Here is a 72,089-nt window from a genome sequence, read left to right as displayed (position 1 = left end):
TCAGGGATGGAAGGACGCATTTGGAGGAGCCTTTGAAATGGAACAGCCTAGTCACACTGCTGCTAAGTTTGAATATGGAAGTACATGAATTGCGACACAGTATAAATCCGCCATTTGCAAACAATGTGGTAATGTTTTACTGCATGTTGTGAGGTGCTAAAAGATAAGGTCACACCACTGCCTTTAGTAGTTGGATTAATATGGCTTTAAAAGTACATACATTTTATTTAACTATTAATGTATTAACTCTTAATATTGTTTGCTCATTTTCTGTGTAGTGCGTCTTAATGTCTCTTCAGGATTTGAGGTTTAATTCCTTGATAAATCGTAGCCACAGGGCTTCTCTCCTGACACTGATTTCTTCTCTTGGCTGCGTGATATTTGAAGTGGCTCCAAATGCCAACCTGTTTTGTTGGCATCCGTGCAGAAACCATCTACACTCTGGCCTTTTCAATGGGTAACTACAGAGTTTCCTCTTTTCACATAGCGATGGCATAACAGCTGGAAATTTTATCTTGTGATTTGGTTGGAGCCAGCATTATTGACTTTCTCAAACATTTATTGGAATTTCCGAACAGTAAGAAATGATAAGATTGAGTCTCCAGAAACTCATTAGCCGCTTGAGAGGTGGGAAAACGTGCCCAATGAGAGCAGTTCTCTCCTCCTTCCTTCCCTCCCTCCGCACCGTGAATACTTCAGCCATCTTTTCCAGGCAAGCCTCCACGCAGGTTTTAGCAGCTCTCTCAGATGCACAGCCAGGCGCGGTAAAGAATAATAACACGTCAAAGACGCTCACAACAGCACAGACCACAGAAAATGGAACATGCCTCAGGGTGGAAAAACACTTCAGGATTTCTCGCAGTGCTCTTGAATTTATTGAGTGCAATGACCCCTGGCTACTGCTCAGGATCCGGGGACAAGAAGTGAACAAAAAGAAAGAAAAACACGGGGGCACGAGTTTCCTGATTTATCTCGCCTTGCTGCAACTTAACTGGACTACAGAGTTTTACTCTAGTACTCTACTTTAGACTTTATCCCAGCATTATTGCATTGCTCTTGTATAAAACATATGTCATGCTTTTCCAATAAAATGTGTCGCAAAACTAACACAACAACTCTATTTATAGTGTATGATTGACATTTTTACTGCCAAACCACAGCAGATCTTAATTTTGCAATGAGGCAGACACAGGAAAGAGCAAAGCAGAGACTAACATGTTTTATGCTTTAGAATTAATTTGAAGTGAACAAGTACAGCGTTCTTGAAAAGCACCTCTGCTTTTATTTGAAAGCAATCAAAAGACTGGTTTGTGCCTCTGGGGGTTTTGGGCCTGCTTTATGATCTGTGAAAACAACTTTCCCTAAGCCCTCACAAGTCTCTTGTATCAGTGCTCATTATACCGCAGCTCAACCTGGATTTAAAACGACCGGATCAACGTAACCCCCCCCTCAGAATTTAACCGGAGGGAAGATAGCACAACACAAAACACTGAGGGGAAAATCAACAGCAAACACTGAGTCACAGCCTGGTAACTTGCCTAACACCTAAGCCTTATCTCAACACTGTAGCATAAAAAAAAAAAAAAGCATGGCTCCTCTTCAGCCCACCGAGCTATGAATTTCAATCCTCATTTGTGCGATGAACCCTGTCACGACTCCACTCACCAAGGGTCCTTTACAGCGGGCTTTTGTTGTGGCTTGAATGGCAGAAAATGACCTCATGAAACAAAAGCAAGATAATATTAGAAATAGGACGCATACTGTTCAAAGCACTCGTGCTAAAATAGGTCACACAGGCCATGTGTTTGTTTTTTCACACTCAGGGAAACAGATAGATGCAGGGTTTCGCAGTCACAGACGAGTGCATGGAAAGAAACACATTTACTCAACATTATGTATTCTGTTGTGAGTATTTTTTTCATTTTGTTTGTTGTTTGCACAACTTGCACAAAATCCCACCAGAATCTCTCTCACACACACACACACACACACACACTCACAGACACACACACCCCGGGCTGTTACAGCAGCCAGGCATGACAGATCACGCTGCCGCCCCATTATTACGTCGTGTTGCCATTAATAATGCATGTTTTCGTGACACCTTAATTACCCCCGCCCACACCCTACATACACACACACACACACACTCACATTAGCAACGGCTCTATCACATCAACACTCTTCACCCCGTGGAGGGAACACATCAACAGCATCAACAAAACTGGACACGGTGCACGAAGGGAGTGCAGCTGTCTGTCCCTGCACGTCCACCGCAGGACATGCTGTTCACTTGGCTGTCACGCACCCGCACCGATCCCGTTACACTGACTCAGCCCAAACGTGAGTAAATGTGAGGCTTTGAAGACAAAACCTATTTCCTGCAGGTCCGGCTTACCGGGTTATATCTGGCGCAATAAATCACCATTCAACAAAATTATGCACAACTATTCATTTTGAGTCCTCTGACCAGCAGGCTGGGGTCTGCAGACGAGGTCCGTGAGCGGATGAGGTGTATGATGAAGACAGTTTCCCACCTGACACCTTTCAGTTCATATCTAGAAGTCCAGGGACCACCGGGGAGCACACACTCGCGCTTTTAAAGAGGCTGAAATGATTCTGATAGGATTCAGTTCTCATGCACCTCGTCCACCTTATCTGACGGCTGTCAAGCAAAAACAGGAAGCACACATTAATAGGAATTGCTGTTAACTTTTTCTCAGGGGTCACTTCCCATTTTTCCTACTAAACCTTTGGTGATGTCAATCCCCACTGAAAATGGATATGAATATAGCTGTGTGAGTGACGATATAACAACGTTGAGGGAAAGTGGTTAAAAGGCACTGAGGGAGTTTCGTGACCACCATGTCTCAGTCGTCATTTCCTGTGTGCATCCTCCCGTGACCTATCTAATAATAAAGGCAATTTCAGAGACATAAATAAACTCATGTGTCTCTGAAACAGTGTCCACCTGCACTTTTTAGTCCTGATTGAAACATGCAAGCTGGAATTTGCATCCATCCATTATCCATACTGTTTATCTTAGAGGGTCGGGGGGGAGCCAATCCCAGCTGACATGGGCAAGAGGCGGGGGACAACCTGGACAGGAAATACTGAGACAAACCATTCACACTCACTATATGGTCTCTTTACAGTCTCCAATTAACCAAACCCCATTCTGCATGTTTTTGAACAGTGGGAGGAAGTCGGAGTATCAAGAGAAAACCCACAAAGACAAGGGGAGAACATGCAAACTCCGGGAAAGGCCTCAGTCCTGGGTGGGGGGATTCGAACCGGGAACCTTCTTGCTCTGAGGTGACTGTGGTGACCACTGCATCAACGGGCCATCCCTGGATTATGCAATATTAGATCATTTAATTTTGCTCTTATATGTCACAGTCCACCAATCCAAAAGAAGATGCCATTTTTAGAGTCATGCAAGACAAATTTGAGCAATTTCTCAATTAAAATCTGACGCAAGAGGTGATTATGTCACAAGATTCTGAAACAGTTTACTCTCTGCGAATGGAACAACAGTCCACGGCATTAGAGGTAAATGGGAAAATATGATTAAACTGATCCTTTCAATCAAATACATGATACACTGCGAGTTCTCCAACCTGAAATAATCTTGTAAAACACCTTTAAATATTTGAATAAGTTCTGCATCAACAGTTTCAAGCTTTTCAACAGTTCTGGATGTTTTTTTTTTAAAAAGTAATTCACCACACTCTGTTCTAGTATCGCCACTTAATTAGGAGGTCGCACCATCCGGAACAAACGTCTATGAATAAATTCCTTTGAAAGATGGCGGTGCCTGTCTCAATAACATCATGTGTACTCCTTTATGATGACACTCTGCTGTTGGAACTCAAACATAAACTACATGAATTTTAACCCACATTTTCAGCATCCTTCAGAACTGATGAAACGCCAAGAAACGCGGGGCCTAATTTTCAGAAACCACGGCGTCTGCAGTTAATGGAGCGACGCGCTGCTTTCATCTCTCTCCCGTGAGTTGTAGTGCAATCATATCATTAAAAGCTCTGAGTTAGGTAATTTGTAAAGAGTGACAGGTTGTTGTTGCTGGCTGAATAGTAAGTGCGTCTGTGTACACACAAACACTTTCCTCCCGCTCCTCGCTTCCTTTCTCTCCCGCTGGCCTAGCCCTGGCTCAGGCAGTGTGTTCCAATGCATGGGAAATAATTGGCCATCCCTTTCATCACAGGATTATGAGAATAAATCTTCTTTTGGAGTGAAGCAGCACTAACAGTCATTGAAATCCTGTTACATGGGGTATTATCCTGCAATTAATTGCTTTTTCCAAACGCTAAGCTCTTCTCTCCCTCTCGTGTTCACACACTTTGATAGATTTGGCGCTGGGTGAGTCACTTTGGAAAGAGGTTGGGGGTTATGGGACTTGTAGATGGGATTGGAAACAAATAACAGTTCTTACTCTGCGAATCAGTCTCTCTTAATGATGATGCGACCTCTTGTATTTGGCTGGAAGAGGCGCTTTGTGTCCGTGGGTTATTGAAATGCAGAGGGACTGAGGTTCGGCTCGTGTCAGAATATAATTTAGTGCCCAGGTATGTGAAAAGCAGACGCCTTGTTTTGATCAGCAGCTGTAGCTCATCTTTCATCGAGCAACGCAGAGGAGATTAATGTTGGATGACAGTTTCATGTGCCATCCTCTGAGGCAGGGTTTGTAAAATCATTTTTACCGCACCGACAAAATAAATCAAAGCAAGTCACACCTGGGAGGAACCGTACGAAAGAGGATGTGAAAAGGAGAAGCTCTGAATACCTGCAGAACTCATGACGTCCTGTCTTCAGCTGTACTTTGTATTAAGGGAATGTCGGCATGCTGTGAAAGTGGTAATCACTTTTATCTGATACACGTCAGCGACAGGAACCACGTAAAGTCCTTTTCACTCCGCCTCCCCACTTTCACACTGTCTGACAAAGGTGAACAATGAAACCACACAATAATTTCTTTTCTCAGCAGAACAATGAATGACAGAGTCGCTTCTCGTTTCTCAATCAGTGTTTTCTCATTCCAATGAGGGTGACATCATGGACTGGGCCCGGCAGAGCGGAGACAGCTTGTGTAACCTCAGTGATGGGTCGGTGACAGTATGGCGGTGACGTGTGTGTTGTGGCCAGCTTGCACACACACACACACGCACACACACAGTAACACACACAAACACACACAATTGCCTTCCACTTCCCATTAGCAACAGGAAACCCCTTGAGTCATCCTGGAGTGGAGCGTTCAGTGTAAGGCCGACTATTTCAGTGAAATCATGTGGTGAAGATCCAAATAAAGATGGAGTTATGAAATTTTGCTCTTTATGTGTAAAGGGAAGTGAGCTGAACATTTTTAAAGTGAAATTCTGCTGATGAAGTTTTTTGGGGGATACCTGGTAAATGGACGACCTTTCCAGTTCAATGGTATGGTATTGCACAAGGAGATGCTTACTGCATGTTCTTTCACTTTAAGTTTTAACGGCATAACTGCATTTCCTTATTCTGCTGCAGGACACAGCAGATACTCCACAAGAGGAGAGAGAGAGCACAGACGTGGTCAGAGGCTCACAGTAAATACTGGCCAGAATGGTACTGACAATAAAACACGGACAGCACCCTTAGCATAAATTCGGTAGGTACTCTTTTCACTGTGCACTCTTTACTGCAGGGGCGTCATGTTACATGTGACCATCCCCTCTGGTAAAAAATAAAGAAATCAGCTACTGATTATAATGTAATGTAATGTTTATCTATTGGATGGGGACAGATACAATCCAATACAATGCATCACGGTTTTTGTAAGTATTAAGTAATAAGCTTATGTGAGGAAGTGACAAGATGTCTCTCAACTCAAAGGACAAACCTGTATAAACGAGAGGAAACACAACAAAGGCAGATGCTCACATGCACAGCGCAGTGTGGTTTGATGAGCGTGAAAGTGATGTGAATCATATGCTTCACAGTCACCAGATCCCAACCAAGCTGAATACCTATGGGAGATTATGTTACAGATCAGTGTGTTAGCGCACTTCCTCTCTGCAATAAAAGCACTAAACCAGGGGATTATCTTTTAGGAGAATGGTGTTTAATCCCTGCAGAAGAGTTTCTAAGAGTTGTAGTGTCCATGCTACGAGAACTGAAGCTGTTCTCAAGGTTCATGGACGCCCCAACACCTCAATAAGCTCTGACACCGAGTAATACAAGACTCTTCAATAATGATACAAATAATGAAACAGAAGTGTGACATAACGTGAGATAAATCAAGTTTTGGGGAATAATTTTAATCCTACTGATACTTGTATTGATAGAAAGTTACTGCTGTTACAATAATAAAGAGAAAATATAGAGAACATCTCCACCCACAATAAATGTTATCAGTGTGTTGCCACACTCCATCAGCGCTGATTACGAAACATTTCGCTCTTTTAGATTAAAATGAAGATTACAGCTGGTTTTGCGAAACAGCCGGGGTTTTGCAAGACGGACACGTTTAAATTATATTTTCAGCCAGAGCTTTAAAACTTCTCAGAAGACCTTTGGGGAAGTCTTTGTGCTGAGTGTGTGCAAACATGTCAACTCCCCTTTGTGAGAACTAATGTTTTCAATTAATGGGGAAGAATGTGTAGGTCTGTGTGTGTGTAAAACAATTAGTCGCCACATGAGTAACGATTGAAAGAATGTATGAGACTTAAACTGGGAGTTGCACAAATATCCGTGTTGCCAAGAATCCCGTCTCTCTGATATAACCATTCTAACTGAGGCGAGCAGATCAAAGAAGCTGTGATGGACAGATTGGGATTACTAGCGAAGGAAGGCAGCATTTTTTGGCCAGACTACAGCCTGGAGTACGTCCACATGAAACAATCCCCCATCTCGGCTCCTGGTTTGATTGATTGTCCTTGAGGTCGGCCGAGGTTGTGAAAATATGGAGCATATTTGGTGGAGATGGTATGATGACTAATTTTGGATGAGACCTCAACATTTGGGTTCATACAGTTCACAGAGTCTGGGAGCCTGTACTGTATACGGAGGACTGGAGGCCTGTGGACTGTAGTCTTACAAAACCGTCTTTTTTTGTTCCCGACGGCAGAATTTACACACTGAATAGAAATTCAGTCATTTTTATTGCAGGGATAGAGTTGAATACCCACTGGCCAACTTCTATCTCCCACACTCTGATTCTACATCACAGCAAACTGTCGGCTGTCCAAAGATACAACGTGCAGTGGCAGACGACCAAACATTTTCAGAAAACAACTTCTACTTTACAAAAATAATATCTGAAGTATAGCAGTGGCAGCAGTCAGTATAAAACCAGTAGAGCAAGATAATGGACTTCTGTTGTTTACAGTGACTGAACTTCCGTCTATCGTCACGTAACTTCAATCAGATGATGAGTTCAAAAGTCACCTGTAATTACAATACTCATCATATTTGTCATAGTTTTGCACTGTCACGGTCTGAGTCATGTTCAGACGTAAATGATGAACAAGTATAAGCAGCCAAGTCAAAACATTCTAACATCAGCCTCATGGTTATAATTCAAAAGGTGGAAAACAGCAGGAATTTCTGCCAGCAACAGTTTACCCTACATAAAGCTGTAGAACATGTCTAAAGATAAATTAAATCTAATATTACTGACTCAAGTCAGAATTTTCTGATTGTTTTTTTTATTCAGCATTACTGAGACACTTAATTATGAAAGAAAAGTCAACATGTCTGATAGAATCAAACAATACAGAAAATATGTTAACATTAAAAAAAAGTAATGCAAATGTAACATTAAAAAATAATCTTTTCTTAATTCAAAGTCTATATATCTGGTTTCATTAATGACTGAGGTTTATCAGCCAACCAATAAATTAGTTTAACATAAATTAGGTTTTAATACAAAATGACCTGAGCAGATGTTCAGGTGTCCCTCCATCATAAGACAGTGTTTGTATTTGTTTGGTTCATTTCATCATCACCAGACCTCTGCCAATCATCAAGATCCATCACACACACACACACACACACACACACACACACACACACACACACACACACACACACACACACACACACACACACACACACACACACACACACACACACACACACACACACACACACACACACACACACACACACACACACACACACCTCTGAGGCTGCATGTGTTTGGGATCATTCAAAAGTTATTTCACTAGAGGGGTTTAACTTGATCAACACTGATCATGATTTTATTTTCAAGTCAAGTACTGAGCCAATCAATCAAGTTGCGTCTCCTAACATTCGTAACAACCTGGACGTGTCAAGTTGAGGTTTCAAGTGTGTGTGTCTGTGTGTGTGTTTACGTGTGATGTAGAATAATTGGTGGTGATGGCTGGCTGTCAGCCAGAGCAGATTGAACTATTCTCAGAGCGGATCAATTCCCAGCCTCTCTTCACTGCCGCTGGTGGTGAGTGACTCAGCTAATTATAACAAGGGAGAGCATGCCCTAAATACTGTTTTCTCTACTCGCTCGCTGGCGTGGGGATGCAATCCCAATCCCACGAAGGCACTGTGTACACACACATAACACACACCCACGTAACTTATGAGGTACATGCTGGAAACCACCTAAATAAACTACTTTGCCCTAGAGTAATACACAGGCTAAACACGTGCTTTGGTGTTACCTTGTGAAATGATTCCAGTGCAAACTCTCAGTTACCTTGAGACGAAATAAACACTTTGTTTTATCGCAGCTTACAACCAAAAAAGTCCCTTTTTCCAGCGTACGTCTAAACACTGCGTCACACAAAGAAGCCACAAACAAGCATCATCACCTCGATGCATGTGCACACCAGCTCCAGGCTATCGTCAGATAACAACAAACCTCTCGGCCTCCTGAACCCCCTGCCCCCCCCGTCCCCACAGCGACTGCTCATCCTGCTGTTTGAACTCCAGAGGGGACCTGTTCCTGTGTCTGCTCGACAACATGACAAACACACAGAGACACACACACATCAATCAGCCGGTGAGTCACATTATTTGTGGGACGACCACTGCAAAGAGAAAGATATTCAAGGCCTTAAAATAACGGCCATCATTTCTGTGGAATCTGCCGCTCATCAGTGTTTGGACGGCAGCGCAGAGACAGGTTCACGTGGCCTGGTTGAGTGAGTAACCTCTCGGGGACGGAATTGTGCTGGAAATGGGAAGAGAAATGGTTTGGAACGACATACAAGCTTCTGTTTGGCAGGAGGGGGCTGCACAAAAGGGGGTTGATAGTGCGTACACAAACACACACACACACAAACACACACACACACACAGGCCAGCTGCTGCTCTGTGTTTTAGTGAACGCTCAATAAGCCTTTACTGCCGCCACTGTGCTGGTTCATCATAAAGCAGAGGAAAGGAGAAAAAAAAGGGAAATCTTGCGCAACACGCACATGGTCATGGTATGCACACACTCTGATACACACACACACACACACACACACATGCACTTTCAATTACCTCATGCTGTCAGTTCATCTCAACACTCATCACAGAAATGTTTTTCCAACTGACTGGCCTACATATTGCACGTCGCCCTTCAATTTCTGGTTGTAACATCCTTAAGTAATAGTCCATAGTTCACTGATTATATGTTTTTCAAGAATATTGCACAATTTTCACACAGATTGCCAGCGTCGGCTCGCTCCTCTTGTGGTGTTTGGGCATACATGTAGTTTTAACTCCAGATCAGCGTCTCTGGGCGCCCAGCTGCTGTTGTTTACTGAGCTGCACTGGCATATTTTATGTGAATGCTTATACCCCGGCACCAATAAGGCTTTATGGGGGTGAGTCATATCCACATAACAAACAGGCCCAGCATGGGAAAATATCATGGTGATGTTAAAGCTTGAGGTTTATACACTGAAAGTATGTGTGTTGGCCAAGTTCACACTCGAGGCCTATAGCGTTTGGAGATTTAGGAGAGACTATTACAACTGGTGAATGGCAATAGATGCAGGGGCGGATTTAGAGGCAGGGCCAGGGGGGCACAGGCCCCAGCTGAAGCCTGACTGGCCCCTGAAGTGCCCCTGTCCTCAGTCGTCTTATCAAGTCACTTAAGCTGCTTTCAGACATGCACTAAACTCCTCGAAAGTTCATGTCTATAAATGGCTTTACTAAGAAAAATACTAATAAATATGACAATTAAGTTAGGAATTGTTACTTTAAAATAATGTTTTGAACTTGTTTACCCAATGTACTTGAACAAGGAACATTTTCAAAATATATTCAATGATGTGTCGCTTTGCTCAAAGCTATAGAGCTAATTATAAACAAGGAATCTCTTAAATGTCCACTTTACTGAATCGGGAGTTGTGCATGGATGTTGGACATATGATTGGCCCCTCTATGATTTAAATCTGAATAGAAAGAACAAGTGAGTCAGGAAAAGATTTGTTTTAGATAGTTAATCGTCTAAAAAACGTGTGAGCTTGAAGAAACAGCCCTGATAAGTGTTGGATGATTTCTTCACTTAAACCTGGGAGGTCCAAACAGGAATCCAGACCTTCATGGCAAACACAGAGAAACAATAAGATGAATGTTTGATGCACAGCGCTGGCGTGGAGGCTATAGCCTCACACAGACGGTTTCATCAGAGCTGGTCTGAGCTGGAGACGGTGCCGTTACAGGATTGCTCAATGGTTGTGTCAGCAGGCAGGAGGCTGGACTGGTCGGGAGGAGTGTTTGAGCTCAGAGCTCAACATCACCGGAGCTCACTCACTCACTCTCTGCCTCTCTCGGAGTGTGAGGCGGTCTCCCCCTCTCTCTCTCCCTCTACCTCTCTCTCTCTGTCTGTTTCTCTCTCCCTCTCTCTCTCTCTCTCAGTCGGGGCTCTCGGGGGAATCAGGATTTTCTCACCTCAACTACACACACACACCTCAGAGCCGCGGGCGTTCACTCTCCAGGAGGACGCGGGTTGGATTATTACGCAGAACTTTGATTTGTGTCTCAACTCTCGCACGGAGAAGCATGGAGCGCACTGTGTGCAGTTTGATGTAACCATCTGAGGACGCCTGCCGAACCTGTCTCTCTCTCTTCGCGTGCCGTCATGGTGAATCGGTCCATCCGGATGAACTTGCAGTGGGGCAGCCCGGCACCTTGCATCCGCGCCGTGCGGGTCGCGCACAAGCGGCTGGACGCGGACGACCAGCCGCCGGCGAAATGCGCCAGGCTGAGCTCCGAGGCGGGGGACAGCAACACGCAGGGGCTCCTCGGCACCTCGCCCGGATCCCCGGCCAGCCCCGGCTCCCACACCCCGTCGGCCACCCACCAGGGACCCTCCCGGATAGGACCGTTCCTGCTTCTACCTCTGGCGGACCGGGAGAGCATGCACAGCGCCATGAACACCGACACCGGCGACGAGCTGCTGTGCAAGGTATGCGCAATCCCCCGTCATTGTGCAATTTCTCTGAATGAATGGTGTTTCGAGACAGCGCGTTGCTCAACAGCTCCGTCTGACATGTCATCGGTATCTCGTCGACTTTTTTTCCACCACATGTCGCTCTCACGCGAAATGTGTCACACTTTGCGTAATGACAAGTGTTTCTTCACGGGTTGAATTACTGAACTATTTGAGGCGCAGTCATTATTTTCAATCTGTTTCATATGTGGCCTCTGGTAAACACATTAAAGACCCAGCAGCCCCATCTGATCCGTGCTAAAACAGTCCACCTAGTCTATGCCTATCCTTGGCACTATCTGGATTCACACTGTCAACCCCTGTCATTTGCATACACGTCACTGCAATACGCCACGCCGTGATAGAAAAATGCAAACATGAGAGGCAGAGAAAAACTATCACGATAAGGATCGCTGGGAACCTCAGGGCCCTTCACTGTTCCAGATCCGTGTGTTTACTTTGCTGGATAGACCTGCAGGCTCTGGACTGTTGTTGATTAATAAAGTTAATCGCTTCACACTTTGGTGATTCATTTATCATGCTCTTGCAAAAGCAGTGCACCGAGCTGGAATCAAAGCTCATGCGCCTTTTCTTTTTCTTTTTTTATCTCGCTGCCACATTTGCAAGGTTGTTTCCTTAGATGATCATTAAGCACACACTGACCCATTGCCTCCTCCTCTGCCTCCTCCTCCTCCTCCTCCTCCTCCTCACTCTCCCCTTCCTCTTCTTCTCTATCTTCCTAATTTCCATCCTGCATCCCTGCCCTTCCTCTCCTCCTCCTCCCATCGCTCTCCCAGGTCTTTGATATGTGGGTGTACCAGGAAAAGATCAGAGCCTACGGGATACTACCCGCCCACAAGAATGTGGCCGGCATCAGGGACATCATCCTTGGCGAATGCAAGGCCTACGTGTTCCTGGACAAAGACTTTGGGGACATGCACACGTTGGTGAAGAGCTGTCGCAGGCTGGATGAGGAGCACGCCTGCAGGCTCTTCCGTCAGGTGGCCCTGGCCGTGGCGCACTGTCACCAGGCTGGGATCGTGCTGGGGGACCTCAAGCTCCGCAAGTTTGTCTTCACTGACGACAAAAGGTGAGATGTGGGGGATGCAGGATGTCAGATGTCACCCAGGAACCGGAAAAGTTTCTCACCACTTGCTTTCCACATCACATTTCTCCAGACCAATTTTCATCCGGCCTTAATATCATCACTTAACTTTATTTGGATGCTCTCAGACTTGAGTAGTGGGACATGCACAGAGCCAACATGGCAGCTGATCCACACAGGCCGTGTGTGCAGATATCAACGTGGGTGCAGATAGAGTAGGAGGTTCTGTACTTGTGGAGGCAGACTGCATTGCTTCCCAGATTTTCGCCCTCTCTGTCTGTCTCCCTTTCTCACTCTGGATGTGTCTCTTTGTGTATGTGTGTTGTGCGTTTGGTTTTTTGCATGTGTGCATGTGTGAATGTAGTGGGTGGTAGTTTGGCCGAGCTGCTAGACGAGGCTGGTGAGACAATCATCCCCCTTCTGTGGTCATATATCTTGGAATATATGTATTACTCATAATTTATTAATAAATAACGTAATGACTGTGCTGCAGAATAACTGAATTCATCCAACAAGGATTCATTCACAATACAACTTCATCCAGGAAGGCGAGGATCAAAGGAATATGCTTTGAACTCACACGCAAACACACACACGCCTTCTCTGCATCTCTGAGCACTGCATTCTGCTCAGGAAGACACACAAAACCCCTGCTTACAAAACTATTTGTCGCCTCTTTGCCCTTGCGTCACTCTTTTTCCTGTAAGCCCCCCCCCCCACATTCTCCGGCTTTCCAATGGCCCTTTTTCACGGAGATTGTTCAACAGTAACATTCTCCAGCCACGACCTCTGGCTTTTAAGGGTCACGTTGGATGAATGAGTGCAGACAGCCAGTGAGAGAAGTTGAAGTTGGTTGTGTCCCTCCAATAGCTATACAGCTGCAGAGGGATGAGTCACAGTGTATATGTGCGGAGGGGGAAAAGGAGGAGGGGGGGCTGCATAGCTCATTTTCTGTCAGCTCTTCTGTGTGTGTGTGTGTGTGTGTGTGTGTGAGAGAATGTGTGTCTCTGTACATGCATGCTCGTACTGTATGTGTGCTGATTGCACATTCAGAGCTTTAAAGCTGTGGTTCATTGCTCGGATGCCTGTAATTCAGTATTTTGTTAGCCAGGTGACGGCATTGCAACATTAATGCTGGTGGACTGACCCACAAGACCCACTTGACCCTGGAGATGACATCTTTTTTTTTTTCAAAACTCACTTCTCTTTACTTCTTAGGATGGCGACACGCTGTTGTGAAGTGACTGCAAGAACAGAGCAGCAGATTTTGATGATAACATTAAATGTCTGCTTGACATAATGGGGCTTCGACTTCCCATTTCCTGAAAATCAGCTTTGTGCACCCTGAGATTGCTGCTGCCGTCCAATCACAACTGGACTTTTCACACACATCAACATAAAAACACAAGTCTCCTCGACATGTTGAGATTCTGCATGACATCATTCATCCGGTGTCAAATTCACAATCAGGCATCTTTCAAAACCCAACAATCCTGCTGTGATGCAACGTCTTGGCCAACAATGCAGCGCTCATGCCAGAAACTGAGAAAGTCACAACAATTTGACAATAGCTATCTCCACACACACACACACACACACACACACACACACACACACACACACACACACACACACACACACACACACACACACACACACACACACACACACACACACACACACACGTTTAGGGAAGGTGACTAGCACCGCGAAGCATGCAGAGCTTCACTGGCAGGCCAGCCTTCCCGTGCGTCACTGATGTGGCAACAGCCATTTCAGGGTAATTATGGGATGGCTGGCGCCGCGAGTGTGGGACCCAGGTGCAGATAGCCTCGGCTCGAGAAAGAGAGAGAGAGAGAGAGAGAGGAGGAGAGAAGATATGTACTCTCAACAGAGGGATGAGTCATTCTCTCCACCCCTCTAACTCTCTCTGTTCTGTTTCCTTTTCTGTCTCCATCTCTCTGTCTCCTCTCCTGACTTATCTCCTCCACTATCTTGGTGTTTAAATATCAGTCGCCTTCTATCTTGGTCCTTGGTGCTGCCATTCTTTTCATCGTCTCTCTGGCTGGTCTATTTATCTCTCTGCGGCCACTCTGTCTTGATGACTGAAACGCTCGCAGGGTCTCCCTCCCTGAAAACATCTCTCTTCGTCTGCTGTGTTTGTGGATTTGACTTAAAACCTCTATCCTTGTGTCATGTTTTGGAGACAATCTAAACAGGCACAATTTATTTTTGATTAAAAATTTGAATATCGCCTGTCTGTTGCTGTGGGAAATTAATCACTCTCCAAATTATTCAGTATTTTTCTTACTCCCATTATTCATTTTGCAAGTGTTTGAGTGCTGAATGTCTCATGCTACCAACACACTTTCACAATCTTAATTGCTCTAGTACTGAACTAAATGTACGTCCTGTCATTAACATGGCTAAATATAGCATTGTGTGTGTGAGAGGAGGAGCGGCGGGGGGGGGGTATATTTATATGTGTGTTTATGTGAGCATGTGTGTGTGCCAGGAAGTCATTGGAAATGTGCTTAGGCAGCTCAGTGTCTCAAACAGGACTCACTGCTGTGCACTTCGGTCATAGCAAGTTCACTGTGTGTGTGTGTGTGTGTGTGTGTGTGTGTGTGTGTGTGTGTGTGTGTGTGTCATTTATCTGTGTTTGTATGTCCATCCATCTGTCTGTCCGCAGCTTAAGGATAAAGGAGATGCTTGTTTTTCCATGATGCAATCAGTGACTTACATTTAACAGATCCCTGAAATGTTTGACAGTGTTAAACAAAGTCACTGATGGAAATAGACACATGCGCGCGCACGTGCACACACGCACAAATCGGTGGCATATCAAATCAAAGAATGTCCTGTGTGCTCTGCAAGTTGTGTCACATGGGAACACAGGGAACATAATTTTCAACGTGATATTCAGCAAAAGTGATGTACTTCAGAAATGCAGATTTGCATGAGGTTGTGAACACTTTGTTCTTACGTGATAAGTTGCTCGCTGTTCAAGATAACAGATTAAGTCATTGCCATGGCATCCCTCTCAGCACAGCACACGCTTGAAGCAGCAGTTGTGTCAAAGAGGGACTGAGGCTAAGAGGACAAAAAGCTAACAGACATTTCCGATGCTTTTAAAGGTCACGCCAAATCTTCTGACCTTATTGTGTCTTTTCCCTTCACAGGACTCAGGTGAGACTCGAAAGCCTCGAGGACTGTCGCGTCCTGGAAGACCCAAACAACGACTCCATGTCAGACACCCACGGCTGCCCCGCTTACGTCAGCCCGGAGATCCTCAGCGGCTCAGCGCCTTACTCCGGCAAGATGGCTGACATGTGGAGCCTGGGGGTCATGCTGTACACCATGCTGGTTGGCCGCTACCCCTTCCACGACCCAGACCCGGCCACACTGTTTTCCAAAATCCGCAGAGGCCAGTGCTGTTTGCCAGAGGGCTTGTCACCCAAGGCCAAATGTCTGCTCCAAAGCCTTCTGAGGAAAGAACCCTGTGAGAGACTCACGGCAGCCGAGCTGCTCGCCCATCCGTGGTTCCACCAGCCGCCTTCGTCGCAGGAAGGGGTCCTGGGTGAACAGGAAGTGAGCTCGGCGGAACAGATGGTGCCGTCCTTTGACGTGGAAGAGGAGGATGATTTGTTCTGCTGACGGACTTGATTCAGCAGAGTATGGCTAAGGGACCAAAACAAAATGAGGGATTCATCGTTGTATTTTTCCTTGGCACTTTTTAGAAAGTCAGTTGTCTACTGTTGTGTGTACATACACCCTCAAACCTTCGACGAAAACTTACTGTACTGTATTTTGTTGTCGTATATGTGTTACTTGCTAAGGGCATTGCTCACAATGATCATTCATTGTGTTTCTATGTGTTTTTGAAATTATTTGGTGCTAAAAGAAATAACAAGGACTCAAACATGCCAGATTATGTTAAGAAAATAATCTCTGCGGGCTACGATGGGTGAATCACAGAGATGTGACTTGTGGCAAACAGTGGTCACCAACGCCTACACTCATAAGGCTCCAGAAAGCAGTAGATTAATCCTGAAGGGGAGGCGAGGGTATCAGGATGTTGCTCCTCTCACCCTCTGACCGGGTTGGAGGCTCCAGCGGCTGACTCACCGAGCGGCTCTAGGAAGGCCTTCACACAAGCCTGACGTCTCACATCAGGCGGGGACACAGAGTGAGAAAGATGCTCAGCAGCGGACTGATGTGTCACACTCAGCGGGACGCCATGGCAGTGTATCGCTGCCAATCTGGCAACCTCTCGGCAAACGGAGAGCATTTACAAATCTCACACCATGCACAGAAGGTTGAGAAAGGCAGGGTGTTACTGGTGCAAGACTCATGAGAAAAGTGGGACGAGTTTGTCACACACACACACACACACGCACACACTCAGAAAGTGTGACACTAGGCCAACAGTTAAAATGAAATCCTGAAGCTTTTATTCGAAAGCTTGCTCCAATACCGAATACTTCATGTAAAAGTGTCGATTAACAGGGTTGAACCTTGTAAATTTCACTGTGTCTGCTCTGTGTGCAATTAGACACAAACCAAAACTTAACACTAATGCATACGGTTTTAAAATAAAAGCTGAGAGCAATTCTGGTTTTAAAGACTCGGTCATCTTGCCTCAGCAGAAACAGAGGTAGGAGGCAGATTTTTTTATTTCTAAGGCCTGACGGCATTTTACAGCAGGTTTTACACAGACAAAGTGAAAATACGGAGAATTCAAGAGGTATTTCCCACCGGTACAATCTGCCTTTTCTCTACTTGTATTATTTAAAGAAATATCCAGTTAAAGAACAACCAAATCAAACATATTACCGGGAAAAAATGAAGCGATTTGGACCCGTTCACTTCATTTCTGTTGGAATATTATTTCAAGCTGTGTTGCTTTAACAGGGCCGAGCTGTGCCGAGTGTTGTGCCTGTATCACTGTGTTTCATAAACTGAACGGCTCTGAATCAGTCACAGTCAGGCGATGTTTGATGTTGGTTGTCTGGTGATGACTCAACGCTCCAGCGTGTCTGCAGAGAATGGTCCTGACCTTGGCAGGAAGAATCTGTTCCGACTGTTTCACCTCTTTAATGGTACATTTTCTTTCCCTTTCCTCTTTTTTTTATTTTATTTTTTATTACTGCCGTTGAAAGCTGTGGATCCATGGAGACTAGTCATCACAGTTAGTGACATGATGTACCACCTTCTAAATGATCTTTTATCTTCGATTGTGACGGGTGGATGCAGCGTTTCAGTGACGTTAAGCTTTACTGCAGGTCTGCAGCCAGCTATTTCAACCTGGTACAATAATTTTGACAATGGTACTGAATCTGGCATATCTGAGAAGCGCTGGGCATTTGATGTTTTGGTCAAACAGTCGGCTAATACCACGTTTCAATATTTTCTCTCATCTGCCTGAGATACCAGATTAGAACAGACTTGTGACAATTTGGGTTCTTCCTCGCAGAAAAACGTAATTTATGAGGTTTAGGATTTTCATTAGTGAGTCACACCTTCATGTGACGCGTAGAGTGAACGGACACGGGTGCACAAACTTCGTATTGCACTGTGAATTATGTATTTGTGACCGAACCTATGGGCTTTTTATTGGTCCAGACAGGTTACACACAAGAGTTATATTCATTGTATAAAAATATGTAAATATGTACTGTATATTTGAAACATGTGTGGAAAAGTTGAATAAAAATCACAGTTTTTCATTTTCACACAGATTTTTTCATTATTACTGCTGCTAGTCTCCTCTCTCTATTTCTCTCTCTCATTCACACACACACACACACACACACACACACACACACACAAAGCCTTGCAAACACCTGCGTATTACACAGCTCGACCGCATGCCTCAGAGGTTTCCCTGCAAGAATTCTCCGCACACGGCTCTTCATCACTTTCTCATTTTCCTCAGCGCTTTCAAATCCATCCTTGCAAGTGAAAAAAAAACTCTCCCTCTCTCCATTTCTGCCTCCAACCATTTACTCTTCTCTGACCTTTGCGTAATGTAACATTTAACTCCTCAAACACACAAATGTCAATAATGGGTCAGCGTCTTTTCCTGGAATACGGGAGGGAGAGCAAGCGCTTGTTCCTATTTTCTTTTTTCTTTAGCCTCAGCAGTAACGGATGGAACTCAAGGTCAACCCATCAAACATTGAACGCCTGCACCAATTAAACTCAAATAAAACTTTAATCCATTTTTTCTTGTGAATCACGGTTTGACCTATAAGTGCTTGGCATGTTGACACTCTGTGTGTTATGACTACCCTTGGCATGACTGGTCGGGGCTTGCGTAAGCGTTTGGTGTGCGTGTGTACATGCAAATACCTGCCTGCATGTCTGCATTTGTGTGTGTGTTTATGTGCGAGAGAGAACAAAAGAGTCAGATTAGGTGTCAGCAGGGTAGCTGGAGTGCCTCAGCTGCTGGGAAGCTGCCAAGCTGACGGTTGCCTAACACGTCAGAGCCGGGGATGACAACAGGGCCCCGAAAAAGTAGGCTATTAATGGGTCGAGTAAAAATATCAACGGGACGAGAGATTGATTGCGCAAAAGTGTGTGAGGAAGTTTGTACGGGGGGTTTCAAGATTTAATGTAAAGAAAATAGTTCAACATTTTCTTTTCAAAAACTAACTCAAACCTTAATTGAAAACTTCCTTGTTAAATAAACATTAAAACATACATCAGTGTGATAACAACTACCTACAATTTCCAGAAACAATTTCCAGAAACTTTTTAAGCTTGCTTGTTGTCCCATCTGCTAACATGGAGAAGGCGGGATTTATGACCTAAACTGCAGTTCAATACCCTTTGACTTCACTTTTGTGGGGCCATCCATCTTTATACAACCTATGGTGAAGTCATTAGAAGCTAGTGGCCAGTTAGCTTAGTTTGGCTACCATAAAAAATCTGGAAGTGTTATCCCAAAGGAGACAAAAACTGTCTGACATCTTTAAAGCAAACACACACAACCATCGTAAAAAAACAAAACACTCAGTCTTTTATCTATACTTTGGTCTTTCACAGTGTTGGTAGGTGACCAATCCAAAACATAAGATTCCTTTACATCAGCTGAAAGTTGGAGTGAGGATTAAAGCAGAGAGTTTCGTGGTGAGCAGTAAATCGAGGTGAGGTGTTGAGAAACGGACTCTTTGTGTGATCTCATCCTGTCTCTTGCCCACAAGTATAAACTATTTCTCCTTCCTTGTAATCCGGTATCGTTGAAATTTCCCTGCCACGTAAGCCTTTAAATAACACACTTGACAAACTTCCTCATGACGTCGCGGGTGTTACACACACCCGAGTGTCATCACATATTTCCTTGATCCGCCGTGACCTCACTTGATAAAACAGATATGACACAACAGCCTGTGTTGTGCTAAAAGCCACCAATGAGACAGCAAGGAATTTGAACTTCTCTGATAAAAAACAATGTTGTTGGTTTCTGATTTTCCATATGGCCCATGCAGAAAAAAAAATCCAAACAAGGAAGCAAAGAGGCAGATGTGAGATTTGACAGATTTGACACCTGCTCCCGTCTCCACTGAGACGATGTTTGGTTTTGTGCTTCTTCCTGGAACTCGCTGGCACAGCCGAGCGCTCCACTGATGCAATGGAAACAGCCTCCTCTGCTTAAATGACTCTTTGACCTGATTTATTTCAAAATACAAATCCCCGGAGGAATCCGAGTTATTGTGTTGATCATAGTTGAGTGAGGCGACTGGACGCTTGTAACGAGGTTGGTATTTTCTCCTGCTATCTTAAATCACAAAGGCATACCTGGAATTCATATGCAACAAGTCATATTCTGAGCTCTACTCCCACCGTGTGGAGGTACAGTGAACTGCAGCTTTGCGTCAGATATGTGCTGCACAGAAACAGTAACATCACTGTAACAGTCGTTTTTTTATTGTGTAAAGGAAAGAGATAAACAACCGATAAACATTTCAAATAATAAAATCAAGACTGACTGACAAGACATGTTTTTTTTTACTATAAACCAACCAAAGAATGGATTGAAAGTGCCCAGTTCGTTTTTTTGTTTACATTCACTGTTTCTGTCCCTGAGGCCTACTTTGAATTATATATATTATATTTCAATTCCATAACACTTGTGAAGACATTTTTTAAAATTATGAAACCCATATTGTTTACATCCATGTTTACTGGCTTCCTCTTTGGCTTTGTTGGCACTTCCTTGATCAGTATCACCACCTGTCGATCACTGTCTCATCTTTAATTAACCACAGGAATGAAGGAATGTGCACCGTCTCGTCGTTCTACTGTTGCACATGCACAAAAGTAAACAACACCAGGATCTACTCATAGCATCACTGCTCTGTAGCGCTACTGAAAAAAAACTCCTCATGCTGCTTTAATCAAAGAAATGATCATCAAATTAATCAGCAATGACAACAACAGTATTTTCAGACTTAAACAAATAGATTTGATAAAAAAAAAAGAAAAGATGACTTGTGTTTCATGTTTCTCTGACAGCGTGAGACACTGTTGGAGGTAGATGGCGTCTTGAGTGTTGTCTGGGTCAACAGCCCCTTGAACACCGACAGGAGGCGAATGAAGAGCATTTCTCTGATTAGGTTATTTCAAGCAAAGTGGCCCCTGGTGGCTCTGTGTTCTCATCACAGTTGATTCCTTTCCAGACAAAGTGAAACAGGAAAACATTGTTCAGATATTGAGGTATGATGATGGCATCACCCAGAGTCTGGTTTACAGGGTTTCTTCATCAAGACTGGAACGAATTCAAGTCTGCCCTTGACTCTCAGGCTGAAAGCAACTCACTCATAAAGTTGATCTTTGGTGATCATCATTAATTACTTCCAAAGGGAAATTCGGACCATTAAAGTAGCTGATTAACTTTAATCATACACCATTTACTGTTATAACTTAGAACAAGAAATTTGATTGGTTGTGGTGAAGATGTTTACATAAGATTATTAATAGTACTTGTTTTCTTATCGAGTATATATATATGAACTTTTGTCAAATTTTATAGAAAATACAGAACTTATTCACTACATGAGATTATCCTTCATAATAATCTTTTATTATCCCTATTACAATTTAACCACACTTTAATGTGTTTATTTTATTTCATACATATCAATATCACATTTGTTTTTATCACTTTATCGATGTATAGGCACTGTATCGTGCTGTTGATAGTTGTCATGTTCCAAAATTTGTATGTACATACAAGGGAGCTTCAGTGGTTTGTGTTATACGTTTGTTCTTTTGTTTGGAAAGCATGTAATATAAATTATTCTATTTATATACTCTTTTCTGTTCGATCTCACTCACAAGTAGAGACAGAGCATGAACTTTTTAATTGAACTTGCTTGTTTCATCGATTAATATACAGTTTGAGTCATTACAGCACGTTGTGACAATAAATGTCCAGGAGAGGGCAGTGTTTTCATGTACTAGGTCAGATCATTTTTTATTTCTGTAATTTAACTCTCGTCAAGAAACGTGTGGATCTGAGGTTGTATATGATTGAATGGGATCAGCTACTATTTTTACAACTGGTGAAATCTACATAAAGCCATTTGGTTGCCATTTCAGTATTTGACGGGATCGCACACTCACACAAAATTTTATTTGAGACAAACAACAAGAAACAAGCTCATCTTTGAGTTTCATTGGGTCCTAAACGACAGATGACCAATATTGTTGTAATAGTTTGGTTGTAAACCGTCCATCTGTGCATGGAACTGATTCGCTGATCACCTCGACAAGAGGTCGCTAAATTAGTCAATCATGGTAAAATCCCCCTGACAGTTATTCTGCCACTGCACACAAACCTTCAGTGGAAGTCAATAATACTTTTTTTTCTCCATTAGAATATTTTATTAAAAGTTCCTCACCTCAGCTTTGAAGAGGATTAAAATGTCGGATGAGGAGAATTTATGTTTTTTTTTTTAAATTGGAATAGTTCACACATGCTGTATTGTGAGTGATCTTTGCTATATTAAGTTTCAATGAGATTTCACCCTGACAATAAAAAAAAAATCATATTAAGGATTAAAAAGAAGTTTAAAAAGGCCAGAGGGTCTAACCTGAACTTCTGACAACTACCTGCTCTGTCTGATCTATTCTAGGTATTAAACATATACTATGTGTCTGAAATCCCACATGAGCTCATCATCTCTAAAAGCAGCAGTCGAGCAGAGAGGAGGCATCGTATTCTTTCATCCGAGAGAACCGCTGTACGTTTCGCTACATTTTCCTAGAAATGTGTTATTCCACCGCCTGCTTCGTGCACTCAGGCCGACATCAGCGGCTGAATGAATGAATCACAACAATACCACAGTGTTCTCTGAAAGCTTCGTGTAATTCATAAAACCTTAAAGTGAGAAAGTTCTGAATGCACTGAATTTTAATTCTCACAGTCTGTACATATAGTGCTAGTTCTTATTATTAGTGGTCAGGGTCACGAAGAGCTCGGGTCCATCCGACAGGCTGAAAAGACATCTCCAGGCGAGCACAGGTTGAGCAGCTCGATTGGACTAACTTTGGGTCTGTGGGGGAAACGGATGCAAAGAATAGAAAACTCAAAAACAATCAAACTCGGAGAAAAATCAACATCAGACTTAATCTCCGTGAAAGTGAAGCTTGTTACCGCTGCAAAAACCATATTTGCATATTTTCTCAAAAGGAAATAACTTCTGCAGGGACTCTATTAAGCTCTGCCTAAAATTGCAGAGGTGTTGATTATTGTAAATTTATTTTGGTTCAATAAAGAGTGATATAAAGTCAGAAAAATCTAAACGTTGTAGTCGTCTCCTTCAATACAAGGATGTTGTTGTCTTACTCAAATGAAGCAGCTCTCTCATCCTGTGGAGTGTTTTCAGTAAAAACACACATCCCCTCACCTGCGTCTCTCTCATGCTTGAATGAATATTATCTAGAGCTTCCAGGGCTGCTTTGTTCAAAAAGTCACGTTGTCAACTTGCCTTACATTTTAGTTTCCTCTCACATATACACGTGCTTCACAATCACCAGCGATCTCTCTGCAACCGACCCAGAGAATAGAAATAAAGAGACTGTGTTTCTGTGGCCCAAACTCCAGTTGATCGTCTCTTTTTAGGAACTGGTGCTTGTTGCCTTGGGTTTAGTTTGCACCAGAATAACAGAAGTCAGAGAAGAGGATTCCGGGAGCCGAGGTATTTGCTGTACTGTCGGGATGTCGTAAGATTCATTGCTTCAGTGCAGTCAGTGCCAAAATCCTGAAAACATGGGGCTAACAGCAACACAAAAACCTGAAGTGTAAGGTAAGAAAGACACAACAACAACAACAACAACAACAACACATGGAATGTTGGTGTAGTGCAGCATCAGGTCCACTTTCATTTTTTTAAAGAAATACGTCAGAAACACGTCTTTGCATTTGTGGCGGATCTTCAGAACAAGTAAATGACAACGAAAGCCGTCATGAAAACAGGGCCACATGGCTGTTTGGACAAAAGAAGGAAGCACCTCACAGACAAGCATCTAAATCTAAATCTTTAGAAAATTCAGTGTGAAACTTTCAACTGTTTACTTTAAATAAGCAACACATCGTCAAAATGTTCATATCGCGAAATGTTACCATGATTATCTGTGATTTCTGTAACTGGAATCTGTTGTAGCAACGTTCATAAAGGCCAAAGTTGTCCTGTTTATTACGCAAAAACTACTTAACCCATTTCCCTGAAATTTTGTTGGAGTGGTGGGATACACACTCAATTTAGCAGCGGGTCCAAATTATTGGGTGAATACAGGATTTTATTTTCACAGTTTCTTTGACATGGCAAGATAGGTCATTAGCCCTGGCGGAGGTATGTGCTCTTGGAACAACCGGCTAGTTTGTTTGCTTGTTATTTAGCAGGATTGAGAAAAAAACAACTGGACATATTACCACCAAACTCTGTAGACAGACGCAGGATAAGTCCGGGAAGAGCTCATTAAATATGGGTGTGCAAATTCTGATGAGGGGACAGATCCAGGAATTCGTATTTTCACTCTCTTTGACATTACCTGACAGGACGTTTTTTCAAGATTTCATTTGGATATTTGTGAGTGTGTGAAATTTGGTGCAGATCCAAATAAAAATCGGGATCTAGTGAATGTATATGTGGTTTGATACAGGGAATATTGACTGTTGACATTTTCCCACTACAGGTCTCTCATTGGTGGGATTGGTATTGAGAATTCCAAAGGTATTGGTGCAGACGTCCATATCTCTGGTATTATGACGTCCCTGTACTGCAGGAGCTGATCGTGTTTGGGTGAGAAAGAGACAGGTTCAGCTGATCCCATGACAATAATCAGTGTGAGACCTGACCTGATTTTTTAAAACATGTCATTTTGATACTAAACCAGTTAGAACGAGACCTGACATTTGTATGGCTACACGAGGGCGTACTGTATAAATAAGCTGCTAAATTCCTAACCCCCCCTGGCTCTAAAAATAATAGATCAGCAGTCTCCCTAACTGATGGCAGAGGGAATATAGTGCATTAGCCAAACAGATTAGCTTGAAATGAAACAAAGAGCACAGTGTGAGGGGATTTGCTCTGCCACACAAGGCCGTGTGGACTAAATGAGAATACAGTGGCTGCAGGCCGTGTGGTCTTTCACTGAGCTCTGTAATGATTCTTATTCCCCAAAAATGCCCATTAGCCAACTTCACTTCGAGCCCGTGGATTAGATGTTGAGTACATTGGTGCCATTGTGCGTCAGAGTAAATACGCAGATCAGTTGTAGCAGCAGCATTAACCCTGGTCCTGCTTGTGAACCCAGATCCCAAACTGTACACCTGAGAGTTTAGTGAAGTAGTTCTGAGGTAATTGTACTGTACTGTACTCAAACTACATTTCAGAGGAAACCATCCTAACAAACTGTCACTACTTCCTCATCCGGTTGATTTGGAACAAAGTTTAATGTTACAATCAGATTATGTGAATAATTGGACTTGGTAAGTAATGGTATTCTGATGCCTCAGTCACAATTGGCAGCAGAACTGCGGCAGAATCAAGTTGTGGTGAACTTGTTAACAAATTTTATACATCCAGCCAAAGAGAAGCAGCTCTGCCTTTGGTCTCCCACTACCCCTGAGGGAAATATCTTGGTCTTCTGTCAAAATGCTTCACTATGTTCACTATCTTGTTGCTCATGGTGTTTACACAGTTGCTTTTTCTCACATCCAGCAATTCATTTAAAGTCATGTTTCTGGCCACTTGATGGATGCTAAGTCTGTTCTCTCTTAGTTTTGGTTTAGTGCTGAGTAGATGTGTACACTGGAGTTATAGAGATGCAGAGGTTCATACAGCTGCCTACCGCTGCATAAAACGGAATCCACAGACAAGCCCTGGAAACATCACCGACTTCAGAACGCAGCAGCCAATGGCCCTGGATCCAGAGGAAAGATCCCAACTAGGCCCTAAGATGTTACACACACACTCAGGTCTGATCAGCCTGTGGTGGAGCGAAACACCTGATAAGGCTAAGGTGCACAACGGATATGTCACCAACATCTGCTGCTTGTTGGCAACTTGTCAAAATAATGTAGAAGACCTTGAAACGTACACGGATATTCACCGTCTTGTCCTGTGTTCTAAAGTGAAAGCAGTGAGTGAAGAGTGAAGCTGCTGGACGACACAAACAACATGAGACTTATTATAAAGCTCCGTGAGGCTGAGAGGTGTTTCAGACTGAGGCCGTAACTCTCTGTGACCCCTTTCACGCATATACAATACGCTTGTAATTATAATTATAGCTGCTTAAAATTCTCATTTAATGTGCAGGAATGGAGAATTTTGCGTGCGCTTCATGTTCTTGAACTTATGGCAGCATGACGATCGGGCTATGTCTAATTGAAGTGAACACTCCTCGGAGGGGATCATTGATCCTCACAGGGGATCAATGAGGGATTAAACACACACACACGTTACCCTGACATACTGTCTCCACTCTCGTTTAATCCCCCACTGATGCCCATTTCAATTGGCTCATCACCATCACACGTGCATGCTCATTGGCTATCGCTGAGTGGGAGAATAGTTCCCTCTTCAACATCTTCTCATTAATTACAGTGCCAGGGTAGACTCTTATTTTGGCTGCTGACGGCGCCAAACCGAGCCAAACATGAAAAGTTGATTTGCCAATCCACGTACTTACACAAGGCCCCCCCCTCCCTCCCTCCACCCCTTTTCTCCATTTACTCTGAGCTCCCCATTGGTGAGTCAGGGGGGTTATAAACATGGGGGCAGTGAAAGGGGATAATCTTTCATTCCTTTGCATAGCACAAAGGCTTAGCTGGAGATAAGCTCACACTCTGCAGCACACATGGAAAGTAATATTAAATAGAGACCCCTCAGTTTAAAGGAAAGTTGGTCAGACATCTGAGAAGATGTAAATCAACTAAACACGCAAAGATACACAAGTATGCACACGAATACACAATGCTGAAAATGTTTTTACTTTGAATTTGATGTACATGACATTTAAAACTAGCTGCATGTAATATACTAAAGAAAATAACAGCTTTATCCATCCATCATCTATACCGCTAATAGTTTAGGATCATGGAGGGGGAGCTGGAGCCAATCAGCTGACATTGGACGAGAGATGGGGTACTAGCGCCTCACAGGGACAACATGTAGAGAGAAACAACCATTCAAACCTTGGGTCAATTTTAAGTCTGCAATCAACCTAACCCCATATCTGCATGTCTTTGGGATTGTGGGAGGAGTCGGATTCCCGGTAAAAAACAAACACGCAAACTCCACGGCCAAGCTGGGATTCAAACCGGGAACCTTCTTGCTGTGGGGCTTCACCGCCGCACCATGCCACCCAGCTTTAGGTTAATTCAATTTAATCGAAGTTCAAATTAATCCGCTCAGTTTTGGGGTGAGCAGAGTGGCGCGTGTGGCCCAGAGTTGACGGATGGCGTTGTCAGTTTATTCACTGGTTTTGCGCAGGTAGCTGCCAGATTCATGAGTCATCAGGTGATGGATGGATGGGGGGGGGAGAAAAGAACACTCTGGAGGAATGATGGACAGATGGGGAGAAAAGCACGACAGGAGTTTAGGTGAAGAAAGCCGAGGGTCTGGAGGGAGGGCGAACGGAAAAAAGCAGGATATGAGAGAGAGTCAAAGAAGAAAGAGGAGAGCGAGAGCGAGAGAATAATGGAACAGCGAGAAGTCGAGAAGGTGTGCTGTAGCAAGCTGGGAGTGCGCTTTGCATGGCTCCACTCGGTGGGTGACTTTAATTACCTTTCAGCGTCACTGCCTCTCCTGGTCATGAGCTGCATGCTCTGATCACCAGCCTCTGATTATTGGGCCTTTGTGAGGGCCTCTACCCGCTGTCAGGCCATAATTACATTTGTGCTGGAGAGCATCTCAGCACGTCAGAAGGCTTACAAAGCCATTATCCAAGTGCTCTTTCTGTCTACGGTGCCGGGGGAACTCAAAGGTTAAAATCAGAACGTACATAAATTGCATTTAATAATGTTATTAAGAGGACTTGTGTGTGTAATTTTTGTCTTTCCGTCTGCTCTCTCAAGGTTGAGGTTAATAGCAAGTCAGTTTCTACTGCCACTTGAGAGGCAGAAAGAAAAACAGGAACTGACTGCAAAAATGAGTGTGATGATTCATAATGAGACGGCACAATAAAGAACCAAATCATGCAGTCGCTGAGAAACACTTAACTCAGCTTCATGCCTCCTCGAACAAAGGAAAGCCCTGCCTCACTCACAACTTCCTCCACTGTGCAACACGATGTAGCCTTGAAGGTGTGAATAAAAAGCCACATGCTTCCAGTTAAACACACCTGTCCCAATGGTCACCGTGTGTGCGCCACATGGCTGCAAGGTGTTGATCGGTCTGTCAGGCGCTGTACTGTAGCCGTTCTCTTATCCATCTGTTCTTTTTTTTTAAAAAGCTGTTTTCTGCTGCCTTCATCCCTTCGGGTCTCTGATCTTTGTTTCTTCCCTCCCCCTTTCTGTTTTTCATCTCTCTCTCCCCTGCAATCACTCTCCACTGAACCCAAAAAGGGGGGATCAGATGGCACAATGAGAGAGCGGCAGGTGTCAATTGAAGTGCTGTCCAGCCTGGCAGCCCACCTCCCGAGAGTCCCACGAGCCCACCATCGCCTGCACTTGTCTGAAGGTCACACCTCTCCGAGCCGTCTCACACAGCTGCCTGGGGGCCCTCTGAGCGGCGTCCTCATCCTGCCGTCCAGCGACTTTGAGTCATGCCCCAACCCTCCAGTTTTGAGTAGTTCCTCCAAAATTCCGCAGAAGAAAACATAACCTCCTTGTCAGCGGTGAAAATGAATGATGAATAGAAAAGCAAAGCAAAATAAGAGTCATGTGAAGGTAAGACCACAGGAGGAGGCATTATCAGCAAGGTTACCTGATGAGCAGACGTTCCTGATGTTTTGTAGTCAGTTATGTAGCTTACAGCAAAACAAGTCCATTGTTTCAGATGACCATTATGACCAAACGGGATCTGGTGTCAGTCACTGGTTCTTTAAGAAAGGCAGCAGACGACGGGCTCAGTCTGAGAGACAGCGGGGGGGATGTGACGACAGAAGTTGACAAGACCCAGATGTCGTTCTGCAGGCCAACAGCCCCCGTTACGAGAATAAGAGGACGACTGAATGTAGTTATGGCTTCAATGTTTTCTGTCATTCAGGACAGAAACTCCCTGTCAGTTTGTTTGTTGGTTGGTTGGTTGGTTGGTTTGTGTGTGTGTATGTGAGCAAGATTACACAAACGACTGATTACTTTCTTTAACATGGCAAATTTCTGTGACATTTTCACGGATTTCCCTGGGGGAACAATTCAATGGATATTGATGAAAAGACGCAGGCATATTTACATGAATGATATCAATAAGTTTGATTGAATTTAAGGGAACTGTTCGGCCTTGTCAGACGTTCGCGCTCTGCTGAGTTTTAAGTGGGACAGAGGAGTGTGAGTCTCCCTGTGCAGATTGAGGCCACTGAGCTAACACCACTGTGAAGACTAACAGGGGCAGGTCTGCGCTGAGATCTAACTTTTCTGTCCAGGTGGAGGATAATTCTTAAACCAAGGAATAATAGCTAAAAGGGAAAATGACTCTATTCTACTACTAATTGACACTAATCAAGTCAACTTTAACCGGTGGTCGGTAAATTACTCCCTGGTCTATTCTGCTAACTGACAAGAGAACAGATGAAATAGAACAAAAAACAGAGAATTAGAAGGAAGATGTTAACTAGCTCTGTGATTTCCCACTACCCGGCTCAGCTGACATAAAGCCTGACTGGAAATCCTCCTTATATGAAGGTCTGTATCCTGGCAACCATAGAATTGGCCTTGAAATGTGATTGGAAGTTATCCCTGGCCTGAAGCTAAAACATCTCCACGGGGGGGATTTCTAAGACACAAGTATGTCACATTTCAAATGAAACCTCTTCAGGTGGTTTCTTAACAGCAATAAAATGTCAAGCCCTGGCCTTTCTCTTAACACCATTCGTTCATTATACCCACAATCTACATCCCCATTGTCGACTTCCTCTGTGGACTGGGCAGAGAAAAGCTTCTTGTACGTTGTGGTTTTATCATCTGCAGCAAAAAAAAAAGTGTTTACAGCCTGTGAGTGCTGCCATGTGTGATCGCGGCCGTGTGTCTCCTTCATGCAGCTCGTAGGTTTGCTTGCCAGCACGGCGAGCCATCAGAGGAACGAGACGAGCCCGCGCCCGCTCCCCCAACGAAACTTCCCTGACACATGGCAAGATTTTTGTCAAGCTTCTCCGAGAAGGCAGCGATGCTACCAATTACCCCAGCGGAGTCGGGCAGACATCTCGGTGCGGTTTGACAGATGACTTTGACCTCGGCAAACACGAGGACCCTCGCCTGCATGGTCGACGCGTACGGCTGCTGCTGAAGGGGAGAGGTTGATGGGTTAGGGCGCAGGTATGAAAGATGTGAGCCTTATTTTCAGTTTACAGCCGTACAGCGCCCTAAACCTCGGGCAGGCAGGCGGGGATGGGTAAGATACCTTGATGGCAGCGTTCTGTACGACTCCTGTCGATACAACCCTATGCGGTCTTTTCACAAACACTTACACACACAGTGACAGTTTTCCCCTAATGACCGGGTTCACTTCGTGCTGGGCGTGACAGCTCGGCCAAACTGAGCCGTGTCAGCCATGAGAGTGCAGCTTCCTGTGATTAGAGACTGTGAATGTGACAACTGTCGTGGAAGAGACGCCAGTGTTACAATAATAGTGTAACAATGCAGTGTATTTATAGGCCAGGACAAAACTCGCTTCTCATAAATCCGAATTGAGGACAAAATTACGGGAATATAAAAACAGAACATCTCAATATCAACACATCCAACAATAACAGGACATTTGCTTTTTCCTCTGAACAATGTAGACGTCTCACTCTACAACCCCGCGGGCTCCACTGTGTTTTCTGTTGAAGTCGACCGCGCTAACGTGCTTCAATGAGATGCAGAGTGAATACGAAAGACCTCCTCTGCAGTAAAAGGCCTCGTTCATTTGAATATTAACATTAATGTATGTAGTCAGTGCCAAACCCAGTGAGCTGTCTACATTAAATCATGTGAACTGTTTGCACTTTGCAGCGTAATTGGAGCACGCTTGTTTTTTTCCATCGTGGCACTGCGTGACTCTTCACGGCGTTATTAACATTCCCTCTGATTTTTACATGCTGCTAAAACACCCTTGTGCTAATCAGAATAAGTCTCTCGAGCTTTACACTCCCCACGTATCTGACTTGATCCTTTGTTTTCTGTTCCGCTGTTATTATCGTAATCAAGCTACTTGAGGCACTGGAATTTCCTCTGCTCCAACTGACCCCACCAGGCAGAGAGTGATGAAAACACGCCTCATGAGTCCGAGTTCATTATTCTTGGCTTTACACAAACTGAATAAAAATGACTGAATGAGTCTACCTGTATACCTCACCTCTGGTAAATAGGTGAGGATAAATACAGGTTATTCACTGGGTTGTTTACTTTTTAAGTCTACAAAGATTCCAGTTTGATTAACAAGTGCTTTGCTTTTTATAACCCTCATCTTGGATTTACTGCAGGCGCAGGTTTTGCAGCAAACACAGACTGCTTGGATTTTTACATTTACATTAACTCGAACGGCAGCAGAGCATAAACCTCCCACAAGGCCAAACAGTCCAACATTGTGTTTCATGCAATTCTCCACAAGTATTTTGCACATTACTTGACTTTCTTTGAAAACCTCTAAATGCGGGTTTACCTTATAATTTCCTTTCATCAAATATTTGTATTATTTCAGCGATTCCCTGCAGGCATGGCTATTTTCTTCAAGTTAATCCTGATTGTCAGACTCATTTTTTCCCCCATCATACCAGCCTTGGGTGGGTATTGTGTGTCAGGAAATGAAAGGGGCTCTGCTCCTGCCTGGCAGCAGCTGCAGTGCAGGAGATGGACCGCATGGTAAGCACCAGAGGCACAAATCTGAAACGGAAGTCTTTGTGAATTTACCCTTCACCCTCACTCTTAACATGCTTTGGTTTAGGAAATAATGGGGTTTGGCCCTCTGATGTTAGATGGAGCATTAAAGCTGCAACAACAGCTTGTTTGGACACTTGAGTCCAGCGGAAACAAGCTGAGGACACCACACAGTTATCACCTTTTGAGTAGATGTAGTGAACTTGTTGTTAGCATTCTCCAAAATTCAATTGGAGTCGTGTACAAATCAAATAACAAAACCTTTAGCTCTATTTTTTCCAACAAAGAGGGCTTCAAAAAATGTTACAACATGTCTTTGTTTACATTTGATCTGGTTAGTTTTGGTTTTACATTGCAATTTAGGTAGCAGACCGAAGACTTGTGCATTACATATGTACGTCCTGTCCTCATCACCCATTGATTGGTTTGTAGACAGGCGTGTGTCTGACATTTTCAATGAGGCTATTGTCTTCACTAACTTCTTTTAATAAATTGCGTGGGGATTAAATTCCGCTTTTTAAGAAAATGAATGAGACACTTCATTTCATGGTCACTGTAATATAGTGTTACTAACAGCAAAATGATCGGCGTGGTTGTTCAATCATTATGTCGTCTAAGGGGAAGACTGCAAGCAATCCTGGGAGCTGCTCCTGCTACTTTTTGTTCTTTAACTGTTTCATGCGATCTCAACTTCCTGCAAATGATGCGAAAGTCCGACCTATCAGAAGAAATGTTTTCACTCTGCAAGCGATCCCAACCATGGTTCAGTTTGATCCAGACCGAGACCACCTCTTTTGTTCAGACTAAATGTTAGTCCATTGTTCTGGGGCAGCTTTCACACATGTTATTTTGGTTCAGGTTAAAGCAGAAAAGTCCAAAGTTTCGGACCAAACAACATAAATGTGAAATCCTCTTTAAATTGCTAAGTGCTCGACCGTGATAGTCATTAGCTTTTTTGAGATTCTTTTTATATTTACATTTTCAATGCATACATAAAAATCAAAATCTTTCTGTTTCAAAGTTTAGTTTCTAATTTCACAAATAGTGAAAGCAGAGTGGAGGTCAGAGCTCACCCACACATGCCACGGAGGTAACCCAGGCAGCTGCATTCCTACTTGCCTCATTCTTGGCATTTGGAAATCAAACATTCATGCAAATAAGAAGCAATTAGTACGTTGACACTCATTTGGCCAAATGTGCTCCCCAGACATGACCGTAAAAATTCATGAATACTGATGTGTCATATAACACGCTGCCTGACCTCCCTGCAGTCAAAACTGTGCACATCTCTGTACCACACCAGAGGAGTCAGTTCTCTCTTTTGGCAAAGCTGATTGTGACAGCACATTGACCGCCTGTGGAGTCATTAGCCGAAGAAGCTCAGCAAACTGACACTCTATCTGTACAAATGGCCCCTCTGTCGAGACAGGTAAAGCAAAGCCCTTAACTCTGCGGAGAGAAATGAGAGCGCAAGCTCCTCAAGCTGATGAAGTCACAGGGGGCACCCAAGTCCTGGCTGATTATCAAGCCTAAAATTCAAATTCGCTTCTAGCTGTACACCCCCAGTCTTCAGTCCTGGATCGCCTCTTGTTTCCCTGAACCCTGACCCCAGCTGCTGAAGTAAGAAATTAAAAACAACCCAAGATCAGCTTCTGACAGTGATTGATCGCTGTCCTGCTCCGATTTCATAATGAAAATGACGGTGACATGGATTTGGGGCAACACCTTGCTCCCCAGATCTCCAGACGGAAGGCATGTGCCAGTTAGAGCGAGGCCTCAGCTGTCTGCAGCAGCCTGGCAGAAAAGAGCCATCACTTAACAATCTATCATCTACTACACTCCAATCCGCCATCAAATTATATGACCAATATGCTTCGTTTCTGCTGGGGCTTAGGAAAATAAGCCATTATGGCCTATTTTCTCTTCCAATCCAATAAAACAGTAATAATAGCAAAACAACCTTGAGAAACACACAAAAAGCAACAATTTCTCCCTTATACTATAATGAGAGTGTAATTCAGCTTATATGTATAATCTTATCAATATAGACAGATATGCATCATCACGTTTGCAAATGGCCAAATGGCAGCTGACGCAACCAGAATCGCAGGATACACTCGAGTGAACTCAGAAAATTACCTTTTGTTTAAAAATAACCGTGAGCGAGCAGATGACAGTCATCAGAAAGTCTCACATGCATTCACAGCTAATATGAAAATTGGCAATGTGGTGCGGCACAACTTTCTGTGCTTTCAAGAGCATCGAACTCTGAACAAGCGATTGCTCAGTCGGTCTCGTGAAAGTTGCCGTTAATTTGTTTGTTAAGAAGGAAACTGGGGCTGGACGAGGAGCAGAGAGGTGGAATGCAAATCGGCCCTGGAGCGCCGTCTTCCTCTGCTTGTTACCGTGTCTGGTGAGCTTTGCTTTACTTTGAATGGCCTCTGAAGAGTCTCAGAGAAAAAACTTATTATTTTGGACAGTGGAACAGCTGCGCACCAGCAGGGATTTGGACCAACGCGGCCCTGAGCAGAGGCTGCCACATAATGAGGATGTAAATCCATGGATGCAGCCACAGCAGCAGAGTTCACCAAAGATCTGGCAAACGCACAAGTGCATATTACACATTTAAATATAATCCACGCGGTGTTAAATACGTTTAGTCCACTGGGTTCTGATCTTATAGCTTTTTATGTGTATGCAGGAGGGAGACGGCACACTTCACTTAACAGTCTGGAATTTATGCAAAACACCAGCTAATGACTAAAAGCTTTGAATCATCGTAGGTGTTAATATGCACCGGCAGCACGTACGTTTTTTTGTTTAGATTTCAAGTTAAATACTGCATACTTAGTAAGAATTACCGGCTAATATTTGTCTGCCACAATTTTACACATGGTTTGATAGAACTAAGTTGACACCTGCAAATAAGGTCAATAAAGACATTAATACTGACTAAGCTGCAAAGTCATTACACCATAAATAGTTTATTACTCCCAGATTCAATGAATAGTGATCCAGATGTTTAGATAGGAGCTGCTAATTTAAGTGATAAAGGGACAAGTCTAGTGTCTTTGTAAAATAAAAACACATCATTAGATGAATTCATACTGAGGAGTTTGTTGAAGTTGTTCTTCTGCCTTTTCAAATCTCTCCCTATATAGTCGTGTAAACAGATAAGGCAGCAATGAGAGGAAAGTGTCGGGCTGTTGTGTCCTTTGACTCACACGCTGTGCCCTTGTGTCCTCCATTTAGCAGCTTAATGTTGCGTTTACACAGAGGAGGAAAGCCTTCACTGCTGGGTTACAATATGTTAATTTGCTGCAAAGTGACTTTCAAGTTAAATAATTGTGGCTGCTGTAAGACAGGACATGTGATATTGATGCATCAGACTGTGAAACATTACCTGCATACCTGTTTGCTAAAAGGATTATTTAAACATGCATTTGTTATCTTGTGTTTACTCCCTCCCCTCGCTGTATCATGTCAAAGTGACCAATTTACAGAACCCACTGCCAGCAAGTGCTGTCACTGGAAAGACCGGGACAACAGCGGAAATAAAGGCCGGGCAGACAATGCGGCCACCTGCCTCTCCTGCGTCTCAAGCCACTCAGCTGTGCCACTCAACCGTGGTCCTCGAATAAAAGACCACAGCTTCAGGCAGCATTGTGGGCAACACACTTCGGGCGGCCTGCCCGGTAATTAGAGACGGAAAAAACAGAGAGGGAGACAAACTGAATATTAAAGAGTGGTTTGTTATTGTATCAGAAGGTGAACCACAGCTGAAAAATATCAGAAAACTAATTTAGAATTAAAATGTTACGATGGCTAACGTAACTCTGAGCGGGGACTTGTTTCGTACAATATGTATATAAGTTAAACCAACACAAAAGGACCTGATGCAACTTATAACGTTTATTATGCCTTCTGCAGGTAAACATGTCTATTGCCATAAACAAGATTTACCAAAACATTATCTGTGAATGTTGCACTGCATTATTATTGTTGCTTTGTGAACGGCAGACTCTGGAGGTCATGTCTGAAAACTAATTCATTTACACACAAGCCCTTTTCCCGACAAAGGCAAGCGACAAAATGTCCTTGTGGTCCCCTGACACAGCCGGACACAATATCTTTAAAAATGTATCTCTCTACTCAACTATGACAGGATTTATGAACACCCACTGCTGGTATTCTCCCTGAATAAAACCTTAATGAACACTGAATTAATAGCAATGGACAAAACCAAGGCTAAACAGTTTAGCTGTAACACTTGTGGGCCCCAAGCCTGCAATAAACACAAATAACCCCCCCCCGCCCCGCCCCGGTGAAGGCCTGTGTGCAGCTTGTTACGTGAGGGTGTGTGTGTGGTACCTCGGAGCAGTCGACAGTGTCAATGACAGTCTCCTTACTTTGTCCAAAAGTTGTCCCAAGCAATGAAGAGGAGAATGTCTGCCTTTGGTCCTCAGATGATGAAGAGCAACACCGGTGGATCTCCCTCAACCCTGTATACTTTGCTCCCTGAATATTCTAAAAGATTCAAATAACTCTTAACAGCCTTATAACACACTTTTAAGAAGTACTACTTTAATGACTTAAATCTATGTGGCCTACTTTTCATGCTTGTTAGCTAACCTAGCTACATCCTCCAGTGGCAGCCACTCACTCTCTCGCCTCTCTCTGTTAGTCCCGCCCCTTGACCAATCACACCGTTAGAAAAGAGATGGACTCTGAGAGAGGACCAATCAGATGAATGAAACACACGCAAGGGGGTCTGTGGGTGCGTTCGACTTCAGGTGCGTTCTACCGGTCTGGACGCAATGCATGCTGGTTAGAAATGTCGTCCGACTCCATCCAGCGCTGCAGAACGTCACCGTGTCACGTGACGTTAAAGCGTCGCGGGGGCGAGCCGGCTGCAGTCAAGAGCGCGCATCTTCTCACCTGGGATCCACCTCTGTGACGTCACTCGTCTGCTCTGATTGGCTGAAGGCTTCACCGACACACCTGACGTGCCCTGTGTTTTTATTCTAAGACGATCCGATCGATTATCTGCTGATAGTTTCTCTCCAAACAGGAGGACATGGATTTGATTTCTTCCTCTCAGTGAATTATTTATTTACACCTGCTCACATTACAAGTAGGTTTCATTTCCAGCTGTAAAAAACCTGTTCGCTCAGGAGTTAGTTGTTGTAAAATAAGTCATGATCTTGTTGGTGTTATTTTTATCCTTTACATTTATTCTTATTGACTTTTTTTATAATACAAGGAAACATTTTCATCTGGATGAAAGAGACAAAGAGGTTTCTTTATGGAAACAATGCATACACACAATGCATGTGTGTGTAGGCAAGAACAGAGAAATATTGATTTTAATTTATTTGTTGTTGACAGTATCCTCAAGTCGTTGGTTCTAAACAAAGCAGAAAGAAAGAAACAGGTTCTCTCTCTAACAGTCTTTTCCCTCATATATATCTGAACACATCATGACGTATGTTTTCATGAAACAGTACTTTGACATGGGTCGTTGTTGTCGCTCACTAACACATTTAGCGACTTCAAGGCTTCCTTTTTCCACTCCACTCCTGCAGCCGCCTGCTGATCAAGTCAAACCACGTCCATCTCGAACGCACCTTGTGTCACCTTCTGTTGAGGGATTTCTTTTCAGCCAAACAATAGAAAAGTTACACCCTTATAGTAACAAACCGTTTTTTAGAAGTTACCTATATCAGATTGACACAGCTGATAGTGTAGCTACATTTCTACTGCTGTGTGTAGAAAAGGAAAGGGACAATTTCCAACGCTAAATCCCTCCTGTGTGGTGAGGATGAGAAAATGAAGACGTTCTGTTTAGGGCTGTTCCTGTGGTAACGTGAATCCCCTTATTTCCATGTACAGAATATAAAGACACATTGCTTCTTACTGTGAGAGTTAAAATGTGAATACAACAAACAACAAAAGGTGCACTGCCCTATGAATCACTAGGAAGTAAACGTCTTTGAGTTTTTGCACTTTAGCCACAATGGGACATGAGCTCCACTGAACGTCATTCCATCTTAAAACCCAACTAATCTCATCAATTCATCAGCATCCCATGGAAAGGAAACGTACGCAGCAGCAGCAGCAGCAGCAGCAGCAGGCCGAGGTACCTGTAGGCGGCCGCTGACAGTTGATTATAATTGGGTTGCATCTGCTACGTCCAAGCTTTCACATCCCATCAAGAGGAAGGTCCTGGCAGACAGTTTAATGTTGGACGACTGCTGCTTCACTGTAAGAGCAGTCAGACTGTAGTGCTCTCTCTCTCTCTCTCTCTGTATATAACAGGGGAGCAGGAACGCCCTGTCTAAAGATATTACATCCTCAGTGATGTTAATGTGGAGGTCGTCCAGCTGATCCCGTCATATGGTTAAACAGCACAGAAACATCCAGGATGTGTCCACTGCAGACAAACACATGTCACTCACATATATATAATGATAAATGGCCTGGATTAATAACACTTTTCTAGTCTTGACAACCACACACCGTTTTGCCATTGACACACACACACACACACACACACACACACACACACACACACACACACACACACACACACACAGCCATCAGGTGCAACGTGGGGTTCAGTGTCTTGCCCAAGGACACTTCTGCACACGGAATGGAGGAGCCAAGAATCAAACCACCAACCTCCTTGCTAGTGGAGTCTACCTCCTGATCCACAGTCACCTAAATATATAACCAAATTAACCTGACTTAACATGTCTCAGGAAGTTTAGAGGAATGTTTCTAATGCACCTTTCTGCATAAAATGTCATAAAATACAACCCAGTATAAGGCAAAGGAACTAAGAATACACACACACACACCTGTCATTGACAGGCCTGTCTGTAAAGGACTGTTTTCAGGTGACATTTAAAACTGTTTACCCTCCTGACGGACCTTATGTCAAAGCAGCCTCTGCCAGATCCTGCGCCAAAACAAGGTTTTCAGTTTGAGTGATGCCTGAGCCACAGTGAGAACTGGAACGACTGTAATATCTCTGCCAAGGCCCAACAGTCTCCTTAAATGTAACCAGGCTGCACCAAATCTCACACTCTCAGAAATGTCAGGTCCCTAAGTGTGCCTTTTGTGTAATCTTGCTTACTTGGAAGATGTAACCTAATCAGATTAAAGGTCAGAGGTTAACTATTCATGAATATAGCAGCTCCCAACCTTGGTATATAGGAAAAGTGTTGATTTGAAAGTTTAAAAAATGTGTTTTTCAGAGTTTTTCTGTTTTCATATGATAAATTGGATTCTTCCAGACCTTCAAGCCTTCAAATGAAACAATCTAACAAGGAAAATCTGCTCCGACCTCATGTCCACCCTCCAACAAGGCAATAACCTCACCTCCTCACACTGAAACATCATTTCAAGTTCAGATTCTGCCAAACCTCTCACAAAACCGAGATCTGTAACAACCACTGTAGCATGTTCCCACATTTACTTACAAGAGAGAACCCCTGCAGTAACATCTGCACAGCTGCTCTCCTCTGTCTTTACGCCACTCTCGGGTCAATGTAAAATTGTTTAATGTGCTCAGGGAAGGCGGAGCTTGACAGGACCCTGAGTAGGCTTTACCGTGTCCTAGTTTGATTATGAGGGAGATGGGAGCGGCCGGTGGGAGAAGCAGCACATGGCGTCTAAAGGAGCCAGTTATCTACATGTGGCAGATGTAGAGGATTTCTTTCCTAAATCCGGGGCCGTAAAGGGGCCATTACTTACACAGAGGGGCCAATTATAGGTCCAACATCCATGAGCAATCCCTGATTCAGTGAGGTGCACATTTAAGTCGTTCCTTGTTTACTGTTAGCTCTGAAGCTTTTGAGCAAAGCAACACATCATTGAATATATTTTGAACATTGTTCCTTGTTCCAAGCACATTGTGGACTTCAAAATAGCTTAGAAAATAGAAACATTTTCGGATTTATTGTTTTGTATTGTTAATAAGTGGCTACTGACAGAACAGGGGGCACTTCAGGGGCCAATCAAATTTCAACTTGGGCCAGTAACCCCCTGCCCTTTGGATCCGCCCCCGCAATGAACCACGTGCAGCAAAACCTTTTAGTCTATCGTAGATTTTTCATTCATTTGAAAGATTCTGACAAATGATTTCAAGGTTAATATTCCAACATACGATTTGAAACTCACGACAAGTTTTAAGCTATAGATGTTTACTGTATCCTCATTCTGTTGTGTGGAACCGTTCTGGTGAACAGTGCAGTCGCTCTGCATTAAAAAAAACAGAAGCTGTAATCATTGTTTGAAAAATGACAGAGGCACAAAGCAGCAGACAAATAGATGTGGAGGATGTGAGTCTACCACACTTCAGCTGTCTGTGTGTCTGCTGAAGGTCGACTTTCTCCTCCAGTGGCCACAGCCACTCATTCTCTGTCTGGACACAATAAAGTCTTGTTCTTTGCAAATGAAGTGAGAATGTTTGCAGGGTTGTTACAGGTCTCTGAGACTCTAACTTAATAAGCACGTCGCTGATGTCATCGGGACACACAATGAGCGTTCTTGCCACTGATGCAAAGATGTGTCATCACAAAAAAAAACAACACTCAAGTGTTTCGTCGTGGAATTTATGTGCAGCAACAAATTCAGTTTAATGATATAATGATCAAGTTGCCACCTGCTATTTGTTTCAAGTCCTGATTTAATGCTCGAGTGTGCAGATGGTCGGAAAATGCTGCAAACAATCATCGTAAGTTCTGATATAAACAATCGAGGCGCTTCCATCCTGTCAGGGAAGTTTTCCATCCAAACACTCTAACCCTGCACTTTGTCACTTTCAGCTGAACACAATTAATTTTTGAAACCTAATTCAATTTGTGTTTTGCCCTCTCCAGCTGTTGGCCCCTGGAATCATCTCAATCTTTCACCCAGCTCGTCACGGGAGCCGCCTGCAGGAATCGGGGCCTTCGACGCCTCGGATGCTTGATTGATGAGGAGGCAGGTGTTACACGGTTTTTGATAGTCTGAACTTGTTCAAGGTAGATTAGCCCCGCGGTGTAGGTTGCCAAGGCGACGCCTCAGTTAAAAGTGAGCCAACTTTGCGCGACCGAAACAGAGCGATTAAACCCAAAACTTGGTTCACAACAACAAGCCATAAATGAAGCATAAATCATCCAAGCAGCAACGCTTTCTAATGTGGTGACTTTATAAATAGCTTTATTGATGGGTAATCAATCCTTTACTTGTGTTTTATAAATAAAGTATAGGTTGTTATATATGGTGTTTCTCCTTTCTACTTGATAACAAAGCAAGTCCAGCATTTTTAAACACCTCACAAATAATCAATAACATTCTTAATAAAAAGTTTTTGATCCAAATCCTCTGCTGCCACTTTGAAACACAATATACGATGCACATATCAATCACTCTGAGGTGTTGCTTATAAAGGGGAAACCAAAAAATTGGGTTATTAACGGCTTTATCATCAACAGCCTTATTGTTGTCTAAAACCCTCTTTAGTAGTAATCCAATAAAAATGGTAGTAATTCAAAAAATGTAATACAAATAAATCAACACAAAGTTTTCAGCTGCAGGTGTCAGTGTCAAATAAGTTCTGATTCTGACACCAACATCAGAAAAATGCAGGGCTGGGCATCGGCAAGTACACAAAGCTATCTGTCAATCTGACGTCTCACCAAGATAAAAACTGCAATTTTCCAAATCACTTCTTCTTCACTGCTCCAGAACAGCAACTTTACTGCCATTGGTAAGTACTGTGTTGTGATGGCTGGTAGCGTTAGCCAGAGCAAAAATGTCAGCAATTTGATTATAGTTCACGCCACAAGTAAAATGGCGATGTATTGGAAAAATTAACTAGTGTGGTTGAAACCTATTTTATCATTGAAGAGTAACTTTTTGTAGACCTGTCTAAGACTCCATGACCTGAAATGTTTATGACCTGAAATGTTTATGACTTGAACCCTGTATGACCTGAAACCTGTATGACCTTTCTATATACCTGTTTGACCTTTCCATTACTTATTGACTGACCAAAGAACCCAATGGAAATGTATGCAAATCAGTTTCCTGTGCATTAATTCCTGTCTCAAACTGCGCCTACAGAACCAGTCTGAACTGGTTCTGAGAGACAGCCTTTGTCCTCCTATATAAGATCCTTGTATTGACTGTTCTCCATCCTCACTCTGAGATCCCTGTGACTCTCTGTGTTGATCCTTTCTGCAGAAAGACCCTATTAAAATACATGTAGATAACTTTGGGGTTCCAGACTCTTGTATTTCCAGATTTCCATCACAGCGACAAGTACCATATGCAAGACTTCAGGGTTGTTGTGTATTCCTACAGGTATTTATTTGTGTTCTTTTTCAGTCGTGTCAAACTAAATAATAAAAGAGTTTCTATGGCATTCGTTCACTGTCAGTGTTTCCAAACAACAACTATAGCAATCATCACTTCAAAACAGGATTTCTAGCATAGAGCAGTTCAAATATATTTTATTAGGGTATTGGATTGGTATTCTGCATCAGGAAGGGGAAACGGCATCGGAACAACTCTAGTCTGTGCGGTGAGTTTAACCTGTGTTTGTGAAAACAAATAACACACCACAGAGTAATACTTTTAAAAAAAACACCCTCATCTAATATCTGCTATTTATTGTCTTGTGAATCTTATTTTCTCTATTTTGTCAACTGCTTCTTCTGCAGGAAGTCAAACACTTAACCTCTCAAACCCTGCGAATGATCTTATGTCAAAAACTATTTGATATGAAGACGACAGGACATAGACTCACACAATCGACATGAACAGACACAAAGACAGGAGGAATCTTCAAAACACAACACGAGAGGAGTTTCCTTGGTAGAAGAGACAGTGATTGGTGGTTTACTTGAGTTTTGGGTACATTCAACACCAACTGTGAACAGACGAACACGAGTGACCTGCTCCACCACATTGTCATTCCTTCAGGTTGAGCCTGTTGTGAGGATTAACCTTCAAAATAAAGTATAGGGACGACGAAGAGGATCCGTCTTCTGACATTTCAGTGTCTGAGGTGAGCTGAGCCGGGGGATGAAGTTTAAACCACACGAGGATCAAGTAACAGGACACCCGATGAATAGAGAAACACTCTGACAGAAAGACGAGGGGAGCGTTTACAAAACTATACATTCTGTGTTGAGCTGATCCAATCGATGCAGTAATTGAATTCATAATTGCTAAGGCCATTTAGCATCAGAGGGTGTTGAGAAGTGTGGCTTTAAGGCAATAAATTGTTAGAAACTAAGGAAAACATGAATTAAAGACATAATTCAAAATCATAAGTAGAAATGCTGCAATTCAGACTAAGGCTTTCTATGGATTGAAGCCACACATAGTGTTTGTTAAATGCTACTCTATTTGCATCCCACATAGCAAAAGTGTGTTGGTCCAGATTTGGCCCGTATCCCACATTCAGCCCACACACCGCATGGAACGATGGCAGCAGTCCGCTCCTGTTCACCAGGGCTGGGCCACGAGGAAAAGCCATAGCAATGCCACATGTCAACCGAAAGGTGCCAAAGGTGGCTCGAGTGTGTTTTGTGCTATTTGGGCCATGTTCACCAGTCACCACATGGGCCACTTTGGGCTCACATCCAGATTACACCTTTCCAAGAGCACCGCTTTGGGATATTTGAGTCACATTTGCTATTTTACAAGTGGGCCACTTCATAGGCTCGTATCCATTTTGTGTGGGCCACAGGGAGGCCAGAGAGGGGCCACATCAGGGCCAGAAGTGGCCCAGGTCTGGGAAAGCAGTTGTTTTCTAAAAGCATGAGGAGCATCAGTCGGCTCCTGGCTCCCTGTTGACGGTGTTGAAGTGCGCGGCCAGCTCCTGCTGCACCGCCCTCCTGCCCAGATAGTCGTTCCTCCTCTTCTCCATCACCATGTCCTCCAAACTCTGAAACTCCAGCACATGCGAGTGTTTGTCCGACATGATTATTTTCAGTCTGTACGGCTGCTTGCCTATCCGGATCTCCCCGCCCATCTTAAACTCCCTCTTGCCGAACCTGCACCAGGCAGCGAAGCACTCCGGGTTCCTCCAGCTCAGCTCCCGGTCCTTCAAGCCCACCTGCTCCATGGCGTTCTGCACCACCATGTCCGCGCCCAGCGCTTTGAACCTGTAGAAGTCGTTCACGATCCGGCACCTCCTGCCCTGGCTCGCGTCCGTCAGGAAGCTGTTCTTCACCTCGGCTCTGTGCAGGTGCACCACCTGGAAGTCCCCCACGTACACGGCCCAGTGCGGGTACTGCCCCGTGGCCACGAACTCCACCAAGTCCCCCGCTTTGCATTTGTTGAGCAGGTTTTCCGGGGAGTAAACCTCCAGGGTGGCACACTTGCTGCTCTTCTCGTAGATGCACTCCTCCCGGTTGTACACGGCGCACTCCACCTCGTCCCTCTGGTCGTACTGCTTCTCTTCCTGCTTCGGCTCCTTCACGGTGCCGTCGACCGCGCAGCCGTCATTCTCCAGCTCGTCGTCGTCGCCGGAGAATATGTAGGAGACGCCGATGCGCGGACCCTCCTCCGTGTCCACGCCGTTCGGGTCCATCGTGGGAACTTCTGCGTAACTTAAATGTGACAGCTTGTCCATCTGGTTCCCCATGCCGCCGCCGCTCACCTGCTGGCAGCCGCGTGTAACGTGATGCAGAGAGTTGTTACCGCTCGCCAAACATCACCAGTCACCATCTGCCGCAAAAGCCTCGCAGCTTAGTCGAACTTCCTTCTCCCCCCCGAGCGACGCGCCGCGTTTTATCCAAATTACGCATAAGAAACTCCCGAGGAGGAGACTCGGAGCTGCTGCCCCATCAACAAGTGGCCGCAGAATAAACTGGTACCAGACTCCCGTGTCCCTCAGGTGTCGCCTCGCTCACTCCGCGGCCGCTTCCTGCGTAAAGTTCCGTCCTCCGCCTTTCACGTAGAAAACCCAGAGAGTTAGAATCCAAACCTCCGGGATCTGAGACGTGTCCGTGTTCGTGTTCAGCGCAGAGGAAGCTGCAGCTCTGCCGGAGCTCGGGCTGCGCGCGGAGCAGCACAGACCCGGTGGAGTGAAGGTGTTCGTCTGATCCGAGGCTCCACATCCACAGCCACTCACACACTGAGCCGCGGTTAAAGCGGAAGTGCGCGTAATTTTCATCGGCAGCACTTTCAACATCCTCGTCGCCACAGGAGCTAATGTTTGAGATACTGTGTTTTTATTTACACTTCTGACGAGTCAGGGTTTCTTATCGACTGACTGGTGTTAGTGCAGAAAGGAAATATGACACTTTCTTAATAGTTACATAAACTAAATACATGTCATCTAAATATATGATAGTAGAGCAAATAAATTCAATAAAATATATACATAATGAATGAATAAAATAAAATTATACTATAAATGTAATATGTTATAATAAAGACTATAATAATACAATTATAATAAAATACAGAATAAAATCAATAAAACAAAATAACAAAATAATAGATAAAAATGTCCATATACATATATGTCCATATACATATATAAATATATATATATATATATATAGAGAGAGAGAGAGAGAGAGAGAGAGAATACATGACTATATATAGTTTTTTATTTTTTATTCTTTTCTTTTGAAGATTTGTTTTATTTCTTAAAAATATATTTTTTTGTTAATTTAATTTAATTTTAATGTACTTTAAAACTACCATACATTGTAGTTGTACATTGTCAACCATACTAGTTTCACAGAACGTAGAGTAGACAAACCTCCATCCTGGGTTTAGTAGGTGACTGTGTCTCCTGTTGTGAATGACAAATCTGCTCAGTGTGCAGGACGGTTCGTGGTCTGACATCTGTTTGTATTTTACTGTGGTGACCACCTGTCTGTCCTTGATCGAACTAAAGCTGTGCAGTCATTAGCTGCGTCTCCGCCTCCTGGAGGGACCATAACGTCTTCGTTATGTTTGGAGTGGCTTGTGGCCTGGCCCGGGCTCACTCCCGGTTATGGGCTATTTTCTAACCCACAGGCAGGGGGAACATGCCCAGTAATGTGCCCCAAAAGTGGCTCATACTGCAGCAGCCGCAGCGTGAAAACACCTGTCCTGAGGGGTGTGAGGATGTTTGAAAGGTTGAAATGTTCAACTCTTTGAGGAAGACACAGACCTATCTTTGTTAGCTGAGCCTGAGTTTGACCCCGGTGCTGAGCCGGGTCCCCACAGGAGGGACTGATTACACCTGCAAAGTCATCCAGTGCTGCAGATATGATCGAGGACACGTCTCCACAGCAGCAGTGCTCCCTTTCTTCTCCGAGGAGTTTAAGCAGCGGGCAGAAGGGGCCTCAGCTAACACACTGGACTCAGCAGATTAGTCAGGAGGCCTCTGGGCAGCACTCCTTAAGACTATCAGGTTCATTAAGAGACTGAGCGCAGGGTCACACTGTGTGGAAATCAACCTTGTGTAATCCACATAGAGTAGTTTCACTGGTTGGTAACATTCAGTCGGTCACAGAGTTCAAATCAGGTTTCTTCATTCGGGTTACCAGGTCAAGACGGAACCTGTGACATTATTTTTAGCTGACTGGTTCGTGAAGATGGATAACATGACGGCGCCCCTAATTGTCTTGATCGGTCCCTACTGGCTGACAATACAGGTCATGAACTCTGCCTCCTCCATGGTAGCAGATGGGACATAGACAATACCAAAAAGTCAAAGTGCACGTAAAATATTTAAATCATTGTTTTTTTGTCATTTTAGGTAGTCCTTATTACACTGACATATATAAGTGTTATTTTTCTAATATGTTTTGTTGTTATTAGTTATTTGATGACATAAAAATGTGGTGAAGCGTTACGATTGACGGCTGAGACTGACTCGTGATTGGTCAAGTGTATGTATCGACGGGACGTCCATCCCTCGATGTGCAGAGTCAAATGCACAAGATGCTGGCCTTCATATCCAGGATATTTTTTAATTTCTGGATACTTGGAGGAAGAGGAGACGAGTCGTCCATCTTCATATTTAGTCTATTGTGGTTCTGCAGATGACAGTCTATAGGTGTTATTTTGCAGGTTATTTCAGAATAAAAGTTCTAGTGTAGCATCATGGACTGATGTGATAAAGGTGCAACACGATTCAAAGGAAATGTATCTGCTTTCAGTTTCAATAGAAAATTATGTAAAAAAAAAAGATAAAGCAGCAGAAAGTAAGATGCAAGAGGCCTGAATAGTTTCACCATCCACTGACCTTTCATCAGCTTTGGCACAAGTTCAAGTAAGTGTGTGTGTGTGTGTGTGTGTGTGTGTGTGTGTGTGCCCGCCACCCTCTTTTCTTCTCTTTCTTTCTCCTATTCCCGGCATTGCTCCTCTTTCAGCCTGAAGCCTAACAGCCGTCCCAGTTTGACAATGCAAATGACGGAGTGGAGAAAAAAAAAAGACAAATCTGCAGAATGAATTCAGTGTTGCACCTTGTTCCCAAGAGCAGATCTCATATCAGCGTTTGGTTAAAAGGTGTCAGGACAGAAATGAATGTTATAGTGGTGACATGCGGCACATTGGACCGCTTGTTATCCTCAGGTGGTGTGACCCAGTTTATGCCCCTGGTACCCCCACCACCACCCCCCCACCTCCGCCTCTTGACACGGTGTAAATTTCAGTTGTGGGAAATTACTGGAGCACGGAGACCTGGGACACACTGGCAATTAGGCGGGGCTCCACCTGTCCGGTGGGGGCACTGCCAGCCACAGGCCGACCCCTTAATCTTCCTCCCTAAAACGTGGACTTCACAAAGCTTCGCACACCCGAGTATCAGACATTGTTTTCATCGGCTCGGCGTCCATTTGAATCTAAGGATAAAGGTGTATTTGAGCCAGATGGAGGGAGCACGGCGTCTTGCACACCATCTGTTCCACCTGGCTGGGAAAACATCTAATGGCCTAATATCGTGTAATGTGATTGGCTACGACTCAGGGCCGATAGGGACGTGAATCAGTGATAAACAACAGGGGAAAAAACAGTTTCAGAAGTTAAGATCAGAAAAGAACAACACTGCAAGTCAATGTCAGGGAGGAAAAAGTTTGTTCTTATTACATATTTATTTATATTTTCATATACTTTTTACATATTTATCTGTAATAATAACATGTATGTGGAGTGGGAGGAGATGGAGGAAGAATGGAAGAGGAGGGCGTGTCGAAGGAATGTCACTTTCTTTTCTTTTTTTTTTACCCCATTTAATTACAAGAGCATCATCTCAGTCAATGATATTCATAGTCCCATTAAACAAGCTACAACTAAGATTCCTAAAATATAGAGCGACATATAAAACTAGCATTTTTTTTTTTAATACTCTGGAGGATGTAGACCTGGGAGAGAAGGAGGGATGTCTGGGTTGACCAAGTAACTGCAATGAAATTACACACAGGCAGGACCGGGAGAGAACTCTTATTGTGAAAGGTAGGGCGTGTATAAAAACACACCAAGTGAGGTGTACAATACACACGCATACACAACACACACACACACACACACACACACAACAGTTTCTACACAGTCATCATGCTTCAACAGGACCTCTTGTTAAGTCTCTTTTTCTATTCAGCGTCACATTAGAAACAACAACCACAAGTGGGTCAACGACTGCAGAGGGCAGATTCTTCCATTCCCCCCCCAAAAAAAAGCCTCAACAAAATGGGTTACCATTCGAAATGAAATAATAAAAGTAGTGTATATTCTTCACTGAAAATTCATCACAGGACTTCAGACAGTTTTTTTTGGGGCCGTCACATCTCCGAGAAGCCGGGCAGAGCATTAGCATTTCCCTCCCCTGGGTGTGCGACAGCCTTCACAGGGAACTTGCCTTCTCCTCTCTACACTACAAACCCCATTTTTCGAAACATGGCGTACACAGAATCCCTTGGAGAGCGGGTCGGCCAAGAGCGCTGCACAAAGCTGGAGGCCGTCCAGCGAGAGCTACTGGCAGACAACGGGCCTGGGTCAAACACACAGACCTGACTGTTCCCGTCCTCGGAAATAAGTTGCAATTAATTAATCTGTCAAAGTTTGGTCGTTTGTGACCCGATCTCATTGATTTTATTGGTTTTAATCACTCTATCAAATGCACAAACATCATTTGAACACTGTCAAATTTAAAGAAAGCAAATAATGATGATAAAAAAAAGGAATCAAAAAGGCTGATTTGATTCAGGAGCTGGTAGTTTCTAATTGTCTGACAGTAATAAGGCAACAAAATAAAAAGAGCGAACAGAACAGAAGTTTAAAAAAATTATTGTACAGAGAAAAGTTGGTCTTTGGTGTTCTTTTGCACTGAGAAAGTGAAATGATAACGGACAAAAAAGAGAACTAAATTATTATATAGTAATTATTGGTCATTTCTCTGATGCCCGAGTCTGAGTTCCCAAGACAAGAAAATACTTCCTGGTGGTAAACGTGAGCTCTAAAATCAAGTGTGCGCTACAAAGGATCAAACATAAAAAAAAAAGAAAGAAAATAAATTAAATTAAATTACATAACTACTTCTACAGGGTTTGAGAAATCCTGCACAGTGCAAATAAAAAAATGCCCAATATTGATTACAAATAAAGAGGAAAGTGTTTTTTTTTCATTGTACGACTTGTGCAACGGCTTCATGCATCAGATCACTTAACATGGGACGACACAGGGAGGAAGCCACTCTCCACTCTCTCCTCCGTCCGACGAGTCTGAAGACCTGAACACTAAAATATGCATATCGTCAAAATGGTTCCTGAAGGGGTCTGTTCCAACGCTTCATCGGTTTTATTTTGTGGGTCGTTTTTTAAGAACATCTATACAATAATAACCACGTGACACTCCGCTCTCATGGGATCACAAAAACATCCATTGATTAAAGGGTGGGAAGGGGGAGGTGAGGAGGGGAGAGGGGTGTTCGGCAGAGAACGGCGCTCGTGTTTCCAGTCAAATGGTCTTCCAGGTTATATGCTGTCTACCTGCATCGTTTTTATATACTGTGATAATAGCACCACTCCAACAGATAACACTGCCCACGAATACGAGGAATCACGGAGGGAGACAGAGAGAGGGGAGGGGTCAAACTAGTGTCGGATTCGTCCTAAATGGCAAAGTGCTGGCAGGGCTGATTTTCCCATGACTGATACTGATGGACAAGAGGAATAAGTTCATGACTGATTGTTTCCTCGTGATCGGATTGTGAAGACTCAATGAGACAAGATGCTTCAAGAGAGAGGGCGGTCCTTTGCTTTTTTTTTCCCCCTCGTGACCGAATCTGGAAGTTTTGGGGGTGGGGGGCTGGAGGGGTTGGGTTTATGTGGGTTGGTCCTTCTGCAGGGCTGAGATGTCCAGAGCCGGAGGGCCCCGCCCGCTCCACTCCCTCAGCTGTCCGTCCTTGAAGAATAGATTGAGGGCGGGCAGGGGGACGCCAGACTCCGCCGGGGGTTGGCTGAGAGGGTTCGACACGCCGCTGTCCAGGTCGGAGGGCTGGCTGCCGTCCTGCCGTCACAGGGTAAAGGTCACAGGTCAGCACAACAGGTAGAGAGAGGACGACATGTGGGACGAGGAGGAGACAATAGTCAGGAGAGGCTACGTGAACCGGCTCCTGTCTGATTTATTCAACGGTCGTCATTTGAAAGTACATATTTACCATATATTCGGCCTTTTCCTTAAAATAAAATCCCTTCAGTGGCTATGTTTATCCACATCTTAAAGACAAGTTTACTAAGATGACACCGAAATAAATAGACTGTTAAATTGACTGATACCGATTCAAAACAAAAGCTTTTATGATACAGCTGCTGAACTGTACACATTGTTGTGTTTAAACTAGATTAAACCATCAATCTGTTAAATATATTCATACATTTTTCATCTCACAGGAGAAAAGAGAAAAACAGTTTCCAGAGAGTATCAGGCCTCGGGGATTCAATTGTACAAATGGAGTTTGATAGATTCAATCCAGATTAATGATTGAATTCTCAAGTGGGAACCTGAAGAGGCAGCCAAGTGTTTTTACCTGGTGCGACTGAACAAAGCTCAGCACCTTCAGCGACAGCTTTCGGCTGGAGAGGAGAAGCTCTTGAAGGCTGAAAGAACAACAAAGTCTCAAAGTCTCGCACAGCTACAACAACTTCTCCTTACACTTCTCTCTGTGTTTTAAACAAAAGTTGCGTTCGTGAGGATGCCGGGTGTTCTGGTTTTTTCACCTTTCGCTGCTGCAGAGTCTGTGCGAGGCGATCTTTCGACACACTTTGCGGTTGAGCTCGGAGCTGAAGAGGGGCATGCCGAAGCACAGCTCAAGAGGGACCCACTCGTCTTCACAGGAAACGGCTGAAAGAAAAACAAGGGAGAGGGGAGTGACATGAATGACATGATTATATGATGGTTTTGAAGCCAACTTGACTCGACATGACTCTGAAATCCATATTTCATAACTGCTTTCAACTCTTAAAACACCTGATACTTGAAAATAATCGAACAAATAAATGAACCAGAAAAGATAAACCTACCCTCGGTTTTTCCTTTGCTTTCACCGTTGTTCTCCTCTGTCACCAGTTCAAAAGACTCAGTGCTGCCATTAGTGTCCAGGCCTCCACCCAGATGTGTATCTCCTTGAACAACAAACAAACCTCCATCAACACTGCGACACTGAAATGTTGTTTCACAGTTTAATAATTTCCATTTTCTTGAATAAATGTTTGCTTGACTTTTGCTAAACTATACATAAATACCTAAGTTAAACAAAATCTTTGATCCCTTGTGTAAACAGGATTAAATCCGTGCACCTCCAGGTAAAAGCTGAGACGGTTCGATCCGCGCCCATTAGCGAAGGCCATCACAATAAAGAGCCACAATTATGCAGACAAACAGCATAATTAAACTGGACTGTGAGCAATCTTTATCCAATTTGCACCATCAGCGCCATTGGCCATGAGAAGCAAGGTCATTGTTCCTCATTCAACTATAAGTCTCGTCTGTAAAAAGCTCCCACACACACACACGCAAACACACAGTGAAACTAAGAGTGTTTCCCTTGGCTCCCCCCACCTCTGCACTCATTGCTGTCGCTGGTCCGGCGACGGTGCCTGTTGTTGGAGTTGAGCATGGTGATGTAGCCGCACTGGTGCTTCAGGTCCACCTGCTCCTTCAGCTTCTGCAGCGCTTTGTGCACACACATGTTGGAGTAGGTGAAGTCTGCACGGGGGGGGGAGAGAGAGACAACAGCGCTGAAGCACGCGACTCCGAAGATAGAACTATCTGCTGCACTGTACAACATTTATATTTCTATATTTGCTGTGGGTGAATGACACAAACTGCAATTTCAAGGTTCCATATTCAGCGGTCATTGTTTTGACTTCTTGAATTCTATTTGCTTAAAAAATTTAAATAATTATGAATCTTACACTACGGTCTTGCGCTAAATTGTCTTTATTGATTGAATGATCCTTTATTATAGAGTTAGCATAACATGAACCTGGTATTAGCATTACATGTGTAATGTCAATTACCAGAGAAGTTTACAGATTCTCTTACCTCCCTTCAGATCCTCCTCATCAAAGGGGAAAGGAATGTGGACTGTTTCTCCATGGCCATGCATACCATGGCCCTGAGGGTTACACACACACACACACTTGTTGTGTTAACAAAGCAACAATATATAAATACACAACATGACTAAACACACATTATATGATTTTCCCAATTTAAAACTAAAATAAAAACACAGTAAAACACCGTAAAATAACCTGAGATAATAAAATAATCCCCTCATAGAAAAATTAAGATTGTGTGCTTGTGTTTACCTGGATGAGAACAGCAGAGTGTGTGAGGGCGTCATTGAGCATGGTCAGCACATTAGACGTAGGGACGACTCCGGGGTCATGACCCCAGGAGGTGATCAACAACCTGTCGTAGGACTGAACAGAGCAGGAATTTGCAATAATTACAAAACAGATTTCCACAAAACATAGTGGGAGGTTGAGACATGGGTCAAGAAAGAACTTATTAAATCTTGCTGTGGATCAGGGGGCCGATCCAGGAATTTTTTTAATTACTTTCTCTACCATGGCTAGATAGTGTATTACTTGACATTTCCACCTATTACTCAGGGAATAATGTAATGTATGGAGCTGGATGAAAAGATGTGTGCAATGTGGTGCTGGATTAAATTGAAGGGGATTGTTGGGTCTTGGTGGAGGTATGTGCTCTGCTGAGAGCCAATCTAGTTTAATATGATAAAAATATTTTCACAAACTTCAGAATATAAAGTTACCAGCAAAAGGAGGAGGACTAGTCACACAGGTATGACAACATGTTTTTGTACCTTCCTGTTCCACAAAGACATCCTGTTCCACAAGTCAACATTTATCAAGTTGTACATCTACTACTTATATTAGACAGGTTTTAATCTCGGGAAACACAACAGAAACAATGGAAACATCCTCTAAATTACATGATGGAAATCATGTAAAAATCCACTAAATTTTCTATGAAGATTCATTTGTTTATTTTTGTAAATAGCTGCCGTGAAAGTGAGGGGGAAAGGAAGTGGACTGTTTTTTTACAGTCAGGGTCAGCGAATGAATAAAATGAAAGTTAGAAACAAGTAAAAAGAAAACCTGCTGCTATGTTTCCATTAAGTGACCCATTTGCATGATATTACCTGTCCTACCCCGAGAATTCACCACATCTAATATACTTTTGTTCCACTTAGAGAAATTTCCAAGAACACTGGGAAGCCTCGGAGGAGAAAAACGCAGAGCACGTCTGACGTTGACTCTGATGGGCCTGTCGCTTTGTTGAGAAATGGAGGTGACAAAAGGAAAAGCCTTGAGTTTTACCTACAGTGTTGTGATTGCCTGTTTCTACGACTGAAAAGGCAAGGTCAAATTTCAATGTGGCAGAAGATGAAGGGCAAAGATAATGAAAAATCACCCCTACACTCTACAGAACCAGAGTTTATCACATGCATTGTTTTTCTTATCTGACTTCAAAGACGTTTCTTTTGCTTTTAACGGTATCAGCTCACATTTAGTTATTCATCTGTATATAACCTACACATATTCCCAGCTACCCACCTGATTAATTATTAGCTTGTGCTAACCTGGAATATGTCTGGCAGTTTGCGGAGCCTGGAGCCTTTGGAGAGCAGTAGAGACGGGGGGCCCTGGCCGGTCACATGGTACAGATACAGCTTGAACCAGATGGAGCTCACCTCGGGGATGGCCGGGCCAATGTGCTGCAGGGAGAAACAAACACACGCATGTACTCTCAAACACACACGTGTACTGAAGCAGAACTAATGCCTGTATATGTTCACGTCCTCACATGAACAAAAAGCAACAACGGAAAAGAGGAATAAATACTTCTGTTTTTCTCCTGTTTGAAAGGCAGAAATTGAAGCTGCTATTTGAGATGTGAGCAGAAAACACATAGGAATTCACTCAATTCCACTTCACCAAGTCCCAGCAGCGGAGAATAAACAGCAGCGTGAATGGCACAACAAGAGTTTAACTTCTTTCCCTCAGTCTCTCAGAGCTCAGCCAGAAATCTGGAGTGTGGCCAGGCGGAGGAATTACTCATGAGCCTCGTCTCTCCCTCCCCTCCCCTCCCCTCTCCTGTCTCCCTCTCTCTTTGTGTAGTTATTGTTGTTGGGACGACTGCAGGCTGAGCAACCACAAAGCACACACACACAGAGCCGCAAATCACTACAGACACACAAGTCTGTACACAGCGAGAGGGCAAATACAACCACAGAGAACACACAGAGCACTCTCATGACTTAACACACAAACACACACAACATTTGATTCAATATTCCAGCATGCCACATACAGCAGCGTCATACCTGAGGCGTGCAGCTGCTGATGGGTCTGATTTCGTTGCTGAGCGGCGCCATCGACACCAGCAGCTTGTAGTTCTTGTTGAGGACGCGGCTGCAGGTGGCCTGGTCCAGACCCAGCAGACTCTCACAGCGCAACATATCCAAGGGGAAACCTAGTGGAGGGAAATAAAGAAACGGGGAGAGTCACACGGTCGATACAGAACAGGCGGAAAAGTGCAAGTTAAGTTAAGACATAAGTGAGAGTGGTGTTAAGATGAGTGTTCTCTTCAATGTGACTTGTGAAGCACGACCTCTCAGAAAACACAAATGTCAAAGAAGTGTTTCTTGGATTCAATAATCATCACTTGTCTCTGATAGTAGGAAGAAACTTCAGAGGCAAAAGGTGTCTGTGAACTGCTGATAGTGATAATTAAGAGATAAATTATGAGCAGAGTGGAGTTTCACAGCCCGGCCAAAAGGGTCACAACTGGGGGCTGTTACATTTATTTCACAACACGGAGGGAAATAGTCTCTAAGAGGAGATGTGACTGGACTGCTGCTTCATACTGATAAGCCCCGGTTTGAATGTTTATTTTTAAACAACAGTAATTTGTAACCAACATCACAGAGCATCATTAGCACTATAATAAGAGTGAAGGTTTTAGAGATATGCTCTCTAGCTATGTTGTAATCTCAATTTGACTTTCTAATACGGTGGTGAAGAGTCTGATCTGATATTTACGACTGAAAGATAAATTTTCCTCTCGTCCTAAATGAGCAATCATCGCTAGACTCTTTTCCATCAGGGGCTGAGTTTAGCTGTGCTCCCTCCTCAGCAGAAGTCTGGAGCAGCAGCTGAGGACGACGGAGAGATAAGACAATCAGGAAGGAGGCACACTGCCAAACCAAACAAACAGCATCTGGTGCCACAACGGCGGCTACATGGCAACTCGGGCATTTGCTCTGTTGTCATTGGAGAACTCAACTCCCTGCTGCGCCCTCTAGAGACACAAGTGGAACAACACAGCTTCACTGTGGATTCATGCTATGCCTCTGCATCCAGATCCACATCCAAATACGACTGTCTCGACACATGCGAAACAGACAAAGACAAAAGACACACCTCGTCTTTGTTGTTCCCAACCTCATCCACAACACAGACACTTCGTTTGTTATTGATTTTCTACGAGCACAGAACAAGTTTAGTTAGTTGAATAGGAGTCATTTAGAGAAGTTGTTTGCTGTAGTTGTGGTTCAGAGAAACAGAGCGTCAAGATAAAAAAAGAAACAAAGTGGTAAAGACGCCGTTTCACTGAAAATTACCCTAAGTTAGTCATCTATGCTTTGAATCATACTCACAATAATATATGATCATGACTTGAGCAGGACACCTACCACTTTACTGTACTTAATATACTTGATGACTATTCATGAAGTATATCAGTAGAGTGACTATAGCCCACTTAGCTTCCACCTTAAATATCACTTTGTTAAATCTCACTTTGATTTCTTTGTGCAGACTTGAAAGTGATTTTAAATCATCCATAACAAAATGTTCCCTGCATTTTAATTAAAGTTCATGTCATCCTTTGGCAGAAAACTAACCTCAATAAAACACATGAAGCATAAGTGAGAATTGTGTGACAACAGTAGACAAAAATCTGGGTTTCTATTTTGTAAGCTTGCTCTTGGAGCTCAGAGGGTTGAGATCTTAAAACAAGAAGCTGAACAGCAGCTCCTGAAATGATACACAAAGCTAAATCTGACCTGCAAGATGACTATTAAGCACATGTATAGACATGTACAGGTGTATGAGGTTTGGGTCTTGCATGTGGTTACCAATAAAGGGATTGAAAAAGAGTGTGTAACTGACTGGTTACCTATATTTGGGATATCAGGTCCCTGGTCCTGAGTGAGTTCTTTGTTGTAGCGCAGGAAGAGGATGGTGTTCTTCAGGGTCAGAGCGTGGTCAAAGTAACGCTGAGCCTCGCCCTCTGCTGTGCTCTCCACCTGGAGACAAAGAAACCACCAGAGTGTCAGTGTGTTAAAGTGTTTCTGTACATGTGTATATTATACATGAAACATTAAATTATTTGCTGAACCAAATTTGTCAGATGTGGCTCTGACAAAAGCTTCCCTGTAAAAAATGCAAATACATTTTCTTTGTTGTAAGTGATCGTCTCACCTTCTCCAACTCAGCCAGGAAGCTGTCCAGAGTCTCATCAGACAGCTTACCAACCTCAAACATGGTCACCGCATGACTCTTCAGGTTCTAATACAAAGACAAACACACAATTAAACTAGAATAGCACTCAGTAGAGGACATGCATCTACCAAGCCCCAACAGTCCCCTTGAATCCAATCAAGCCACACTAATTAGAACAAACTCAAAGATCATTTTATCAAGATCATGAATTATTCTCCGGGGAAAAGAAACATTTTTGCCAATTTGGAGAAAAAAATCCTGGATCTGCCCCAAAACACATCCAACATTGCGAGTTTCTGAGAGGATGTGTGTTCAAGTTCAATTCCATTTACTCACCGGAGACAGGTTGCCCATCATGAGGAAGGCTGTGAGGGTGGAGTCAAAGAGGAAGGCAATCCTCTTGGTGGGTGCAGCTGGGATGCTCAGGCTGCTAACGCTGGCTGTGTCCGCTGCAGAGACGAACACGACGCATAACAAGACTAATAACTATGTGCAGTAAGATTAGTGCATGTAATAGCATAACTGCACAGTCGTTATCCCTCTCAGACTGAGGACGTAAGCTCCTGATTTTCTGAGAATGAAATGTGTTTACAAGTCTGTCTCTTTCTCCGATAGATAACACCAAATTGAAAATTAACATAAATATATGTAGTTGATGAACAGGACACTTTCATAACATCAGTTTAACATGCAAATTAAAATTAAACAAGAAATTAAACCTGTTTAAACAAACACCTATTAATGTGAGAATGGCTTTCAGGAGCATGACCGGGTTTTCACAGGGATTAATTAGCACGGCTGCTTCAAACTTTCTCAAACAACTTTCAGAAAGTGCTTTGTGTGTATTCATCAGCTTGTGTATTTATTTGCATACATTGGTGAATGTGCTTGGAAGACTCTGTGTGTGTGTGTGTGTGTGTGTGTGTCGTGTGTAGTCAGACCTTGGTCTTCCAGACTGGTGGTGTCGGTGTCGGTGGCAGAGGAGCCTCCCTCCATGACAGGACTGCCCTGCTCCCAGGACAAGAGCATCTTCTGAGGGTCCATGGTGCTCCTAACGCGAAGGACACAACACATCGGTATATTAAACTTTGGTTTTTTGTCCAAGCAAGATGGTTTCCCTGATTACAGGCACGTGCAGCGTAAAAATCTAGTAAATAGCCAAGCCTGCATGACCGAACCCAAATATGATTTAAAAATTGTTTTGTCTCTGTATGTCAGCCCAGCGAAGAACAGGCAACCTGTCTCGGGAGTAACCTGCCTCACGCCCTATGTCAGCTGTGTCAGCCGGGACTGGCTCCAGCCCCCCACCTCCCTCAAAGGATAAGCAGTATAGATAATAGATGCAGAGTAAATCAAATACATCAGGGCATTCTGCACCTAAATCATCGGCCCCAAAAAAAGTTGCTTTACATCTTTCAATATTACAGACATTTATATTATATTTAGATAAAGAGAAGGATTTACAACATGGATGCAGAAAGACACGTAGATTCTAAAACCCTTAGCATGGAATTGGATTAGAGTTTGTGACCACATAAAACGTAAAATTGTTCTTCTTTCATTATAATGACGATGACATCAAAAAGATGGTTTTCCTTTGGGGTTTTACAATTATTCCAGTGTAAACACAATTTTGTAAAACTCTGCAACCATCCCACACTCTTCAAATGAAAATGCAGCTTTCAGGTCTGTTGTAACCATGGAAGAAATGATGTCATCACATTTGCTAATGGACTGTTCAGTGGAAATGACGGGTGGATGCACATACCTGAGTCTGTTGACAGAGGGAGCGTTCTTCCAGGTGGGGTTGAGTTGTTCGGGACTGATCACATGACCTTTCTTCACAGCGAAGCCGAGGCGACAGTACATGGACACGGCGTTCTAACCAAACACAGCAGACACAAAGTCAGGAGACATTTGATGCCACACCAAACATTAAACACCATTAGCCAGGTACCTTTTCACATCATACATCATAAACCTGGGACCATCCTGGACTTTTATGACTTGCATGAGTTTTGCGTTGGGGGGGAACGGACAATAGTTAGAATAAAAAAGAACCAGAGAAGGACGATTGCTGCACTTAAAGTGAAAGGTTGTTGTAAAAAGTGGTAATTTTATCTCTCTCCTTCTTTCTACATGATTGCCACTATAACACTGACTCTAAATTGAGTGTAGCACTTTCATTCATAGGATATAAGAACAAAACCTTTAGTTTTATTTCTGACAATATTCTGCATCAGAGCTCCAACCTGCTGCAGTTTATCTATCTGCATACCAGACGTTTTAGAGTGCAGCTCTGGCAGCAGTTTTCTGTCCAAACCCGACTGAGCCCAACCCAAACCCTTCAGGGATTCTGGTTTTTGGTTTTGAACCAAACCCTAACTCGATGTTTTCCCCTATTAAAGGCTGTCAGGACTTGAGTCGAGCATCCACACTCTTATCTGTGTATCTTTGTTTTCACTTTTTTGAAAAACAAAGTGTTTAGGTGTTTCTGACTGCAACAGTTTCACCAGTTCACACTGCAAAAAAACTGCAAGAATTTTAATCCACAATCAAGACCTGTTTTCAGAAAATGGTCAACACTATTCGAAAACACTAAACTATTTCACACAATGTGAAGGATGATTGAAGGTTGTGTAGTCAAAAGAAAAGTAAATGCTTTGCTAGTTATAAGAATATTCTTTCTGTATCACATGATGCTGATATCAAGTCTGAAAGAGACTTTTAATAAACCTGGATACTCTTCTCTACTCTACTTTTGGGCTGTGCTCACTGAACCCACAGCAATAAAAACTAATTTCTCTTTTGTCTGGTGAATCAAACTGTCTTAAAAGTTAGGAGAAAGGTAGCACTATGTACTTTCTACTTAACAGTTGGCTACGTTTTTTCATTACTGCCTTAATACTGTCTATACGATTATTAACTTGCCTTGCTATTAAATCCCTTATTCAGACTGAAAAGGCTACTACAGTCAAGTGTGGTGGACTTGATTGCTTTCTACACCTTAGTGGAAGCTGAAGTCAACTCTTAACCATCAAAAGAAAGCACGGCCAGGATGTTTTTTCTAAAGTGACTTGTACCACTAAGTAGTCTTCATATAACAGAAAGTTAAACTTGAGTCAAGATGGGAAAAGTTGGACAAAAAGGAGACATGTCAATCATCTCTAAAGTTACAACGTTGCTCTTGGAGAACCGCTGCCAGCGCTGCCTTCAACCACTTCTCCCTCTGAAGTGCTGCTTTTCAGTGGCGGTAATGAGATGAGACCGAGGGACAGGCTCTTCCCACTGGAGGTCCTGACACTGAGACAGAGTTTGGCTCAGAGTCTCACACAGAGTGAATAGGAAACTGGTGAAAACTGGGTCAGACTCAAGCACCAATTCAACTGGAATGGGGCTCTGACGGAGTCATGGGGAATAATAATGGATCTAATCTGAAACTCTGTGTGTGTGTTTGTGTCTGTGTGCATGAGTGTCTGTTTGCATGAGTGTCACAGTCTACCTCTTAGGTGGATTACAGTATATGTGTATTCAGTATGAAACAGCCTAATCTTGCAGATATATCTACCTGCTAAGCTGCACCATATCCCTGCTTTTCTCAGAGAGTTAGAACCTTTTAAGTATATAAGTTCAGATCAACCATTTCACTAAATACATCACAATAGGATTCATTCTCTGAAGCAAGCGGTGAAATACCTTCACTAGATCCAAGTCAATCTCCAACACGTTTGCCAGCTGAGAGGGAGAGAAACAAATAAGACTTGGTTGAAAAGTTGATGAATAAAGACACAGAGAGTCATATCACATTCAATGTGCACAGCAAGAAAGTACAATGAAACAGGTTTCTAAAAACCCACCTCTGATACGTTTGTCTGCTCATCAATCGACACAAAGATTTTGTAGAGAAGCGTTTCAAAGTAATCGCCCTGGACACGGTTCATGACGAAGCCTTCAAGTGGGGGCACTGAAAAAAACATGAAAACATTGTTTTTACACTTAATTTTCTGTTGAATAGTGTCTGTAACGACAATTTTAGTCAAGTTCATTAAGCACAATGTTTGCTTATGTTCCCACAGTTGTAATTTAATTGTATACAGTGTTTAGTCAAGGTAATTACTCAGGAAGGATAATAACAGCATGTTTAAACACACACGTACCTGAAATGCAACTGTCATCAGATATGGGAACATCCAAGTAGATGAAGCCCCGGTTGTACAAGCCTGCAATAAAAGAACAAATGTACATTAACACGGTTAAAATAACTTATTTTCATTAAGATCGTTGTTGTTGTAGAGAAAAACTAATCTTACAATGTAAACTACTTGGATACTGAACTTTTTCTGAGCAGAACAGAAAATTGTGAATTCATGAGCAGAGTAAAATCTAATTGAAACAGCTACTTGTATTGCATCTCTGGTTTTTAATTGCATTCTCACTGTGTCACCAACACTCCAGTGGCAGACGCTCATCACTGTCAAACTGTTCACTAATTAACATTTTAACTGCACGGACACAACTTCAGTCCCTGTGCTTCATCTTTTACATTCACAGCAGCACACGGACGAAAGACCTTCCACTGCAACCTCAGGATCTGACTCCTGGTTCTCATGCCGGCTAACAAAGACTGGTGTGTACTTATTTCAAATGTTTTGGTACCAGTGGAACTCAAGATGAATAAAGTCCTCAACTTTATTCATTTTATGATTCTCGCCCCTTATTTTAATGTTTTAAAAGTAAATATATCCAGTTTACCTTGTCACAGCAGACATTTGACAGTTCACAGTATAGGTTCACTGTCTTACTGGAACTCTTAATAGAATGGAGGGAGCCATTGTTAATGTTATTGAAAAACCCTGTGCTTTTCCTCCTATGACCAGGTAAGACATCTAATATCCTACTTCATTCATTCAAAGGTAGATCTAAACATGCTGTTTGAAAGAAATCTTCTTGAGCGGGACACAATTCAACAACATACTGGTCCAATCACATTTGGAAAATGGAATATTATGTGTCATGTTGTTGTTCTCAAGCCTTATTAATAAATAAGGAGGTGGACATCTGAGATGCAAAACAATTAATTTGCTGATGTAAAGTCAGTGTAGACGGGAGTTTTTCTTATTTACTGATGGTGTTGTACTCAGTGTTTCCAAATAATTACCAAGACAGCCAGCCATAGTCAAATGTTTCTCACTACAGTTTCATTACGATCCAAAATGTTTTCACACTCCTCTTCATAACATAAAAGAAACTAAATGTTCTGTGTTGTTGCTTCATTGTAGAGGTGTGTGCGGCGCTCGTTGCACCAAGGTGTCAGTGGCCCGTTAAATCAACGTTTTTACCATCCACTGCAGGCAGCCACAATTCAGCCATGACATGGGTAGACAGTGCTTTTGCTGTGCACGTTGCCATGACAAGTCAACAGTTCTCAGCAAGCACACCTGCCCTCGCTGTGCATGGGGTGCGCACGACAGCGTGCTGTGTGCATGTTCATAGGGAATTCAACACTTCATAACCCGGCAGCTGCAGGAATTCTGTGAGCAACTGTGTGTGTGCTCATCTGTTTTATAGTGAAAATGCTTCAAATTCCACTTGTATTTCCATGTATGGAGGTGGAGGGACAAAATGTTAGAAATACCAAATAACTGTGGCATTAAATTTTACCATTGCCTTGTTATAAATGGTGTCAAATAAAAACAAAATTTCCTGAATTTGAAAACCAATGCACTGAACTTACATAGATTCATGTTTGGCAATTCTTGCCAAAATACAGTATTTGAGCAGTTGATATTAGCATAATAAGCTAAAAATGTAGTCATTTATCATATCTTTGTGGCCAGTGTATGTCGTACCAACATGTGACAGACACTCACTTAACACTACGTTGAACTCCATCGACCCAGCCAGCTGAGGACCAGCATCTATCATCTTATCGATTGCTTTCTTCTCTGATGGAGAACAGATCTGTAATAAAAATGCACAATAAAGACACAACGTCTGAGTAGGCCTGCGAACATGGGCTCGTTTCCATGGAGGTCAACAATCTCCTCCAGTGAATGAAGGACAGATTTGCATATGGTAACTGTGAACTATTTTGAATATACATTTTTTTCTTATGGAAGAACTGATGGGAACGTGACAGGTATGTATTTGCATTCAAGTCTCCACATGCAGCAGGAGGATCATGGGATGAAGAGTTGGTGGATAACAGGTTAGAAATCACCAGCACACTCATTCTCTCATTTAATTTATAGATCAGCTACACATGTATTGCGCATAATGTAAAAGGGGAGCGAGACTAGAAATAAAATGTTTCCTAAGTGGCTTGGCCATTAAAATAATTAAACAGCTACACTTGAATAAATCTGACACATCACAAAGATTCATATTGTTATCGCTCCTCTCACCAAACAGGTATATTACAAATCCAAAATTTTTACCTACAAATAAAACATCCAAACACATGTCAAAATAAACCAATACTGTTTTTAACTCACCCTGATATCATCCTCGGTGATGTAGCCCGTCTGTGCAACCCACCACGGCTCCACAGAGATCTCTACTGGTTTGGCTGGTAAGAGGTCCCGTGCCGATTTCCTGCGGAAGAATTTCTGAGAAAAAAAAGACAACAAGTATTGTTATTTTGTTTACATCGAGAATCATGAAATAAAAGCCTTAACTGTGAACCTGAACACTGACAAACCTTTAAAATAGCTTGAGCTTGAACATGCTTAATATCACAATGATTATGGTATGATTCCTACATTGAGTATTGCGGTGAAGTTTGTTGCTATAAAACTACTGGATTTATCATATACAACATTTTACACTACATGAACAATGTCTATAATGTAAGAAGAGACATGAAATCTATATGTCTAATGTTGGAGGTTTGCTTTCTTTAAATGATACAATTATTTGTAATTTATGTCTGTTTTAGAAAAAGTGTCTTACTTTGGACGACCTGCACTGGTTCATCAGGTCAATGTACTGGTTTCTCCCGATGCCAAGCAGCCGCAGACCTGTGCGACAACGGTAAAATCAGTAACTGTGTAAGTCAGTAAAACTCAAACCTCATGCCTCAGTAACTGAATGTGAAGCTTGTAATGGCTGCACATTCACCCTCCAGCAAATAAATCTGGCTGCAGTGCAGCTACAAAAGTGTCTGAGGCCTTTTTCAATTAAAGCCTCTGAGGATTTACAAAAGAAAAAAAAAGTGGGAGAGAAAATTACAAGCAGAAGCAAAGTTTCGTTTTTCTGGATATTTCCAACTTTATTTTGAAGTTATATCAGCCAACGAAGCAGTAACAGTGACTCATCCAAATTCTGCAGCCAGAACACAAATACCTGCACATCTTCTCTGGGACAATGCCCTGACACACGCGCACGTAAGCAACACTAATCTATTCACCAACACACACACATACACACAACCAATGATCTCTTATAATCAGAGTGTGTGCATGCATATGAATCTGAGGAAATGCTGGGCCATAGTTTAAGTTTTACAGTCTGTATGTGAATCCCACCTTGTCACCTCCTCCTGCCTGTGATACACGGACCAGAAGGGGGCAGAGCAAAATGTGCTGGGACGGCTGCCAGTGCAAGCTGGTACCAGTAAGGGATGTTCTCATTTCAGCCTCCTAACACAGCAGAATCTTACATGCGTATCCTGCTGTTTCACCGAGACACAGACACAACACAACACACAAACATCCGCCCACGCAACACACTCTCACACACTGCTTCGCTGACTCTCTATCCGCCCACTTCTGCATGACACACTTCCAAAGCTCCTCCAGGGAGATTAGAGGAGAGAGGCTCCTCTGAGCGCAGGCTCCGACAGCCCGCTGACAGCCTTCTGTCTCTGCAGCATGAAGGTCCTGCACTGCCAGGACGCAGACACTCAGAGACCAGCGCCAAACCCTGTTTCACTTGACAGTAGAAAAATCCAACAATGGTACAGTTGCCCTCATCTTGACCTACAGTTTGGACGCCATCTTATATCTATGGTTTCAAATACAAAAACTCCTCTTAATGCAGTTTCTATCTCCTCTGTCATGTTTCTCTCTGTGGCTGCAGCAACAACAGGTCTGTTTTCTGAGTGATGCACTGCCAGGCCAACCACAGGTCACAGATCGTATCCTGCTACTGTAGCATGGTAAATGCAAACGTCAGTCAGTGCTGAGATGAATCAAACTGACGGTCAAAGTCAGACTAAAATGCCCCGGCTGGATTTGAAAGTGGAGATATACATCGGAGCCAATGACCAGGATGAGCTCACTCTCCTTGGCTGCTACAGACCCTCCGTAGGGAGCAGTACAGTTTCAGTGTGAGTCAAGGCCACGCAGCCTCTTTGAGTTTGTCACTAAGACGGGTGAAGAGGCAGCTGAGCATAAGTGAAATATGCCAAATGGATTCCAACAGTCTACCTTTCCGTCAGCGTCAGACTGTGTGTAGTTTGGAATAGGAATGAATGTGCTGCAGACAAATGACTGATGGTGAAGTGGCGGTGGCGTACATAGGGATATAATGGTGGAAATATTCTTTGCCTGGGAGGCTTATTCCTTTTTTCAGAGGATTTCTCTGTAGTCTTTCAACCAAATCCTGAAAGCCTGTGGGTCAGGGTGGAAGTGTGGCTGAGGATGTGTTTTCTTGTGAGATAACAAAGTTAAAATAGTCCTGACGTCACAGTTTCTGTATTTGAGCTGCGTGCATTTCTCAGTGGGTTGAGGTCTTTGATATTTTCACAGCAGCACCTACAATATGGGGTATTTAATTCGGTTTTGGAATGATTTCCGAAAAACACAGATCCTCATTGATGCGGTAACACATCAGAAAAGTGACAGCTTTGTTGTCTGAGAAGCGATTTGGATTTGGTATGAAATGGGCTTCATATCAACTCATTCAAAAACCACTTGGCTTGGCTCTGTTTTGGTAATGGAAATGATTTATGTATATTAGGTATGCTAGCCAGGAGATATGAATAACGTGAATGTCATGGAACAACAAAACCCTTGTGTGATTTGTTTGTTATCTAAGTGAAGTTAAAAAAGAAACTTGAATAATTAAAAACAAAACCACCAAAACAAAAACACTTGAAAGCTCATCTGCATCTGTCAAAAAAGGTATAAAAAAAACAAACAAAATATGCTACACCTGCCAAAAAGCTGGCATCCAGGTGCCAATCGCCCATTTTCTTAAAAAACATTTTGATGAGCTACAATTATCTTTTAAATGTTCTGTGGTAGAAAAACTGTTTTACAAAATTAGGAAAAAATAAATAAATAAGATAAGCTAATTAATTCACCAATTATTTTTCCAATTAATGCCAAGTACAATTTCCTAAAGGTGACGTCAACAAATGTTTTCCAGGCCATTTAGTTTGCAATGACATAAAACGGAAACAAAAACATTGAGAAGTTGAAACTAACAAATGTTTACCAGGAAAAAATGACTTCACTGATTAAAAAAAATATTTACCCATTCATTTTCTGTTACTTTATTGTTTCAGCTCTGGATTATAAGGGCCAGGGCAGAGGAAGTCATAATCACAGTCTGAATAATACAGCAGAGACAAATAAATAATGAAGATATTTAAAGTTTTAAGTGCCTCTCGATTGACCCTGATTCAAACTGTTTGCATATTTTCATATAGTGACTTCTCTGTCACCTTGAACACTGACACCCTTTAAAACATGTGGAGTATGTGGAAAACAGACCAGAGACACAGAGGCAGTTTAGAGTGGGAGGTAAACAGAGTCCCAGTAAAGCAATTTCAACAGTTAAGGGGGAGGGGGAGGGAAAACTGACAAAATAAGAAGGTGGAGAAACTCACAGTCTGCGGCAGTGAAGTTGGGCAAGGAGTCGTAACTCTTCTCACTGTTCATAATATCCTGGAGGTGCAAAAGAAAAAGAAAGGAGACAAGGAAGAGAAGAATTAAACTCATTTTCTCCTCTCCCCTTTCTATGTCCCCTGCCTCTGATTAATAACAGGATTAGCAGATCAGCGCTGCCATACTAATTTCTGCTCCCCGTTTTCATTAAGTGCTTAAGATGGATTATAAGAATATGACATAGCCCTTGGCAATGCGGTGGCCACAGTTACAGCTCAGACAAGTTGAGCAGCATGAACAGGAAAGTGTGTGAATCGAAAGTGAGCTGAAGACATATTTTATCTTTATTTGTTTGTGAGCAACGACATTGAGCACGGAGCATATTGGTAACATCTGTTCTTATGAAGTGGGAAGTATAGGCAGTAAATGCGGAACAATCGATGGTGGAAACTAGAATCTGCAAACACACAGTATGTGTTAGAGCCCGACCAATATATGGGGGGTTCAGGAGGTCATCCACTAACCAGGTCGGTGGTTCAATCCCCGGCTTAGTAAAAGTAAAAGAACAAATGACTAAATTCCAGGTGAATTCCTGTGAACATGTCGGCTCAGTCTTTGTAATGTAATTGAACAATTCAGACGTCAAGGAGAACCCAGCGGCTCCCAGTCCCCGGCAGACTGGTTCTCTGCGGGGCCGAGGGGGACTGAGCTTCATCAGTGAGAGTGAGTCGTCACAAAGGCAAAGATTATTTGCTCTGGATGTGTTTGACCTGGGATAATAATTGTGTGTCTCCCTGAGCTGGTACATGAATCATCAATAGACGCTGACTGACACCTAGTGCCTGACTCATGCCAAGACTATGAACATGGGAAAATTCTGCTTTAAACACTGACACTATGGCTCGGTGTTGTGAGCCATATTACAACATTTCCTTTAAGACTTTAATTTGAATTGCATGAATCACTCAGGCAAACAGGTGATAAAGACAAGTTCTTCTCTATACATACAGACTATACAATGGTATAGGTGATGGTACAGCTACACAAAAATTATACCTTTTCGTAAATCTATTGAGGAATGGAATATAATGTGGTAGGTTTCCATTGTTGATTTAACAAAGAATACATCGCACATACAAGCACAGAGCTGTAAAAAGCTCACATCCTTCTTATTATAATAGTTTCTTGGATTCCCTGTTTTGCCTGAAACACTTCCATCAGGTGTTTCCAGGGATTTAAAAAACTAAAGACATTGTTCGATTTAAATTAAGAGAGACTGGATGTTTCCAAACCAATTAAATCTCTGCTGCTACACAAAAACTACCCCTGCTATGTTCCTTTGAGTAGATTCGGCTCATTGTTCTGACAGCGCAGATGTAATTGTGAAAATCACCAGTGTTATTGTCAGACAAAATGAATTAGCGAGGGTTTTCACACACTGTGTACATGACGACAGATGTTCAGGTGTGTGACAACCTGCTCACTGAGGCTACGATAAAACAAAGCACGTGAAATGTCCCCCCGGTTCTGCTCTGCAATGCAGCATGAGCTCCTTACCTCCATGATTCCTATGTAATATGAGAACGGAGTGACTCGCAGCCCTTTGACCATGATGTCAGACAGGTGGTACGGGTACAGCATCAGGTGGTCCCGGCTGTACTTCAGGAGCTCCTCGTAGTACTTGCGCTCATCCTTCCTCACGTGGCGCACTGATCATGAAATACACACAATTGTCAGTGTCACAGCCAGAGCTCAGTGTTCGTACAGGAACACACATCTATACCAGATCAATTCGGGTTAAGACAGGAATATTGATCCGGAGCAAGCTCCAGAAAGTCACACAAAAACAATAACACAATTGATTGGATGAAGTGGATATTATTGCATATCTATTTAGAGACTATAACACATGTATTCAAGGATTTAAGTGGTAATATAACCATTCCCTCAATTATTGAAGACAAATATGGTTAAGGATGTTGTCAGTCAATTTAATTTGCAACAGCAACTAGTGAGGCAAGAGTTAAAGGTTCAGTGTGTAGAATTTAGTGACATCTAGTGGTGAAGTTGTATGTTGCAGCTGAATACCCCTCACCTCTCCCTCCCCTTACAGACAAGAGAGAGAACCTGTGGTAGCCTTCAGTTTTCATTAAGCTCAAAAGGTGTTTGGTTTGTCCAGTTTGGAATACTGTAAAAAACATGGCTGCCTCCATAGAGAGGACCCGCTCCCGATGTAAATATAAAGTATTTAAATATAAAGGGCCCATTCTAGGGTAAAGGAAACAACAGTTTGTACAATTTAGATGAAACACACTACGGGAAACACCTATAGGATTATTTCATATTCACTTTTTGCCAATAGATCCCTTTCACCTAAATCTTACACACTGAACCTTTAAGCACTGATGAATGTACCTGATAAAATGTGTCTGTTTACAAGTTGACCTGGTCAAATGCAGTGAAACATTTAACACCAAGCCACTAAAATTCAGAAGGATTTGTTTGATCTCACACCCAACCATTGCATGTCATACAATAGAATAGGTTTGGCCCTGTTGTGATGTCACACTTGCTTACCTAGGTTATTGCGGAATCGCAGCTGGTTGCGGATGCTGTACAGCAGCACATGCTTCTCATACTCGCGCTGAGAGTTCCCCAAACTCTGCAGAGGAAACACAGCAACACAGGTGACTGGATTATTCTGCTAGGACGCAATTAAAGAGAGAAAACAAGCTACTGGGCCCTTCTACCTCCCAGTGTCTGTAATGTGAACAGATTATTTATTCAAGAATATGACCAGGTCCAGATAATGTGATTCATTACATCAATGTCAAAACAAGCAACAAACACATAACTGTTTTTAACACGTTTTTTAACTCCCTTTAATATCCATATCAGCCTCCAAAAATCCATATTGGTCGAGCTCAGCCAAAAGCAAGATTTTGTCACAGGAACACAAGACACAAAACTGGCCCCTTCTTAGGTTTCTGGCTGTGTCAGTTGATATTATGCTTTAGCAGTGAATGCTTCCAAACTGATTGTTTAAGGATGCACCATTCTGATAGGCTGGACTTTACTGGACTTCAGCAAATCAGGTGTCAGCCATGACATGACTGATTCACACAGTTTATTTATGCACAATCACTGATCTACACAAACTAATTAGTTCATATGTTTTGATATATTTGTGACTGTAATTACTAAGGTTAATGTTTTAATCAATCAAATTAACCAAGCAGCTAAAAACAAAGACACACAGTCTTTAGTGCCGCAACAATCCATGGCCTCATTATATCCACACAGTGAGGTGAGGTGTACAGATTGTAACACTGAAATAATCTGTATCAGGAGAGAAAAACTTGGCAACATGGTGCATTCCCTTAAAATAGGAAATCACATAAGCAAAAACCAGCTGACACACAGTAATCCTGGAAGTGTCAACTTGGCTACTTTTTGAGGGTTTGGTAATCCAGCTGTGGTGAGGAAACAGATCTACTATGTGTACACACCTCCTCTTCACCACATGATGGTATGACGGCACAAGGTTTCACGCAAGAGACAAGGGATCTATGCAGACTGCTATTAGCAAATCATGCTTCCCATTCATCCACATTGCAAAACAAAAGCGCGCACACACACACACACACACACACACACACACAGAGCACAGAGGAGTGATTGCATTATGCGCATGTGACATCCACGTGCTGAAATATGTGGTGCCAGCTCCCCCAAAAAAAATGGACGTTCACAATCTTTAATGTTGTCATCCTGATTGTCAAAACTTACAATGTTGTCATTGTGATTGCCTATACTGTGAATATTGTCATCTTGATTGTACATGTTGTAAACATGTTGTCACCCTTATTGTTAATACTGAAAAAGTGTCATCTTGATTGTCTACACTGTAAATATTGTTGTCATAATTATCCGTACAGTAAATGTTGTCACCCTGATTATTCAAATTGTTAAAATCTGATTTGCAGCTCTGTTGTGTATGTGGGTCCTGGAGGAGGGATCCCTCCTCTGGGGCTCCAGGGATCCGCTGAATGGATTCTTCCAAATGTTCCCCCATGAAGGGATATTTCTCCTAGAGGAGATTCCAGCTCCAGAGCCGCCTGCAGCGATTCACTTTGTTAAAGAATATAAATCACATTGCTGGACCTGTGGTGTGACGTCAGTGTGTGTGTTGCAGCCTGAGGGAAACAGTGATGGTCATTTATGGCTCCGGCTGAGAAACCGCTGCAGAGGCAGGAGCGAGCGTCGTGTGACAGAGCACCGCGGTGACATTGACAGGTTCACACACATACACACACACACATACACATACACTGACACTGACACACGCACACGCACACACACCGGACCCCCCGTCCCCGTTAAAGCCCGGTACCTGTTTGACGTTAGCTGGGAGCTTGGTCCACGGGTAGTTCTGCCTGATGTGGAATTCCACGTCCGTGTTCATCGCTAGCTAGCTAGCAGGCTACGAGCAGCGGTCCCGGAGACGAACACACACGCGCTCCCGGGCGGGTCCACGGTGACTTTATGTCCGCTCCCTGACACCCGACGAGCGAGAGAAGCGAGCCCCCGGTGCGAGGACGAGACGGTTTCTCCGGGGGTTATTTGTTTCTCCTCCACAATAAAAACGGTCACTTCCTTGTTGTATTTTCGAACAAGCCGTTCGTCACGCTCGTGGCCACAGCCGTCACTTCCGGCCGAGGCGTGACAGTGGATGTGAATGGAGCTCGTGACGGAGGAGAGGTGATTGGTCATCGGAGCCGATCAGCGTCGTGATCGATAATATGAAAAATCAATGAGCCTGTGTTTGTTATTATGGCTGTGACGTCATTCATTGCCTCAAGTCAGGTGGTCATGGGCGGATTAACCCTCTCAGGGGCCCAGGGGGGAAAGTGAGCAACTGGGCCCCCACTGGCCCCCACTCAGTGTTGTGCCAGTTCACACTTAAAAAGAACTAGTTCACGTTCATGGTTCATTTTTTAAAATTTTGAATTAAGTGCACAGTTCGAAAAATTAACTAGTTCCCGTTTATTTGTTACGTTTTTTATTGGGATGGTTGCGATTTAGATGACAAACTTACGATCATGTATTTAGTTAGTGA

At 43.2% G+C, this 72,089-nt stretch overlaps 3 protein-coding genes across 3 annotated transcripts; 1 reads left to right on the top strand and 2 right to left on the bottom strand.

Moving 5' to 3' along the window:
• Positions 1–10,705: 10,705 nt before the first annotated feature.
• On the top strand, positions 10,706–18,301 carry trib1 (tribbles pseudokinase 1). Its single transcript, XM_035183188.2, has 3 exons — positions 10,706–11,437; positions 12,259–12,551; positions 15,749–18,301. Exons 1-3 carry the CDS (start codon positions 11,111–11,113, stop codon positions 16,221–16,223), a joined length of 1,095 nt encoding a protein of 364 aa, XP_035039079.1. The 5' UTR covers positions 10,706–11,110; the 3' UTR covers positions 16,224–18,301.
• A 24,266-nt stretch (positions 18,302–42,567) lies between these two features.
• On the bottom strand, positions 42,568–45,268 carry lratd2a (LRAT domain containing 2a). Its single transcript, XM_035181991.2, has one exon. The coding sequence runs from the start codon at positions 44,738–44,740 to the stop codon at positions 43,922–43,924; it is 819 nt and encodes a 272-aa protein (XP_035037882.1). The 5' UTR covers positions 44,741–45,268; the 3' UTR covers positions 42,568–43,921.
• A 2,889-nt stretch (positions 45,269–48,157) lies between these two features.
• On the bottom strand, positions 48,158–71,760 carry fam91a1 (family with sequence similarity 91 member A1). Its single transcript, XM_035183393.2, has 24 exons — positions 71,364–71,760; positions 69,548–69,632; positions 68,528–68,679; positions 66,973–67,030; positions 64,089–64,156; positions 63,632–63,745; positions 63,008–63,098; positions 61,295–61,357; positions 60,995–61,101; positions 60,834–60,872; positions 58,906–59,018; positions 58,079–58,188; positions 57,474–57,586; positions 57,117–57,203; positions 56,812–56,941; positions 54,956–55,104; positions 54,212–54,346; positions 52,911–53,024; positions 52,642–52,714; positions 52,156–52,302; positions 51,618–51,719; positions 51,315–51,438; positions 51,125–51,194; positions 48,158–50,604 (listed from the first exon to the last, which is right to left on the bottom strand). The coding sequence occupies exons 1-24, from the start codon at positions 71,433–71,435 to the stop codon at positions 50,419–50,421; spliced, it is 2,502 nt and encodes an 833-aa protein (XP_035039284.1). The 5' UTR covers positions 71,436–71,760; the 3' UTR covers positions 48,158–50,418.
• Between the last annotated feature and the right edge of the window lie 329 nt (positions 71,761–72,089).

Source organism: Hippoglossus stenolepis, chromosome 17, assembly GCF_022539355.2.
Source record: "Hippoglossus stenolepis isolate QCI-W04-F060 chromosome 17, HSTE1.2, whole genome shotgun sequence".
In the NCBI taxonomy this organism is placed as follows: domain Eukaryota; kingdom Metazoa; phylum Chordata; class Actinopteri; order Pleuronectiformes; family Pleuronectidae; genus Hippoglossus; species Hippoglossus stenolepis.
Note: the sequence above shows the minus strand (reverse complement) of the source record. Positions and strands in the feature narration are given on the sequence as shown.

Bases quoted from the DNA above. Each gene is read 5' to 3' on its own strand.
- fam91a1 (XM_035183393.2), bottom strand. From the start codon at position 71,435: ATGAACACGGACGTGGAATTCCACATCAGGCAGAACTACCCGTGGACC. The intron at 63,099-63,631 runs GTGAGTTAAAAA...TTTTTATTACAG, and splicing joins TCACCGAGGATGATATCAGG to ATCTGTTCTCCATCAGAGAA. The intron at 52,715-52,910 runs GTAAACACAAGC...TGTAACCCTCAG, and splicing joins ACTCTGCTGTTCTCATCCAG to GGCCATGGTATGCATGGCCA.
- lratd2a (XM_035181991.2), bottom strand. From the start codon at position 44,740: ATGGGGAACCAGATGGACAAGCTGTCACATTTAAGTTACGCAGAAGTT.
- trib1 (XM_035183188.2), top strand. From the start codon at position 11,111: ATGGTGAATCGGTCCATCCGGATGAACTTGCAGTGGGGCAGCCCGGCA. The intron at 11,438-12,258 runs GTATGCGCAATC...TCGCTCTCCCAG, and splicing joins GCGACGAGCTGCTGTGCAAG to GTCTTTGATATGTGGGTGTA. The intron at 12,552-15,748 runs GTGAGATGTGGG...TTCCCTTCACAG, and splicing joins GTCTTCACTGACGACAAAAG to GACTCAGGTGAGACTCGAAA.